The sequence below is a fragment of the Eurytemora carolleeae genome, unplaced genomic scaffold (genome assembly GCF_000591075.1).
Source record: "Eurytemora carolleeae unplaced genomic scaffold, Eaff_2.0 scaffold906, whole genome shotgun sequence".
NCBI classification, from domain to species: domain Eukaryota; kingdom Metazoa; phylum Arthropoda; class Copepoda; order Calanoida; family Temoridae; genus Eurytemora; species Eurytemora carolleeae.
In genome coordinates, this window is record NW_019396798.1 from 1 (window position 1) to 52526 (window position 52526).

Here is a 52526-nt window from a genome sequence, read left to right on the forward strand (position 1 = left end):
TGGTTGGGTGGGTGGTTGGTTTGTTGGTTGGTTGGTTGGTTACATATTTTATTCATTTTTGAATCCATCTCCTTCTGTCATACTTCTTTTTTAATTCCAATGAAGCACGAGACACATAAACCAAGGATGATCATTTTAGGAAATTTAATTGAGATTGAGATGTTTTTATAAAAAGTTTCGGAGGAGAAAGGAAGTTTTTACACTGGATTTTTGATGAGCCTGTTGTGGGCCATGATAAGCCAGGAGCTGCCGACCACAGCAATGTTGATTGAATGTTTTGTTTAATCCAATCCTGTCCATTTTAGGATTCTGTCCTAGTTGCTATACATTTTAAGTATTAGTTTTATAAACTTAGAATTGTTGATTGATTCCCATGTTATTTTTAAGAATGTTAGTGGATTTATTGGTTGGTTGCGTTAATTTTATTATTTGATGATCGGCGTGGCTGGTTATTGGTTTATTCATTGATTGATTTGTGATTGATTAGTTGGTTGATTGATTGATTGATTGGTTAATGGCCGGTTGTATGGTTGGTTGATTACTTCTTTGATTGGCTGAATTGTTTATTGGTTGGTTCATTAATTTGTTTGATCATTGGTTGGTTCTCTTCTTGTTCTTCAATTTTAAATTGGTTTTTCAATTTTTGGTTTATTCTTTGTGGATTTTTGTGTTAATTTGTCGGTTTGCTGATTTTTTTTTTATTAAACAAGCTCTCTTGAAATTTAAATCATCCTGTTAAATCTGTAAGAAGGAAAGAAAAATGGACCAAAAACTGTTAATTTAAGTTTTAAGATCCAACTGAACTTATTCCATTTTTTGTTCTGGGGGAGGGGGTAGAATTACTGCTACAGAGAATAAAACCCCCTGTTTATTAAAGGTATGAGGATGAGGTTGGAAGGTTGGAGGAGAGAGTAAAGAAGAGTGAGGAGGATAGAAATGAAGCGGAAAACAAACTTGATAAGGTTAAAAGAAATTGTTCTTATTTAGTAAAAGTTTTTTGGTCTCGTTTTTTTTGGCCCCCCTCACCTCTGATAGATACAACCTCTCGTTGTTGCCCTTTTTATGTGAAACATTTGATAAGAAATCACGTAGTTATTGAATATTTTTTTTTAGATTGAAACTGAATATGGCCTGGCTCTGAAGAAATGGAAGCGTGTGTTGGAAGATAAAAATCGAATTATAGACTCACTAAAGTAAAGCTTTTTATCTTTTCTGATATTGTTTATTTTCTATAAGTAGGTTTCCAAGGTCAATAGATTTGTACTAATCAGAATCAGTCGAGCCTATTCAAGCCTTTTTATCCTCACCGAGCAAGGGAAATGCCGTAATTGGGGAAAAAGTTTCGAAATTGTTAGTTTCGCGCGTTTTTTATTATTGTTAACAGTTCAAATAATGTCGATTTAAATTTTAAAATTTCTTGTAGACTCTTTTGAATAATCAAGTGGAAAATAGCAAAAATTACAAATCGTAAGACCTCACTTCATTATTGATTTAGTATAGTCACTTCAATTTTGGGGTGTGGGTGTAGAATGATTTGATTTTGCTTCAAGAGAAGTAGAATGTTGTATCTTGCCTTTGGGAAAGATCCTGACATGGACTCTGACATGAATCCTGTCATGAACCCTGACATGAATCCTGTCATTAACACTATCATGAATCCAGACATGAATTCTGATATGAATCCGGACATGAAATTTTATTTTCTTAGGAGTAAAGGAGATATAGAACTATTGAGGGAGGAGTTGGCGAGGAGGGTAGAGGAGTCGGAAAACACGCGGCAGGAGATGGCAGGGATGGCACAGCGGTGGGAGCAGGAGGTCAGGAGTATACAGGAGACCCACATTAAGGAGAGGAAGGAGTTCGATGAGGTACATAGAATATATCCCTGAGGAATATTGTTATATTAGTAGAATGGAAGCAAATATCAAATATAATTTATTTTTGTTTAGATCTCTGATAAGTATCGATGTTTAAAGTCTAAGGTTCGGAAATATCAACGTCATGTTGAGCTGAAGGAGAACCATTACAAGCAGGAGTATAATAGACTAGAGACAGAGTTCAAGTAAGATCCTTTTTGTAATTTTTTATTTTATATTTTGGTGACTATTACTTACATTTAAAGGGACTGACTGTAGACTTATTTTCTAGCGGCCCTCAATTTAAAACATGGCAGGTCCGATTTACAACGTTAACCTCTATTCGAGAAACAGAAGGAAAAATACTTAGTTTTTTTTTTTGCTGGAAAGTCTTAAATACGGACAATTTTCTGTATTTGCTCTGCAAGTCATATTTATAATATAAACCACAATGGATTATGGTCAAATTTCTACTAGAAAAGTAAGGATATCTCATTCGTCCTTGACGATGGTTTAAAGGGTACTGTTATGAATCGGATATGTTGATCCATCTATAAATGTTTACCCATTCAAAATTAAGTCGACAGAACTGTGAGCCTATAGTCCCTTTAAAACTTAGTTCTTACGATCAAACACTAGGTCAACCTTGGAACGATTGAGGGAGCGAATGGAACAGGCATATAGTGCGAAGGAACGAGAGGTTGAACAGGAACTCGGGAATATGCGGGATCAATTCACACAGGAACGGAACAAAAAACTTAAGTATCATACGGCATAATGGTAAAATCTTAGCAAATAACAAAAAATTTATTTCAAAATCCACGTTTTTATTTGAAAAATAAATAAGAACATTTGTTTCGCGTTTACCAGGAGTTGAAGAATATTGCTGGCAGAAACCAAGAACCGAAAAATATGGAAACGTTTGAGGATGAATCCTTGAAGCGTTATTATATAAAGACGACAGAAGAGATAAGTCAGCTACTCAAATAGATAAATCTAAATCTTATATATAGATTTTTATGAAAGTATATTCATTTTTTTGGAGTTTATGTGAAAATTTATTATTTGACGCATTTTCTATTGACTTTTTGTTAGGATATCGCGCATAGTTTTTTAAAGCATTTATTCTCGAAACCATTCCTTCCAATATCGTACCTTAAATATTTTGTTGAGCGATCACAGATTATCTGTGCTCTTTAAATACCTCAGACTTGTATTTTTGTGGTCTCAGAATTCCTACTAGAATACAATCAATCTATTTTTCTCAGCAGTTTAAAACACGGAAGAAACTATTTGAAGGGGCATACAGTTTTCTTAAACACCATTCCACAATAATTATTTTAGCATAATGTTGACAAACTATTTAAAGCATTTTACGCATATTAAGAATCGGAATTGGTCTTGCACTTCTCATTCGCTCTGAAGAATCTCTGTAGAAAATGTTTACCCCTGGAAGTGACTGTGATTTAATTTTTTGTTTATTAATGTGATATTTTTTGGAACCAACACGCTTCATATTGTCATTATTCTACCTAATTATTCTTTATTATCTTTTCTTTTTGTTCATTTCTCCCTTTGCGCAGTTGGGTTGAACCTGTTTTGTTATAACCCATAAACTTATGATTAAGCTTTTAGCAAATTATACTGTTAAATCATCATTTTATTATTTTTTACTAACATCTGTTAAGATTATCATTTTTTTCGCTTTATTTAAAAACAAAAATTATTCTCTTCTTTTAAACCAAAAAAAAGTGTTTTAAAAATGCCTTTCTTCAGACAGTTTTGTAGAAACTTACATTTTTGTATGTGTGTTTAAAATTATTTAGTTATGACCGTATAAACCTTTAATATATAATTAAATTACAGAAGAATGGGTTCCTCTATTATACTGGCTGGGCTAGGTATGGCTGCTGTAGGGTTCGCGGGTAGATATGCTGCTAGATCAGCTCCACAGGTATTTTTTTTAGAAAATTTATAAGGGTTTTTTTTTCGGAAAAATTTCAAGAGGCCTTTTCAAAAATGGCAATGTATGATGCACAACGGTACCCTTAAACCGTTTATCTGGTTAAAAATGTGAATGATATTTTTTTCATGGTTAAAGTGAAACCACAATTAAAAAAATTTTAAAATTCAATATCCAATTGATACTTGATGAGACAAAGGGTACCGTTGTGAGTTGAGCCCTGCCATCTTTGCATGGAAGGTCACTTGAAATTACGCTTAGACTTTCACTTAACAGCCCCTCAATCTATTAAATATATATGATCTGGTTCTGGGTCCATTTCTTTGCAGGATGAACTCAAGATCCGGATCTGCATCAAAATTCAAAATGGAATGGATTTTTATCTCAGGTTATTATTATTTTTTTTTAAATTAAGATGGCGCAGAAGGTTGAGGAGGCAATGAGAACAATGCCATCGATGCCCAAGCTGGATTCAGAATCATGGGCTAACTCTAAATATCATAAGGTAGGTTATATGCGGGAGCCCAAAGCAATTCCTAAACATGATGATTTGATGATTTGATATATTTAAAAGTTTTAAAAGATAATTTTTTTATTGAACTTTTTTTGTGTCACGCTCATATTTTTCTTTGCATAATAATAATAATAATGCGATCAATCCTTAGATATCAGGCCATTTAAGTTCCAGGCATTTAACTCTGCTTTGATAATAATATCTCATTGTTTTATGAAAAATCAAAACCAGTATAAAGTGACATAAAGTGACATGAAGTCTTATGATTTGAAACGTTGCAAAGTATTTTAAACTTCAAACTTGTATATCTATGAAAATGTTTAATATTCACACTTGTAGTAAATTTCATAATAAACAGCTTTTATTTTGATAAAAATATTCAATAAATTAATGATTGCGCAATTCATTGTTTATCAATTTATGCTTTTTACTTTGAAGTAAATTATTCGGAGAAAAAACCTATGTTTTCTCCTTTAGGGTGGATTTGATCCGAAAATGAACAAAAGAGAAGCAGCTCTAATCCTAGGTAAATTATACAACACTTTTCTACATAACGATGGAAAATATCTTAGAGGCTTATGAGCCTAATAATAAGATATGTCTAGATGTATAGTGAACATAAGTTCTAGGCTGATATAAACACGAACAATTTACTACCAGTGCTCTAAAAATTGTTATCTGAGAAACAAGATGGTTCCTTAGATACATAGTTTTTTATGTATCTTTTATTTTCTATCTGTTTCAGGTGTAAACCCTGGTGCTAATATCAAGAAAATTCGCGAAGCTCACAAGAAGATCATGATTTTGAACCATCCTGACCGAGGGGGCTCTCCCTACCTTGCCGCAAAAATAAACGAAGCAAAGGATTTTTTAGACAAATAATCTTTATTCAATTAAGTTTTTGTAATTTGTGGCAGCGCTGATTATTTTTATACGGCGTTCTGCTTCTTCTTTGGCGGATTTATTTACACTGATATTCATACTGTGAAAACAAATTTGAGGATTTATCGTATTTTCAGAAAAGAAAATGGCGATCCTCTCCCGCCTGCAAAACCTGAAGGGTGTGTTAAAAACCCCGGTCAGATTCGGTGGAGGACATGCCATTGCCCAGAACCGACCCTCAAGGTAACAATTTTATCATTTATTTTTATCCTTTTCTTTAAATAACGTGATAAAATTTTGTTTAGATGGAACTACGAGATCTTCAAGGACAATATGCACTTTTATTTCATGCTCGGCGCTGTACCCATTGCTGTTGTTGTAACTGTTGCCAACGTTCTTCAGGGCCCAGCTGTACTTAAACCTATTCCTGAAGGAACGCATTCAACATTTTTAAATCCCTCAGCAGATATTACAAATAAGTTTTCATTAAAGGGGCTGTAAGTTTAATTTCAAGTGACCCTCCATGCAGAGAGGGCAATACCCGATTTCCAACGGTACCTTTGAAACCATGATTTGATAAAAAAAAAAAATTGTAAGATACTCGTAAAGTGTTTCATTCTGAATGTTCTCCATTACAATAATTCTTATTAGCAAGAAATACGCCAGTCACTTTCGCAAAAAAATAATGAAAATGAACAGTTTAAAGAAACAAAAACAAAAAATATCTAATACACACTTGATCAGACAAAGTATTCAGGGTACATTTGCAAATCGGACATTGCTATTTTTGCATGGAGGTTCACTCGAAATTACGCTTACAGTCCCATTTATTCAAAATATCAAATTTGTGTTTTCTTGTTGTAAAGCGTTAATATTAAAGGTTATGTTCCCAAGGAATACGAATACCATAAACATCCCTTAACCAGGTAATTTCAGCAGTGTGTCCAAGGGACTTCTATATCTATGTAATGTATATTATATGTATATTGTATTGATAAAGTTATTTTGTTTCTATCCAAAAGATGTCAAGACGGCAAAAATCGTGGCAAAGATGTAATCTTATGATCATAAATATTAACATTTATTATGTATTTTTAGATGGTTATGCAAATATATTTTCACGAGCTATCAGGAGAAATATGAAGCCCATCTTTCATAGTAAGTTATAAGAATAAATAATACCAAAATATATTTTGACCTCGCTTCCCAACCTTTAAAATAGATTGTTACTAGATTAGGCTATGTTCAGAACTGCATATTAGTTTTTTTTCCTGGGGGGGGGGGGCTATTGGAAAGATGTTCGGTATGTATCAATTACTAGTGGCTTAAGATTAATTTTGTAAAAAATATTAAAATAAAAAATCTCCAATTTGTTACAAAACAAAAAACTACACCGATTCACACAACGGTACCCTTAAAAGCTTTGTTTGATCAAGTATGAATTGTGGGGTGGGGTGGGGTGGAGATTTGTGGGGTGGGGTGGAGAGTGTGTGACACCAGTTCTCGTTAGATCACTGAAGTTAAGCACACTTGTCCACAGCCAGTAACTGGATTGGTGTCCAGGCTGGTGTTCACGGGTTCGATTCCCGTACTCCACACAAACCTGTGGTTTCAAAAACATCTGAAGCCGACATCTGGTTTAGCAGTTATGACCACCTGACGGATGTAGGAGGACAGAGGGGCGGCTGTCAAAAACTCTCGCAGCGAAAGGGTGCGTGCTTTCTGCTCAACAAGAAAGAAGCTTCAAGTGGGATTGATCCAAGTGAATGACAATGAAGAGAGGAATGGTGGACAAGCAGGGAGAGTCTATGGTTGCCAGCTATAGGTACCTGGGGGTATCCAATCCGGGCTTACAGATGTTAGGGAGCAATGAGTGTGATGTTTCCTATCAGTACGGCACCCGGGCCTCATTCCAGTATATCAGAAGGATTCCTGCACTCTATATTCTCAGGCCTAAGAAGAATCTTAGGCAGCTGGAATCTTGTCAACCCTCTTCTCAGAATGAATGAAGCGTGGATGGATGAATGTGCTGCCAGATTACAACCCCTGGTAGATCAATATAAAAACCCAGAAAACACCAAACTTTCGCAATAGAAAAAATTCCGAGATTTGATCGTAACAACCCGATCATGTCCTGGGGACAAAAAAATCTCTTTTAAAAAAAAAGTATGAATTAGTCATCAAGTTTATAATAAAAAAAAATTTCAATTGAGGTTTGTCTACTTATGTGACCCTCAATTTCACATGAAAAACTCGCGATATATTCCAAATTATTGATCATATAAAGGTTTCAAGGGTACCGTTGTGAATCAGGCACTGCCATCTTCGCACGGAGAATCACTTGATATTATGCCTACAGTCCCTTTCATATATTCTATATAGTGTGTGGGAGGATACAGTCCCTTTCATATCTACTATATAGTGTATGGGAGGATACAGTCCCTTTCATGTTTACCATATAGTGTATGGGAGGATACAGTCCCTTTCTTATCTACTATATAGTGTGTGGTAGGATACAGTCCCTTTCATATCTACCATATAGTGTATGGGAGGATACACTCCCTTTCTTATCTACTATATAGTGTGTGGGAGGATACAGTCTCTTTCATATCTACCATATAGTGTATGGGAGGATACACTCCCTTATATCTACTATATAATGTGTGGGAGGATACAGTACCTTTCATATCTACCATATAGTGTATGGGAGGATACAGTCCCTTTCATATCTACTGTATAGTGTATGGAAGGATACAGTCCCTTTCATATCTACTATATAGTGTGCGGGAGGATACAGTCCCTTTCATATCTACTATGTAGTGTATGGGAGGATACAGTCCCTTTCATATCTACTATATAGTGTGTGGGAGGATACAGTCCCTTTCATATCTACTATATACTGTGTGGAAGGATACAGTCCCTTTCATATCTACTATATAGTGTGTCGGAGGATACAGTCCCTTTCATATCTACTATATAGTGCGTGGTAGGAATACAGTCCCTTTCATATCTACTGTATAGTGTGTGGGAGGAATACAGTCCCATTCATATCTACCATTTGTAGTGTGTGGTTGGAATACAGTCCCTTTCATATCAACTGTTTAGTGTGTGGGAGGATACAGTCCCTTTCATATCTACTATAAAAAAGCAAAGAATGTATTTGCTGAAGAAGGAAGTTCACAGGCAGATGAAGGTTAAGGGAGATTACAAGGTGAGTTTAAGAAAAATCAAACAAATTTCTGAAACAAGGATGTTCCACAAAAGTCATTTTGTCTTTTTATAGGAATTCAGTCATTGATACAAACTCAAATTTTCTAATCTCTGTCTTTGCAACTTTAGACATTTAAACCTTAAATTATTTGATAAAACAAAATTCATACCTAAGGTCTATGACATTAGATTGCAAATATCTGGGAATAAGAAAATAAGAGTTTGTGGCAAAGACTCAGTTCCTTTCTTAAAGATTTGCCAAAAAGTTATTTAAAAATCTTTTTGTGAGTTTTTATTATACTTATAATAGCAGAAGACAGGTATAAAGATACATTTTTTATTTTGAAGAAAAATTTATTGTTTAGGGTTGGTACACTCACGAGCACTCAGCTGAGTATCTCCGTATGTCGATGGCAAACAACAAGCAGAATATTGAATCAAACAACTTCCGAGATTAGAACTGTAGAAGAGAATCTTAACGGGATTGTTCAGATATTTAACATGACTATGATGTAATTTACAATAGAATAAGTACCCCTTCACGGTGTGATACATTATCATTATTTTAAATTTTTTAATCAATCTCTAAATGTAGATTTATATGTATAAACAAAATAACATCCAACCTTTTCCCTTTAGTCTATTTAGGTTGTTTCAGACAAAATGGTGAAAGAAAAGAAGAAAAAGATTCATGTAAAATTAAATTTAAAAGAGGTAAGAAAACAAATTTAAAAAGTTTTAATTGATTTGCAAAACTTTCAGCTTAAAGAATATTTGATACAAAATAATGCAAAGTTGAGCAAATTGTTTAAACTTATTTAGTTATTGTTCTTTATAGTATTTCTTTATAAATCGGAAGGATTTACTATTTTAATATTTTATTATCATTGGGTTACGAACATCACATTCTTGTAAAAGATTTGATCTGATTTGATTTTGATTTGATTCGATTCGATTCGATTCGATTCGATTCGATTCGAATCGATTCAATTAAATTCAATTTAATTCGATTCGATTTGATTTGATTTGATTTGATTTGATTTGATTTGATTTGATTTGGTTTGATTTGGTTTGATTTGAAGAGGTCTGAAAAGAATCCAATTACTCAAGTCATTTTCAAATTAGAATAGGTTTCTATTTAATCAAATCTGCAGTTAAAGCTGGCGTAGGAACTGGATTTATCAATTTTTGGGATTATCAACATCACAATCATCAAAAATTCTGCACCTACGAATTATACTTCACCTTTTATTATTATTGTTTAATAATTTAACTAATTAATTAAGCAATGGGTTGTGGTCGTTCTACTGTGTCGCATAAGGGCAGCTTTCATTGTTTACAGTAAAAAAAGATTGAAAACACAGTGTTTACATGGCTTCTAAAACTGAAGTTTGTTTACAATAAAACTAGTTCTAGGACTGTCCTAATACGTCACAGTATAATAATAACAATCTTTTTTCCTCTCTCCTTAGTCCCATTTCTCCTGGGACCAGATTTAATGAATAGCGAGAAGTAGTTGAACTACGTAGATCTATTTGAACCATGTAAACGTATTTTACCCGCTTCTATTGTGGGTCGTCAGTTTAACTTAGAGATAAGGGGTTCAAATTAGTCTACGTAGTTCAACTATACTTCTCACTATCCATAAAGATCCCAGGAATTTAAATAAAGATGATCAATGTAGCGTTATGGGTCAAGAGGAGAATTTTTATTTAGATTAACAGATGAGACGTATCTGATTGTAAGGACTGTAAGCTTAATTTCAAATGATCCTTGATGCAACAGATCGAGTGCAATGCCCGATTCATAGCGGTGTCCTTGAAACCTTTATCCAATCAGTAATTTGGAAGATATTTTAGTTTTTCTATATCTTTTCCTGCAGTAGAAATGCGCTAGTCACTTTTGTAGAGAAACCACACAAACAAATTACAAATATTAAGATTTTATGCATACTTGATCAGACAAAGCTTTTAAGGATACCGTTGTAAATCGGGCATTGCCCTCTTTGCATGGAGGGCCACTTGAAATTACGCGTACAGTCCCTTTAAACAGTTTTATTATATCGTATATTGTACAGGAGGAGCCCCACTGGAGTACCGGAAATAAATGTCTGGTTGTTCTGTTAGCAATTGTACTTGGAGGGGTAAACCACTACCACGTGTCCTCGTTGTTCGAGAATGATCGACATTTTAGCCATTTGTCAAATATGGAGAGAGAAATGACTTTCAGGAATTAAATCTATTTAAGGAAATCTTGTAAAGATTATAGAGTATTTATAAAATGCGGCCTAGAAAATTTTCGATCTGTCAATCAGGAATCAGGGGGTCAATTGATTTTCTAGAAAGCTAAGGAGTTACTCTCAAATGATGAGACTTGATGGTAACCTTTAGCTTAATTTAATTCAATTTTCCAGCTTAAAGTCTTTTTATGGCATCTTAAAGAATTTGAGCTGGGAACTTAAGAATGGGATATCCTTAATCCCGATCGGTTAATTAATTTGGAGATTAATAACAAGAGGAGAACAAACATTATTTAATCTCAAGATTAAGAAAAAGAGGAGATCAAGTAATAAACCCGATATCCACCATTCAAAAGTTCCCAGCTCTGGTTAAAAAACACCCCAGTTTACCGCTGCATGCATCTATGTGTGTAATAATTAAATAGACTCCGTCATTTCCTTTTTTGAAGCCCTGTATTTAGTGATATGAATTAAGTTGGTTCGTGTTTTGCCAAAAAAAAAATTCATTTCGCATGACGTAAGAAAGACAATGTTTTTTCTAAAGATTTGCATTTTTTACACTATTCCAAATTCTGACAGAAAATATACGATTAATAAACAAAGAAAGATCCAAAAAGGATCGATTTAAATAAGTGTAGTTTTAACGATCGTTTTTGCATAATTTTTCTTAAAATATTATTAAAACAAACTTCAACCTATTACAGTTTTAAAATCTTTTACATTTTATTATTTTAAGTTTTTAAAAAGAAGGAAAACGATGAACAAGAATACCTGTATTATCCCCCTCAACTTGTTAGATTTATTGTATTGGTAGGACTGAGATGGGTCTGTACTATTCTTACTTTAAAACTATTGTTTCCTCTGAATCATTGACTCAGGGGGTTTATAAACTTTACAGGTAAAAATATATTGTCATATATTATACTAATTGAAGGGCTCGGCGTTGCCCATGAATAAAAAATTTAGAAAAAATATTTCGTTTTTTTAGCCTGTAACACCCCTGAGTGTCTACAATTTCTTTAGTCCAATCGGTCCAGCCGTTTGGCCGGCTATAGGCCAAATATATATATATATATACGAATGTCTTGTTTTATTATATAGATATTAGATTTCAATAAATAAAAACGCGGAATTTTATCATTGGTGAATCAGAGTACTTTTTATTTAATTCTTTTATTATCCTAAAGTTTAATTCAATAAAATAAAAAATAAAAATTTCAAACTTTTTACTAATTTTTTTAATGAGTTTAGATATGTTCTATTTAATAGTAAGCTGTGTATGAGAGATCAGACATTTTAAATTTTCAATGTAAAAGAAAACCTAGTAAGTAGTTGGGCCTGTACAAGCTGTACAGCCTAGCCTAAAAATTTATAAAATATTAATATTTTCCTGTCAGGAATAATGTGACTGAGTATCCGGATACAATAAACACACTCAAGAGGTTTAACTTGTATCCAGAGTTAGTGGTCGGAGCCCTCTACAGAGGTTTTAACAATCTAGGACTGTTAAGGTAAATTCATTTCAGTGTAATTAGAAACTTTGGTTTTGGGGGTTATACTGTACGCTTAATTTCAACCAACCTTCCATTTCAAGAGGGGCATCCTCGATCCACAACGGTACCCTTTAAACCTTTAGCTGATCAACGACGGCAGACTTTTCTTGAATTCAAGGAATTTTAATACTTACTTTCTAGAAGTAGATGTAAATATTCACTTTCAAATTTTAGACAACCGCGTGTTAAGATTATTTAGATTTTCCAGTCCTAAATGTGACGTCATCTGTTGTGAGTTCACACGGTACGCTAGCGTACACTTTAATATGTGTGCACTTTATTGAGCATTCAAGAGATATATACACCGAGTTCTCCGTCCTCGATTATTATTCAAAGGTTCTATGCGTAACGTTGTGAACTTGGAATATCCCTCTTTAAATTGTTTAAAATTTAATTTTATGGTTGTGGGAGGACGGATTACGGAATTAACTAGATGAAGTTTATTTATATTTTATGTTCTCACAGTTCTGTAAATCATTCTTAGTTTGAAATATACTTCAAAATAAAAAATAAATTCCTAATGACTAATAAAATTTTATTTTCCAGGTGCCTTATTAGGTTTTACATTCTAATTGGGTTTAACGGGTTTACAATTCTTGTGACTTCAAACAATTTTATATTGATAATATTTGAATTATCTAATCTTAAGACCTTTTGAATGTTTTACATCTGTATAAATATTACATATGGATTGAGATAGAAGCAGATTTGTACACACTGCTGATAGACTCTTTAAAAGCCGATTATATCCGTATTGTTTAAAAGAACCAGTGCTTAGGATCCATTTAACTTTGATGCGGGTCTAGATGCGGATCCGTTCCCGGATCCTGAATCCGCATTGGAAAAAAATGGATCGCTAAGTTTACTGAATTTTTCTAACAAAAGCAGAATTTTCAAGTTTTGTGTCTTATTTGTTTCGCTTATTTTTATGCTAAAACTTGATGAACCATTCAGAAATCATGAAATTTTATAATCTCTCTTTTTTCAAAAGTTCAGATTTTGGTTTTGAGAGCTGACAATTTTTTTTAGTTTTTGCTCGATATTTGATCTGAATCCGTGGATCCGGATATTTTTGAAAATCTGGATCCAGGAAGCCAAAATCTTGCGGATCCAGCGGATCCGGATCCTAAGCACTGAAAGAAACTTTATGCACTCCATTCCAAAAGCGTGGTTTGTCCGTTTGACAACGGTACTCATAAAATCTTTTTCCTAACAAAAATAGGAAAATTCAGTCGTTTTTACAACTTAAAAATTGTTTATTTCTGTAAATTAGGTTTTTTGTCTCGGCTGCATCTGCACCTGTAAATCACGTTTATAGAATAATTACTATTGGAAGTTAACCGAGGATATTTTCATTGTTTTTCCTCAGACACTGGTTTAAAGGGTGTAGCTGAGAATCCAGAAATATCACTTGAATTAACGTCATCAGTCACCTTAATGTTCTGATATTTAGTGAAGTTTGCTGGACAGTGAATAGAGGAAAGGATTTAGATCCTGTTCAGAGCTGTGAAGGATTAAAGGTAAGCTTAATAATCAAACTTTTTATTTAGTTTTTACCAGATAAACAATTAACGTGTTTAATTAATTATAATCGGAACTAGGAACTACGAGGTTACAAAGTCCCGGGGGTGGGGACGGGGAGGGCGTTGAGTTTGCCTTGTGTTTAAAAAAGGGCCTTCAATGACGCTACTGCAAACCAGACAGAAGAATAAGGCATTCATGCCACTTTGCTGTTATGACTTTGTAACCTTGTAGCTCCTCTAATTTTAATTTTATGCATGAAAAAAGACATTTAAAACACTTTTTTATTTCAATTTCTCTTGAATGAGAAGAACCCCTTTTTTGTCGAAAGGAATTAAGTCTTTGCAACGAATCCCAATTTTCTAATAACTAAATATCTACAACCAAATTATGTAAACCTTTGATATTTCAAACTTTGATTGTTTGATATAACAGAAGTCATAGTTTGAAATATCTAAAGTCTACAACATTGGGTTGTTAAGATATAAGGATTTAAAAATCAGAGTTTGTGGCAAAGACTCAATTCCTTTACAAAGTTCGTAATCGTCGTTCTGTTCCCATATTTCCAAATATCCTAAGTGAATCCCATTAATGTTTTCAGGATCCTCCCCACTTTTATCTTGCCTTTGTATGGTTGTGTGCTGGTGCTACAGTTTCAATTCTCTTTATTCTTGGAGTATATTTATCAGGTTTATTCAATATTTGCTTTTTAAAAGGTATTGTTCGCGAAAAATGAAGTAATTGTATGGCTGAATCCTAAAAAGTCGGATTCGATCTAATTTTACTTTTATCTAGTGCGTCTTTTAGAAGATAGTGATTCAGCCTGACTCATCCTTTCATTTTTCGCGAACACTCCCTTTATATAGGACTTATCAGAGGTACAATGGTAAGTTTTCAACAGAGTAATTCCTTGTTTTTCAATTTAAATACTTTCTAAACGTCGATGAACACTGAACACTCAGGAACAGTGTCTGATTGTATGACTATTTTGTATCTGTCAAAAGTTTATAAATAATCATAACTTTTTAGGTTTATTGTATGAATATCATAAATTAAAAAAAATGGTCGTACATTTAAGAAAAATCAGTCTAGTTCTTTTTAATTGATTTTGTTGTTAGATTCTATTATGGGAGGTCTTCTTGCTTCCTTGTGTTTCTTTTTCAACCACGGCGAATGCACCCGAGTAATGTGGACTCCGCCTCTTAGAGAGAGTTTTGCTTTTCCTATCTGCCTTCTACAGGTAATTATTTTCCTATCTACCTTTTACAGAAAATCACTTTCCTATCTGCCTTCTTCAGGTAATTGTTTAAATTTCAACCAACAGTGTCGTTTGCGTAAACCGAACAGCCAATCAGAAGCCGGGAAATTTTACGTACTGAATTCTCATTGGTCGGAACCCAGCAGGATATCCAAACGAGAGGATTAACAAGAGAATCAAAAGTTTCCACAGTGTATATTCAGATTAAGCGATCAGGATTAAGTGTATCCAATTTTGAAGTTTCAGCTCAAGTTAATTATTAGCAAGAGAAGTGGTTCAACTACGTCTACAAGGTTCAACTGCCTCTCACTATTAATCTAAAGGACTGTAAAGTGTAAAGTAAGCGTAATTTCAAATGACCGGACATACAAAGATGTCAATGTCTGATTTACAACGGTGCCCTTGAAAGCTTTGCCGTAATCAGGTATTAATTAGATATCTATGTTTTTTTTTTTAAATGTAATTTTTATTTGCGGTTTTCTGAGAAAGTGACTTGCGTCTTTCTTGTTTATTAGAAGCAATAGAGAAACTCGCAGAAATAAACACTTTTCCAAGTTAGAAATACGATGGTATCTGCCACATTTTTTATCAGATTCAGGTTTCAAGGGTACCGTTGTAAATGGGGGATTGCCAACTTTGAATGGAGGGTCACTTCAAATTACATTTACAGTCCCTTTATATCCGGTCTCAGGCCCTAGATTCTGTCTGTAAGTATTACAACAAGATCAGCTGGTCCATATTCCAGATTTTGTCTGTCAGTATAACCACAAGATCAGTTTGTCCGAACTGGAAGAATCTGTTCTCTACAGCGTTCTCTACTTCCGCCTTTATACTCTGCTGGCAGTTTGCACAGGTTTAAATTTAAATATTTTCTTTTTTTAACCAATTTTACCACTGATTAATGTATTTTTATTATTATAAGCACAAGGTTACAAATCCATAGCAATTTTGATTTTTTGTGGGCAAATCCACAAACTTTTGACTTGATTCACTTAAAGATAATGAAAGTAATATAACATTTTCTTGATAAAAACTACCACGAGTTTAAGTATTCAAGTATTGGACTAAAGACATATTTTCAGCGGTGTATATTTTTCTGTTTGCCTCCCCCCCCCCGGGGGGGGGGTCAAAAATATGACCTTTCATTGAGTTTGGGGGAAAAAATGAAGAAAAAAGGGAAAAGGGGGAAGGGAAAAGGGGGAAGGGGGACGGGAAAGGGGAAGAAGGAATGGATAGGAGAAAGGTGACGGGAATATGGTGCAAGATGGAACAGAAAATGGGGAGGGGGAAAGTGGGAAGGGAGAAAGTGGGAGGGAAGGGAAATGGGGGAAGAGGGAAGGGAAAAAACCACGCACAAAAAAACAAATCAAAAAACAGTTATAAACGCTTTAAAAAAAAACTCAGAGGGGACCTTAAAGTTAACCTTTTTTGGGCACCAAGACGCTCCATTATACTATTAAAATTAAAAAAATATGATTATGAAAGGGGTGGGGGGAGGCAAAAATTTGAGTCTCGCAATTAATATACACCCCTGCATATGTTTAGTTCACTCTTTGGAATTAATACAATCTTTTTCTTACTAACATTATTTTGCAAATTGTATTTGGTTTTTTTTTTTGGATTTTCAATAGATATATTTTTAGTTTATGCTGTTTACACAATGTGCGGCAGTCTTCTCTTTATACATCTTGGGTTTACTGCATAAAGATGTATTCTCTAGTATTATAGTTTCACTGGTAACTATCTTATAAAATAATAATAATAAAAGTAATAGTATGTTGTCTGTCGTTTTTCTAAACAACTTTAATAGAGCACAGAAGTTGAAGTTTCGTGTAGATTTAACAGTGCATTTGTAATAGGCAGAATCCAAACTTTCCTTGTGCAGTTAAACCTGGGCGAAGTACATTCAATTAATTTATTTCGATTTTATATTGGCAATCATAAATGAGAATTAAGAATTTATTCAAAATTTCATCTTTTACATCATCATTGAAAGCTGAAAATAATTGTTTTCTTCAAGTTGATAGGATTGTTACACTCTGTAGCCCTGATGTTTGGTAACGAGATGTTGTTCTGCTCCTGGTTCTTCTCCTCTCTGCTCTCCTCCCTTCTCCTAGTCCTACTCCTGGATGGAGTGCTCAACCATCTTCCTTCTCTTCTACGGGTTCCTACTCAGGTCTGCTCAGGGTTACTTTTCCTGTTCTTGCCTTTATCCAGTCTTGGTTTTGTTCTTGGTTTTGCTTTGTTCTATATGTCTATTTGTCCTATTCTTGTTCTTGCTTTTTGCTTGTACGTTTATATTGTTTGTGCCATTTGTTAATTGTTGTTGTTACTGTTACTGTTACTGTTACGGTCACTGTTACTGTTACTGTTACTGTTACTGTTACTGTTACTGTTACTGTTACTGTTACTGTTACTGTTACTGTTACTGTTACTGTTACTGTTACTGTTACTGTTACTGTTACTGTTACTGTTACTGTTACTGTTACTGTTACTGTTACTGTTATTGTTACTGTTACTGTTACTTTTATTTGTATTGTTATTAATAGTGTTATTCTTATCTTTATTGATGTTTGTTTTGTTCTTTGCTCTAATATTTGGTCCCTTTTATGTTGTTTGTTTTTTAATCGATTGTTTTTGTCAATTTTGCTATGTTTTAAGTTGGACTTGCTTTTGCTATCGAATGGTTATTTTTTTATATTCTTATTGCTGTTTGTTAAAGAACTGACAACTATCACTATCTGATGGTTGATAATGTTTTCTTCAGGGTGTTCTATTTCTTGTTCTGACAGTTGGAGCAAAACTCGCTTTATCTAGGTTGCTTCTAGTCCAGGTATTATATTTACAAGAGTAATTTTTATTCATGAATTTTCCTCATACCCGCTCTCCTCATAATTTTGTTGTTCACATGAGTTTTAATCATATTTTTGTTGTTTCAGGATGATGCGCATGTTTTTGAAATTTTCAAATCCAAGTTTTCTGATTTCAAAAACTTTAACACTCAGCTGTATACATGTGCTGCAGGGAAACATATGTTTTACCAAATAAATCTTGTCATCAAATATTTGAGACTAAATAATGAACATATTTCAGCCTTTTTCTTGCTTGTCTTTGCTAAAGAATTCAGCATGTCTTGTTTTATCAAATCTGCAGCTGATAATTTTTATTATGTGATATTCTCATCAAAAATGAAATAACATGTTTTGATCAGAGTTTGATTTCTTGGGTTGGGAGATGCCCTACAAGATCAGTTTGACCCTGCTACTACCAGCAGCTGTTGTAGCGGTCATTCTTGTCGTTCTTCTATTAGCAAGGCAGGCTGTACAGTACAACTTAACACTTTTTATTCAATTCCTAAATTTCATCGAATTTTTTAGTTTTACAACCAGGCTTAATTTCAAGAGATCATCCATTTAAAGAGTGGAATGTCTGATTCACTCCACTTCCCATGAAAGCTTTGTGTAAACCGAGATTCAGTATGTTGTTTGTCTCTTTGAAAATTGATCATTTTAAATTGTGGTTTCTCTTTAAAAGACTTTTGTGAATACATTCTTTAGAAACAATGGAGGAAATTGTTCGAACTATACACGACGCGGCGATATATTTCACATGGTTGACCAGACTAAGGTTTCAAGGGTACCGTTGTGAGTCGGGCAAGAACCTTTTTAAATGAAAGTCGCTTAAAAAATGTTGGCAACAAAAAAAATTTCAATTTTAACTTGACTTCTGGTAAAACTAGTCAACCAATGTTTGATAAAATTTGGATTTTAGACTTCATTTAGATTAACTTATTTTTTTATTGATTACTTCTTACAAGGCTTATTGTCTCCTGGTATAAAGGGCAATGAAATCAGTATTTGACGGGTCAAAAGAGGTAATTATTGTTTTTATAATCATAACCTTTATATATCTGTACCATAACCTTTTTGTGCGAAAATAAATAAATAAAAAATAAAAAAAATTCCCGTAATTCATATCAATGATTATATTGATATTTTATTCTTCATATCATTTAGGTTATAACCGTGGACCCTGCTGTTGTTTACAATGTGCTGCAAGCTGTTGCCTACGCTGCTCTAGCAATTATGATCATGAGGAACAACATTTAACATGTATTTAACATTATTTTAACAACTTGTCTATATATATATACCTAAAAAGTCCAACTTCTTAGCCAGTGCCATAATACTGGAAACTGCACTACAAAAATGTTGCCTGCAGCACTAAATATCCGTTTTAAGATACATCTTTTTGGAAGTTATTACGCACTGTAATTTGAATTTGAAAAATTATGTTAAGTTCTACATCAAGTTGCAAAGATATATGGAAATTTAAAAAAGTGGCAAATGAGCACTGATCACTGATCAGTTCCCATTTAATAAGGGAAGTTTTTGTACATCTAATAAAAGCTAAATTTATTTCGGACTGGCATTGTCAATCGCAGCTCTTGTTTTAATATCGTAAAATGTTGAGTTGTGTGTATCCAGACTGAAACTGTTTCTAACTCCTCAACTATGTATTCTAAGCTCCCTGCTTGCATCTCCCACCCTCATCAGCTCAGCTCTACCAACCTGTAGCAAACTTAACTCCAGGCAATTCTTAAGTCTGATTTGTTTACCAGGCATTTTAATAGTTCATTAAATAATTTTACCACATAGACGTTGTTAACCCACTTTTTTGTGCACCGGGTCAAACTGAATAGAAGTGGCTTAACTTAGTCTACGTGGCTCAACTGTGACTTCGCTATTCATCTGGTGTTACGAGCAGAGAACAAAGATTGTAAAGTTTGACGATTGGCTTTTTTAATGCAATTTACAATTTACATCGTACTTACAAATTGTAAACTTTCAATTTTCAATAGTCAACGTCTCCCAAATTTTTGTTGTTCCGAAAGTTCATCGAGATTCTTATCTTTTTTCCCGTTCAAATGTTTTTCTATCCCTTTTAAATCTTAGGTTTTCACTTAAAAGTCCTGAGATGGAATTTAAAGAATTTGAGCAGCGGTTTAAATCCGCCAAAACCCGGTTTAAATTAAGCACCGGCTTAAATCTTGAAACATTTGATAAAATTTTAAGTGGAACCAACCATATTTAAACCGCGGCTTAAATTTAAACCGCCGCTCAAATTCTTTAAATTCGGCCACAGATTCAGCAAAAAATTTTACTACATGTAACATATTTTATGATAAAAATTTAAATGAAACCATTAAACACCTGACTAAAAGATTTGATTTAAGAATATTGAGTTTAGGGAGTTACAAACCGGTTTTATTGTTGTACTGCTGGCCAGTATGGGTGTTAAGGTAATTGTTTCCTGTTTTCTGAAAAGCTTACTAGTAAGAAATACTATTAAATCAATCCAAGATGTTTGGAACCGTTTGATTCAGATCCAGCTCATATATATCTTTTAAGGTTAATGATTTTTTTGCAAGGTAAAATATCTCGAATATTTTTTTAACATTATAAATTTTGATGTTGAAACTTACGAGCGTTTGTGTTACGCATTATTAATCTTGAACGTTGATCTTGATATCCAATGTGGACACTTGTAAATTTGGGGAGAAATGCTAAATCTGTCAATTAAAGTTATCCCTGCGTAAAGGAATAAAATTAATCCTTTGATCTGCATAAGAGGAGATCAATGCTTGATCCTGAGATTCATAGCAAAAAAGTTCTGAAATCTTGAAGTTGTGTAATGTGTATTGTGCACAGTGGCCCTGAAACAAGAATAGATAAAGCAAAAAACTAAAAATGGTTAATAGATCTAAAAAAGCAAATTTTAGCTCCTCTGGGACAATTTTGTTAAACCTATTCTTGGTTAAGGATCAGTCTGTTTATTTGAGAACATAAAAGAAACCCTGTAGTTTGGTTGATATTTTACCACTGGATCCAGGGGTAACCAAACTATTGTGGATTTAATCGTGAAGCTTTTTTATTTTAAAGTATACTTAAGATATTTAAGCATATAATGTTATTTGTTCAGGGTGCACAAAATATTAAAGAACAGTGGAACATTATTGGAGAGTATTCAGATCCGCAGTTAGGTTAGTTTTAGTTCTGCAATTACTTTAAATATATTACGCCGGAAGGGTGGAGGGTGGGGGCACACTTAACTGGAAATAATTTAAGTTTTATGAATTATCCCAATGGGGAAGTTAGCCCCGATGGGGGGTTTTCAGATCCTATCTTATCTTACGATATTTTGACAAGCAAGGATTATTAATTTATTTAAATATAATTTTCTGAGTTTTTCGACCTTTTTCTTCTCAAAAAATGTTTGAATTGTATTATTTTTCAAACAGATACTTTAATTCAATATAATCTATTTAATAATATGATTTTTCAATTTTAGATAGTTTTAGCTTGGATTGGAAGATACAATTTAATTAAAAACAAAGTAAAATAACTAATAAATATTGATTACAGAGGAGATGTTTGAATGGATAATGAAGAATACACCGACAAATGCTGTTTTCGCGGGACCTATGCCGACAATGGCAAACCTACTGCTATCCACTGGTAAGTTGATTTACCTTGAGGTCTAAATCAAAGTAATTTGAATCTGTTCTAAACAGAGCTTAGTCGGTTTCTCGTCCCCTAGTGGTGTAATCTAAGGCGCCTGCATTTTTTTTGCATCAATTCTTGATTACCTCTATGTGGATTTCCTGTGTATCTAAACTTAAAAACTCATCATTCAAAAGTTAACACTTTGGATTGAGTAAGTCGACGTGGCTAAGCGCTGTCCTAACCAAAAGTTATAACTTCATAGCAATAAAACATTTAAAATTAGATTTTGTATCATAATCCTGAAAATCATTTTAGAGCGACCAATTGTGAATCATCCTCACTACGAGGATGTCGGTTCGAGGGAGAGAACCAAGACAGTTTACTCGGTCTTCTCCAGGAAGGAGGTCGAGGAGGTTTATAAACTCCTGGAGGATATCAAGGTAGGAGGTCAAGGAGGTTTATAAACTCCTGGAGGATATCAAGGTAGGAGGTCAAGGAGGTTTATAAACTCCTGGAGGATATCAAGGTAGGAGGTCAAGGAGGTTTATAAACTCCTGGAGGATATCAAGGTAGGAGGTCAAGGAGGTTTATAAACTCCTGGAGGATATCAAGGTAGGAGGTCAAGGAGGTTTTTAAACTCCTGGAGGATATCAAGTTAGGTGGTCAAGGAGGTTAAAAACTCCCGAAGGATATCAAGGTAGGAGGTAAAGGAGGTTTATAAACTCCTGGAGAACTTCAAGGAAGGAGGTCAAGGAGATTTTTAAACTCTTGGAAGGTATCAAGGTAGGAGGTCAAGGAGGTTTATAAACTCCTGGAGGATATCAAGGTAGGAGGTCAAGGAAGTTTATAAACTCCTGGAGTATATCAAGGTTGGAGGTCAAGGAGGTTTATAAACTCCTGGAAGGTATCAAGGTAGGAGGTCAAGGAGGTTTATAAACTCCTGGAGGATATCAAGGTAGGTGGTCAAGGGGGTTATAAACTCCCGGAGGATATTACGTAAGGAGGTCAAGAAAGTTTATAAACTCCTGGAGAACTTCAAGGTAGGAGGTCAAGGAGATTTTTAAACTCCTGGAGGATATTAAGGTAGGAGTTCAAGGAGGTTTATAAACTCCTGGAGGATATCAAGGTTGGTGGTCTATGAGGTGTATGTGGTATACTGGAGCTCTGTATATGATGGTTGATTGTTAAGGTTGATTATCTGGTCCTAGCTAGGAGCTGGTGTTTAAGTATAGAACGTGGTGGATGTGCTATACCGGAGCTCTGGGATCTAGAGGATATTCAGAATATTCAGAGGTATTCTATTCAATTTTTTCTTTCTTTTTAAGAAGGATTGGAGGTGTTTAAATGCAAAATGTACAGAAAAATATTTTCAAAGTCTTTATATTTTATTTAAAGAACTTGTGTGGATTGTTAATTATATACTAAAGTATCTTTTTTCTATTTTTGAATATTAGCTTGGAGAGAAAATTAGAAAGATTTTTGGCTGGGGGGGGGGGTTGTATCTTAAGGTTGAAGTAATCCTTTTCATTGCTTTCCAAAACTTCAAACATCATTTTAAAATGTTTAAGAAAAGATATCATCCAGTCGTATTTTTGATTGTCTATTGCCAGATCTATTATGATTTTTTAAAGAACTGATTTCAAGAAAGAAACACTTTTTATTCCAGGCCTGCTGTGTGCCCTGTTCTCTGGAAAGATGGAAAACCATTCAAGAAAGTTTTCCAAAATCAAGATTATAAAATCCTTCAAATACGTAGAGCACTTCATATCAGTCCGAAACCTCATTCAGTAGATAGATAGATAGATGAATAAGTCACAACATTCCTATTGTGGGCTTTCTGTTTGATTCGGTTTTATCTTTGAAATATGCAAGTTTTTAAATTATTTAAAATTATAAGCTCTACTTTGCATTTATTACAATATAATAAATGTTGATAGTTGACTCTGACAGAGCATGCAATTTTAAAGTACTTTAATATTCGTAAAATTGGATAGAATTGGATCAAGTAGAATGTCCTTTTTGTCTAACACTTTACCCACAAATAAGAGAAAAAAGATCTTGCCAATATTTCTACTTGTGAAAAGTCAGTGATCCTTATACTAATGTAATCTGTATCATTCCACAATTTAGTTTAATTTGAAACTATTTTGATATAATTTTATTAATTTATGAGTACTTCAAAAATTTACACTTTTTTATCTCAATTGTTAACACAAATATCTGGTGAGTTTTGTTTACAAATATATATATATCGTTCAGTTTTAGTGATAAAAGCATTTTTTACAAAATGACCCAGTTTAGCTTAGAACTAAGAATCTCTCTCTAGTGCCAAAATTCTACATTTTGTTTTGTTATTGTTATTCAATCGTCATGTTTTATTGCTACCTTAGTTTTGTTTTTGTGATGATATTTGCATTTAAATTTCAGATTTTTTGAAATGAATTCTTTAATTTCCTCTGTATCAAGATTATCTCTCTGCAGTAGAACCTATCAGCGGTAATATTCTAAATGTTAATTATGATCTTCAGTAATCAAGAAATGATCTAATCTAATTAAAATGATGATATTAAATTTATTCAATATGGACAATTACAAATCTTTTACAAAAAGGATTGAACTTTTGTACTCTTTTTGATTATTGTATTTAGGTGGATTTATAAAATCTTTAAATATTTAATTATTCTTTATTTAAGTTTTATTTTAATAGGACTTTGAAATCCTTTTTTTGATTTCAAATTTTCTGTATTTGTTGAGTACCCTTTAAACTTTTGACTGAAAGGATGCGGGATTTTTTTCGAATTTGAGAAAACTACATGTGACGTAAAATATTCTGTATTTGCGAGGGACACAATCGGACAGTCAGCTATGTTGAGTTCACACTGTACACCAGTGTACACTCTGTATTTACGGAAATTAGCATGATATTTTGGAGATATAAACAGGGTGTTCTCTGTCCTTGATGAATATTCAAAGGTTTCATGAAACCGTTGTAAATTGGGCATTGGTATCTTGGATTTAGGGTCACTTAAAATTACGCGTACAGTCCCTTTAAGGCTGTGTGTGCATTTTTGGTTTTGTTGCGATGTTAATATTGTTATCATGAAATTCTGACATTTTTTTTAGATCTTTGCAGCTTCCTGTGTCCGCTTTCCATACTTCTACCATTAATAATTTCAAGCTAACAGGTGACAATTTTTTGTCATTTTAATTCTTCAAAAAAAAGCAAAAATTGTCAGAAAACAAAAGGAAAGTAAAAACTGAAAAGACGAAAAAGCGTCTCAAAGCATGACAAACAATATCGATAGCTTGTTAAAAATGTAACGATGAAGGTTTGGTTGCGATATTGAAACAAAACAGATATCAAAAGCTTAGGTTGTAGAGGAAGAAATCCCCGAAAGAGGATTATAAAATCTGAAAATGAGTAGTGTCGGATCCTGGAACCGTAGAAGACCTACTCATTGTCCTCTCCTTTTATATACTCGTTACTTATCATGTATTTACAACTATAAGCAATAACTGTACCTCTAAAGTGGTGACCCCAGAAAACAAATGATCCATGACCGAGAAGGTCCTCATTTAATTCTATATTTCACTCCTTGTATCACATGTCTAGGGTTACCCACAAAATCATAGATTTTTATGACAACCTAGAACTTGACCTTCTATCTTTTTTCTTTTTATTATTATTATCATTATCATTATCATATTAAAAAAGTGTGAGTTGGATATATAAGATCTGTTATGATTTGACATAGGATAGGGATTAGGGGAATAGGCAACTTTTTCGCGATTTTTTGCGTTTTTGTTTCAGAAGTAAAGAAAAAATTTCAACCTTTGATCTTTTTGTAATCTGATCAGGAAAATAATACTTAAAAATAGGAAAATACATTGTCTGTGTTATTGTGAACATTTTAAGTAAGTTTGGACTTTTTTTTCAAACATCAAAATTTCATTTGTTTACAACAACATTGCAGGATATTTGATATTTTCTAGTGGTTTTTAACCTTAAAATAAAAAAATTGTGGGAAATAGTTATTTTTGTTTCTAAATCATATTGACTTTTCGCGCCTCTTATAGTATCAATTTTAGTTTTTAAATGTTGCTCTTCAAGCCTCTATTTTCTTGAAAGATCATTTAACCAACTTTTTCTGTTTTCATTGAATTTCTAATCAACTTATAAAACCACATTTTTTCAATGCAAGATTTTTTTTACCTACAAAGCCCGTTTTGGGTCACTGGGCCGGATTGGTTCAACCGTTTTGTTGTTATTCAAACAACCCAACAAGCAAACTGACAAGTATATATGTAGATGTGTGGAGTGGTGGAGTTACAAAGAAGAAACGAAGAACGGATCCAGGGAGTACCAAGGTTAAAGATGACCGGAGAAGAAAAAGGCTGGCTAAAGCTTTAAGGTAATTAACTTATACATAATATTTGTACTTTTTATCGTTATAAATTATATATACACAAATTTTTAATAGTTTGAATTTTTTTTACGAAAGGAGATGGAGGAGATGTCCTGTTTGATGAGGAGGGGGGAGGTCCCTGCCTTCCAGTGTTTCGGATCCGGATCCGACCGGATCAGGAAACGTTGATATGGATCCGGGTAGCGCCAAAAATTAACCAAAACCATGGAATAAATAAATCAAAATGTCTATATTTTTTTTTTATTTTTTTTTGCTACATTTCGCCCGGTTTCGGAATATATAATAAATATAGTTTATAAATTATAACCTTGCATAACATTTAATAGGGAAAATCCGATTCACAGAATCAAAAGTTACCTCGGATCCGGATCCGGATCCGGATCCGAATCAAAATGATATGGATCCGAAACACTGCTGCCTTCAATTCAAATCTTCCAAAAGATTGGAAGATTTGAACCGAAAATGAAGGAAGGGACCCCCACCCCCCTCATCAACCAGGACATCTCCTCCATCCCCTTTGCATGATTTTTATCAGAATTTTACATTTAAAACTTTATTTGTCTTAATGTTCAATGCATTTTTTATGGTAGAGAAACTCGTTTTATACCGAGTTTCTAACACTCCTTACCCAAAAAGTCATAGTTTGCTTTTGTGATTTACTGATAAAAACCAATTTTAAAAAAAGAGTTTGTAGGAAAATTATTTTTAAAATGTTTGTTTTAGAAAAATGGAGAAGAAGGAGAGGCAGCCTAAACCTGTTATAGAGCTAGAGGTTCCTCAAGTTCTATTTTCTGAATCAAAACTTAGAACCAGGAACTTACAGGTTCCAGAGGATATCAGGTGGGTTTAGTGAAATATAAATCTAGAACCAGGAACTTACAGGTTCTATAGGATATCAGGTGGGTCTAGTGAAATATAAACTTAGAACCAAAACGGTACTCCTTAAACAAAATGATGGAGACACCCACTTTATAAAAACAACAATATCATTTGTAACTCAGATAAAGCTTCATTGGTCACCGTTATTAATAGGGCATTTAGTATTTTAAATATAGGATAACTGAAAATATTTAATTTTGCATCATCATTTTAAGTTTTTACAAATATTTTTTGCACTCTTTTAAAACGTAAAGACAATCAAGCGTAAGATGAAAAATGCTCTTGCAAATATAAAAGTTTTCTCACTTCGGCGGACAACAAAATATACATCATTAATAATTTAACAGTTTAGCATCTAGTGGTTAAAATTGCAATTGTTGAAAGTGGATTTATAAAATCATTGAATAATTCTTTCTCTCATGTTTCAGGGAGGAGAGACACTATTTCTTTAAGGACTGGGCGCTGTATGCGCAGAACCGACACAGGAATTTATTGTTTTTTCAAGTCCAAATAAATAGTTTCATTTTGAAATTTAGAGTTGTCGTTTACACGAATTCCAGAATTCAAAATGATCTGTGATTTTTTATGAATCACTTGAGAATTCTTATTTACTGGAAAAGAAAAGAAACAATATGACAGGAATGAGATTTATGAATTAGATACTAAGATTTTAGCACAGCAAGAAGCATTAGATCAGCTCAGGTAATTTAAACATTTACAAACCAATCGTGGGAGGCAGTTTGGATTGGTGAGGCTAGTTCAACTAGGTGCACCTAGTTCAACCACTAGTTAGTAGTTGAGATATGGCAGCTCAGAAGAATTTGTTCAACTTACTGTACCGACATCTACATCTTATCCATTAATTTCACCGTTCTCAAAGCCGCCTAAGTGAACTTATGAACAGAAAAAAGCAATTGAACTCAGTAAAGCTTGTTCAACTATCCCTTTCTCATCTACAGTTCCCAACTCTGATTTTCAGTTGATTTATGACGATTTTGATAAATTTTGTTTATTTTAGAATGGAAAGTTTGGACTTGTATCTTGCAGCTTGTCAGTTTGATCCAGATCTAATTCCATTTACAGCTAGGGGTCCTACACTTTCTCCGCCCATCAAGGACTATATTCAAGTAAGATTATTTATGTTCTTTCTTCAGTTATTTGTCCATAACAGGGATTAATACTTCCAAAAATACCCCCTCATCCCTGTGAGAAAAAAACGCAATCTTAGTCTTACCTCTTGAATTTATGTATTTATTATTTTTTATATTTCATTTTCCCTGAAGGCTCATATTGCGCGTTAAAAATATCCCAATTCCAAACATTATAATAATTAAGTTAATATAAACAAAATATTTCTGAATTAACTGGTTGCGAAACTTAAAATAACTATTTGTATGAAGCCCTGCCACAATGATGAGACTGTGAGCAAAGAAAAAAGGCAATTTAATTTCTTTTTCTATACTTTAATTGACTCCATTATTATGTTATTTTTTTTACAACACTGAAAGTTGCCTTTTTGTGTTTTTAGTTCCTTGTAATTTTTGTAAGTCACAGAGAAATTTATTTTTAAATTTTAGGATGGAGATTTTAAGGATATTACAAGAGAATATAAGGTAACTATGAGATATTAAATCCATTTTTTTTTAAATTTAATGTAAAACAGCAACAGATTTTAAACCTATTGTTAAAAATTAGTTTTGCAGGGAAAACACAATAAAAAATATAAAATTATTGACTTGGCTTTAAGCAGTTTTTTCTTCTAGAGTTAATTTTAAGTTTTATTCCCATCATAAATATTTGATCATATTAGGAGGTCTGCAATTTCCCCCTCTTTAATTTGTCATTAAAATACAACTTTTTTGTTTCCGTCCTAATAAGGACGTTGAAACTTAAACGTGGAAGTAGGGCGTCCATAAAAGTCTGATTAAATTTGCTTGGATTTTAAACGTCATATTACAGTTGATATGTAGATTTTAGAGGAACTAAGATAAAACTTATTTATTTGATAATATGTTAAAATGTGGACCGAAAACATCGCATTTTTGACAAATAACCGTTACAGAGGAAGATCACTTTTTTAAAAAGATAATTTAAATTTATTAAAAACTATTATTAAATCAAAATATAATAAGATATTAAAGGGAGTGAATGGCAATGTAAGGTAGTTGAACTGAGTATGCAGTGTTGTGGAAAACTTTTTCGGATTCATTTGAGACATATTAAACTTTTTAAAGATCTGTAAATCCTGAGCTTGAGAGCAAATTAGACGTTCAAAACTCGTACTTTGGGGGTGGATACGTCTTCAGAGTGAGTTTTTTAATTATTAATTAACGACGACATAAAATGTAAAAAAGTTCTACAATACACTACAGACGTCATGTATAGGAACATGTTGAGAAAATAAAAATTAATCTTTTTAGCGAAAATAAGTAATCTTGTTCAATTATTAGTTTCTATTATCTCATTATTCTGGTTTCTCATTATTCACAAAGATTTTCTGCGGATTTTCTAGAATATTATTGAAAAGACGACATTTGAAGAACTTGAAGAAATCTGCAAATAAATTCAAAGAAAATAAGAAATTCAATATAATTTTAGCATTGAATTTTTGACAAATTTCTTTTGAGATGTTCCTAACCATCTAATTAGATAACTGTAAAATTTTTACTTTATTTTTCGTTGTCGTTATTTAATAATTAAAAAAAAACTAATTCAGAAGACGTATCCATCCCGAAAGTAGGAGTTTTGAACGTCGAATTTGCGCTCAAGCTCAGGATTTAAATATCTTTAAAAAGTTTAATATGTCTCAAATGAATCCGAAAGAAGTTTTTCTTAACACTTCATACTCAGTTCAACTACCTTACATAGCCGGTCACTCCCTTTAACTAGTGTTAAATTTGAATGAAAATATTTTTTTTGAATTTCTTGAATTCTTTAACTGTTGAAAACTTAATAATTGAACTGTTCAGGTTGTTTATGAGGACACTGAAGCGTTCTTGAAGAAACTCGTCACCAAGGTTCGAAGGAGGAAGAAGAGGAGTTCAGAGGAAGATGATGATTAAATATTTTTTTATTCTCTTCTGCTTGTGAAGTTTAATTGAGAAATAAAAGTGAAATCTGTCATGTAATTATATCTTTTGTTAATTTGAATTGTTGAATTGAGAGATGATTTCGAGATCGTTTTTGTGAATCATTTTTAATCTAGTTTCAAGAATGATGATAATAAGGAAAGTTCTAGTTTTAAACTTTATTGTCAGCTAGAGCCCGTTCTCTCCCTAATAATGTATGAACAGTGGTCGTACTTTGGAGGAGGATAGGCCCTAGGGCCTAGATGTCTCACGCAAAATTCAAACGACCACAATTGAGAGGACGTTATTTTGTCGACCACTGTAATATTAAAAGGAATGGCCTCTACTAGATTTTATCTCTGGTTTGTTTATGTTTTGATTGCAGTACAGTTGTTTGAAATATTCTTTAGGAGACCTGAGCTGGAAACTTTAGAATGGGATATCCTTAATCCCGATCGGTTAATCTGGAGATTAATAACAAGAGGAGAGCAACCATAATTTAATCTGGAGATTAAGAAAAAGAGGAGATCAAGCATTAATCTTTTTATCCACCATTCTTTAGTTTTCAGCTCTGAGCTTTTGAATAAATATTAGGAAACTATATTTATATAGTAAATGTAATCTTAGAAATTGTAACAGAGCCATTCTGATCTTACCGCAATTTTACTAACTATAAGGGTAAGCAACTTCATTGAAAGATATGCCTCATTCTCTTTTAACTCAGTTTTGTTGAATTGAAGAGTTATCTAGTAGAACAATATACAGTCTTGTTCTTTTTAAATTAATAGTTAGTTTATCCCATTAGAGTCAACACTAGACAGACGTCAATATATTTAACAGACAAACAGTGCCTGAAAACTAGTGTTAACCCTGCAGATCAGGAGGTACGTGGGCCTCACATTTTTAGTACAGAGAGAGTAACATAACATGGAAACCATTAAATAATCTAAACTTTGGTTAATTTTTCAATTTGATATTTCAACTGTTTGCTTGGGAAAGATTTACAAGACGTCAACAATCAACAAATCTAATTCTTCTTTTTTTTAAACAGTAATTTTAAATGCTATTCTAGAATATTATAGGATGCCCTAAAATCACGAATATACATCCTTTGACATAATGTAAGAACTGGTGTATGTTAGATAGTTAGTGTCGAGTTACTTGTAACACCTGCCCTAAATAGGGCCTAGGGGCTCCACCTAGGGGTTCACCTGTAATCTGTAAATTTAAAGGGACTAGGGGCTCACCTGTAAGGGGCAGAGTATTAGATAGGGTGTCGGCCATTGTCTCAAGAAATAAAGGAATTAAGAAACGATAAAATTATTATAATAGATAAGTCAATGATGATTGTGTATTCAAATATTCGACTCACAAGATTCCTAAACGCGGTCATGAATAAAAAAAAAATATTTGTGAAATTTCGGAAAATTTATTATTTTTGTATTAAATATAATAAAAAGGCATGCTATCTATTCAGATTTAAAACGTTTGCTTAAATACCCGAAGTAATCAGAGACCCGTGCAGTAGAAGGCGTGATTTTGCTCTTCAGCTTTACAGAGCATTTTGACTGAGTTATCCTTGTTTTCAATCTGAGAATTGATTATCTTTAATTTCTGTTCATTATAAAGTGACCAGCGGTAGAGAACAAATTAATATATGTTCAGTGTTTCAGACAGAAAAACGACGATATCCTCCACAATATTAATCCGATAAAGGGATTAAGATAACAATGTGAACGGGATATGTAACAGATCGTTATGAACCTGCCTTTTCGTTTTATTTCGTCGTTAAGAAAACAATCATTTCTTTTGTCAGAAAAGTTGTAATTTTCCATCCCTTGAGTTCCCTCCTGTGCCGGATTACATAGAAGAAGAGGTCTTATAATCAGCAATTAAATTAAGTAGGATGAGATGTATGATGTGGTATGGGGGGGGGGTATGAGTGACAGCAAAGGAGTGTTGTGAGTAATTAGTTAAACTCCAGAGGATAAACTATAGAGAAGGATACAAACACAAACATTTCACATCTGTCAAGATATACTTACAGGGATAGATATGATTTCTAAAATAATCCCCCCCCACCTTCTTAAAAATGGGTTATTATATTAATTGTGATAAAAATATGACGCTTTTAACATTTGAAAAATGAACGTTCATGAAAATTTTTTAAATTATGGAGTGAATACCGAAATCTTTTGCAGTACTTTAATGAAATCATTTTTGAGGATAATTCCTAAATAAGAAAATCTTCACCACAATTATAAATGAGAAAAGGTCCATGCTGAAACCTAAATTTTCATTTAAGACTTGAAACTCCATTCTGAAACTTGGATATGTTGGTAAACCCCCATATGTTTTGTTTGTGTCTAAATATTTTAGAGGGTAAAATCAATTTACAAACACGGATAAATTAAAATAATTTATCGACATTTTCGATCTTCACCAAGAAACCCATTATACTTTTTAATAATCAATGATTCTACATATTTCACTTGTTGACCGAGTTTTTAAAAAGTTAATTTTATGATCGGGTTATCCGAAAAGTAAAAATTTTAATGAGACAAAACGAATGGCCTAATTTACAAAAAAAAAAATGAAAGAGCTTGTAGTAGTAATTTCGATTAACTCTCCATTAATAGAGGCGTGTCCGAAACCCAACGGTACCCTATAGCTTTATCTGGTCAAGGATGAATAAGATGTCCTATTCTTGTCTCTGAAAATTCATTGTTCATACAATTGTGATTTCTATTCAAAAGTGGCTCCCGCATTTATCCTGAAAAACGAAAGAGTGGAAACTATACGGAGTAAACAATTTTCTAGCTTAAAAAAACTATATCTTCCACACACACATGGGTTTTAAGTTTTAGAAAGAGACATGTAAATTTTAGGGGGTAGTTGCACCGACCCTGTTTTTAATCTTCAACTGGCAACAACAAATGTTTTGTGAAAATCTAACACCGTGTGTTAGAGACCAACAATATACCTTCATTAGATGATAATTAAACCCTGCCCGCCCTACCACCCCACCCCCCTCGCCACTCTTCCGGAGATATTGCAAGAGGTGGCATTGATAATGTGTGAAGTATGGTCCATGACCATCGGTCCGTAGCGGTCCTTTAAGTCATTGTGTCTATTGTTAAGGACTGCAGTAATAACTATAATCTTAATACATTGAATACTGCTTAGTGAAAAGGCATAAATTACCACTCATATATATATATCCCGTTTATTTTTATAATATGGTCAGAATGATAAATATATTCTAAAAATCAATGGCTGCTTAATATCTGAAGACCTTAACAGTTTTTTTTCTTTTAGAGGCCTTTTTTTTAAAAAGTATTGACTAAATTTCTTTTAAAATGATGTTACTTGGGTATAATGTTCAAAACTCTGACTAATTCCTTTAAATGGACTGTACACGTACTTTAACAAATTAAAAGCGTTTATATAGATAAATAAGTAAAAGTCTGTCATCCTAGATCAGTCCAAGGATTAAAGGTTACCGTTGTCCCTTTTTACATAGAAGATCACTTCAAATAACGCATACAGTCCCTTTAATGAATCTTGAAAAAATACAAACCCAATATATTTGCACAAAAACTGCTTAGTTTATTTTTATCACTTAGATAACCCGTCATCCTAGATTTATAATATCAAAGGTCGAGTTTTAATGTGAGATTCAGCGAAAAAAGTCTAATTAAACGCATGTTTTAGCATTTTATCAATCAATATAAATTCCTTTGACACTGTTTTATGTGCTTAATGTATTGCTTGAAAAAATGATGTTTTTACATAACATTTAAAGAATTTACTCACGAAGGATCTGTACGGAATTTATTCAGTCATTTTTCTGAAATTTATGATTTCCTCCAAACTATGAACTGGCTTCTTCCTGTGCTATTGCCTAATCGTTTAGTAAACAATTAATGTTCAATATTGTAGGCACTAGGCAGACCCTCATATTTAAATAATTTTAGGTCGTCAATAAAGGCCCATTCTTTGAGGGTTATCCTGGATGTATACAATTAGTTTTAACCACTGTAGTCTGTTACAGCTGTTACAGTGGTCATCAGTGTATTGAAATAAATGCTGAACACTGTTTATTTTTGTTCTACTTGTTTGTATGCTTGCCTATATTTGATTGAAAAAGAATTTTATTCTTGTTTCATTTTAACACTTTTTGGTTTAAACGAATACTGTACTATCAAAACCAAAATAATCTAAAATCAAAAGTTGATCGTTCCTAGATCCTAGATCCTAAATCCTAGATCCTAGATCCTAGATCCTTTTCTTTATTCAGAAACCATTCAAATAAAACAAATTATAAAGGATTTATCTTATATAGAACAGACTACAGTAGAGTAAGAGTGAAACGGATAAATGCCCGAAACTAATGAAATGTGAAAACTTATTTAATTTTAAGTTTTGATACGATGGGTGCAAGCTGAAGGGGGTGAAGCACCAAATATGGAAGTTTAATTAAGAATAAGATCTATATGTTCACTATCCTACTCAATACAATTCAACCGGAAATTAGCTTTCAACTCAAAATTTGACTGAGCGGGGAAATTAAAAGAGCAGCGATAAACGAAACTTTGATTTAGATTTTTATCTAAGAACCAAAAACTGATGTTTCAAAACTTAGTTTATTCGATCAATACTTCCCAACTGCACTATCACTGAGATATAGATGTAATGAAATGTGCTACCATGATCAATACAATCTTTATTATCTATGTTTCGTTATCTATTTTATCTATGATCATGTTGACCCTGACCGGCCATTCCGGTCAGTTCTATTTACCTGTATTAATAAATTAGTAATGTATGAATCGTTGATTTAGACGGACGTGTATAGAGCCTTGAGTTTTGGCTAGAGATATAGAGCCTTGAGTTTTGGCTAGAGATAGAGTCAGTGAGACTAAAATTAGACTAAGAGTCGAGTAATCTCGGGACCTAGATTTATTACATAGATAGACATTATACAACTTTGAAATTTAGTCATCAAATTTTCAATCAGCCTCGACTTTATACAGTGTCGCAAAGCCTTGGTCTTTGGTTTTACATAACAATCTTACTTTTACTTTTTTGAAGCCCTAGGCACATACATTCTAAAAATGCAACGAGCTTGTTTCTAGCCTAAATTTAAAAGGAGTAATTGGCTAAATACTGCTCGAATTTTGCTTGAGAGCGTACTATAACGAGTTTACGAAACACAGTTTTATTGATTCGTAAAATCTAAATGTTTCGTCTCAGCAAGAAAGAGAGATACAACTTTATTTAAGTTTTCATTTACAGTTCGTTGATTAAAACCAGGTTTTAAGAAATTATAAAAATTTCTTATATATGAAAATGAGAAGCTTACAGTCTCACTCCGTTTTAATAAAAGCCCAGTAAATTCAACTTACGATCTGTTTTCATGGGCTTTATTTGAGCATAAATAAAATGTAAAGCCGGTTATAACTTTTAAAAGTTTAGAATCCCCGTATAACGGTTTCATAATAAAAAAATATGAAAATTATAAGTTTGTTATATATCAATTGTTGAAAATGTGAACAGTCTTTTTGGACTTTTTTATCTAAAAAGTAAATGCTCTGAGACATAGAACATATCTAAGTTTTCCCTATAGGATAATTTGTGCAAAAAATTGACAACAGAAATGTTATTTTTTTCTTTCTCTATAACCTGATTACTTATGATTTTTTTTGGCAATAAAAATACATCTTTTTTCAAATTAGTTTTGGCTTCATGAAAAAAGAATATTTCACGAAAGGTCAACATAGAATAAAACATTTTTAATAAACCATTCTTCATAATACTAAAAAATTCTAAAAATAAAGTTGAAGTTTTGATTAAAAAGAAGAAATGAATATTTTGGAATATTTGATTAATGCTAACTTTATTTTCTTTGAACTGAATAATATGTGACCTCAAATATGTTAAATGCTCTTAACGATAATAAACTTAATTTATTTCTTTCATCTCTGCAAATATAATTTGTTTAAAGAAACTAGAAAAACATATGATCAATGAGTCCTTATCTTGTAAAGAGACTGTATAGTGTATAACGCTTTAAACTGAAAAGTCAGGCATGGACCATGGCGCACGCGGATTTAACAGTTCGGTCATTATAGTCCATAACCAAGCTGTAAACTTTCAGACTTTTCTCTTTTTAACTTTTTTTGTCGGCGTATGCATGTTTTAAAAAAAAGTATAAAAAGGCAACATTGCAGGTTTAAAGGGAGTGTTCTCGAAAAATTAAAGGAGGTATAAGCTTACGTCGAAAAATATATTCGATGGTGATCGCCACTAATCTTACTTCTATATCTGATGCGTCTATCAGGAGGAAAATTGTTAAAACTACTCATAAACAAATCATTTTTTTTCCAAATTTCATTTTATTTTTTATTTGTTTTATATATAATGCAATTTAAACGACGATTAGTTGGCTGCAAGGTGTCTCTGCTCTCGATGTTTTTGCATGGTTCCATTCCACGTGGGAGAGACGCCTAGCGAACAAAATATTATGAAGTACCAACTACACACGATTTCGAATGCGTCGAAAAAAAATCGATGATTATAGGTTGTAACATCTGAATGATTTATTTGGAATTAAATTGATATTTTTACGATCCGAGTCGAATATTGCAACTTTCTGAATTTAGACGCAACAGATAGAAGTAAGATTATATATTAGCAATCACTATCGAAGATTTCGACGTAAGCCTTTCATTTTTCGCGAACACTCCCTTTAAAGATTGTAGAATTTAAGACCAAAACGCGATTTAATTTGAATAGAAGAAATGAACGCAGTTAGCCCTGGTTAGTTCAGGGTAGAGCGGCCTGCCTAAGTGTGCGCAGCTATTATTTAACAATTTTATCAAATTTTAACAATACTATACTTTAGTAATCAAGCTTGGTTACCGGAAAGCAAGATTTTAACCAATATTGATTCAGGGATCTCTTTCACCTTACTTTTCCAAATTAAAAGAACTGTCAGCGAGTAGCGACCTTACACTGGAATTGCTCTAAAACCTGAATGGGGTTCAGTTATTAAATTACGTTTACAGTCCCTTTAAAGATACAGATTTTAGAATGAATTTTACTTGTTATCGTACTTACCCTCCCTCTTCTAACATTGATATTTAAACCGACCAACGGTGTTAAGCTTGGAGTTCTGAATAAAATTTTTTTTGTGTACTTAAAACTTATCCTTCTATCTATCTATTTACCTATATATTTGTCTGTATGTCTATTTGTCCGTCTCCCTTGAATGTTACGCTGATGTTTAATCCCAGATTACAACTCTATCCCGGGTCTAGTACTCTTCATCCAAGCATCCATTAAGCTTTTTACAAATAATATTAACCAATAAAAATAAGGGGACTTATACTTATCTTTTATACTACAGGGTTACCCACAAAGGATGAGACTTCAGAGACGACTGTACGGAATTTACACTGTATGTTTCATAATATTCATGATTCCCTGCAACTGTAAAACTAGTTTCTTTCTTAGCCAAATCATAAAGTAAGCTATAAAAAGTGAAATTAAAAAACAACAAGTATTGAGAGCAAACACATTTTTAAAGACGTAGAAAACACACTTTTTATGACGTAGGAAATTGTGACTTACATTGCAGCTCTATATAATAGTATTAAAGTACATTAAATTTCAGCCCTATATAATAGTATAAAAGTACGGTAAATTGTAGCCCTATATAATAGTATAAAAGTACAGTGAACTGCAGCCCTATATAATAGTATACAAGTACAGTGAACTGCAGCCCAATATAATAGTATAAAAGTACAGAAAATTGCAGCCCTATTTAATAGTATAAAAGTACAGTAAATTGCAGCCCTATATAGTAGTACAAAAGTACAGTAAATTTCAGCCCTATATAATAGTATAAAAGTACAGTAAATTGCAGTCTAATAGTATAAAAGTACAGTAAATTGCAGCCCTATATAATAGTATAAAAGTACAGTAAATTGCAGCCCTATATAATAGTATAAAAAGTACAGTAAATTTCAGCCCTATATAATAGTATAAAAGTACAGTAAATTGCATCCTAATAGTATAAAAGTACAGTAAATTGCAGTCTAATAGTATAAAAGTACAGTAAATTGCAGCCCTATATAATAGTATAAAAGTACATTAAATTTCAGCCCTATATAATAGTATAAAAGTACGGTAAATTGCAGCCCTATATAATAGTATAGAAGTCACGAAGGTTTTAAGAAATCGCTATTCATAAAAAATATTTTTGAATGCTGAAAATTCCTTTTCGCACCGTGTTTTAATAAAAAGAAATATACAAAAAGGCTGAGGTCAATATTCTTTAACATACACACACAATTGTACAAACAAACATTAAAGCTCCGTTTGACTAAGAAATATCTCTATTATATATTTGTCAACCCCTGCCATTTGGTAATTTTAAATCCAAGCTCTCAACATCTCACACTAGGCAATCAAGCTTTAGTCCTGGTATTAGAATAGAAATTCAGAATAGAACGGACACTGCAAACCAAGATTTGCACACTCTCTCGCAAAATCTATCTGTACTTTCTATTTAAAGTTGTATAATATATTTCTTCCGCATAAACTCAAACAATTCCTTTCTCTTGACGCAAATTTTTTTTATCGTTTTGATGTCCTTTCTAGTTCTATTCTATAATCTTAGGCTTTAACTAACTACATGTCTTGGAATGGGGGGGGGGGGGGGGGGGGGAAGGGGTTGAGTGGGAGGGGTAAACCAAGCTGGTATTATTTGTATTTTTAACAAGTTGGAAATAGAAGTGAGAGTTAAGTAGGGTCATGGAGCGAGGATTGGAAACAAATTAACTTGACGACGTATCTGAAATCCTTTTGTTACGAAATACAAAAACAGACAACAAAAAGTGTAAATCTTATGAAATTCTAACTTATTAAAATTGTCTATTTTTACATTCTTCTACCTTAATTTATCTGCCCATTTGTCACTTTTCATGTATCATATATCATATATGATCTTATCTAACTAGCTAGATAAAGCTACATTTTTGCATTGCATGGATTTTTAAACGACTTTTTTTTGCGTGTTTTGGGGATGTTTTTCGAAAATTTTGATGAAAGTCTACTTATAACTTTGCATTTATGACTACACGTAGAGTCTACTGTTAACTTTGATTAGGACTACACGTAGAGTCTACTGTTAACTATGATTAGGACTACACGTAGAGTCTATTGTTAACTATGAGTAGGTCTAGACTACACGTAGAGTCTACTGTTAACTTTGATTAGGACTACACGTAGAGTCTACTGTTAACTATGATTAGGACTACACGTAGAGTCTATTGTTAACTATGAGTAGGTCTAACTAAACGTATAGTCCACTGTTAACTATGAGTAGTACTACAGTTTGAGTCTACTGTTAACTTTGAGTAGGAACACACGTAGAGTCTACTTTTAACTTTGAGTAAGACTGCTGCACGTAGAGTCTACTGTTAACTTTGAGTAGGACTACTGCACGTAGAGTCTACTGTTAACTATGAGAACGACTACAGTTAGAGTCTACTGTTAACTTTGAGTAGGATTACTGCACGTAGAGTCTACCGTTATCAATGAGGAGAGCTAAACGTAAAGTCTATTTTTATTTGTGAGTAGAATTACACGTAGAGTCTGTTAACTATGACCATTTATCAAGGTTTAACGTAGAGTCTATTGTTTTAGTATTATTCAAATAAACCTGTCAATTTTCTGATAATACAGTAAACTACATTTTCTTAAGCAATTTATAATTTTGTCGGCATGCATGCATATTATTGTATATAGTATTAGTATACTGTATAAGACGGGTAATTATTGATTAAAGATAAACATTTTCTTATATAAACTTATATATTTAGCAAACATTAAGATCTAGTATTATTGTTGTCTATTTGCTATGGTTAATCCTGCTTAACTTCTCAAAGATGTGTAATCAAACACCAAGACTTAGATTTAAAGGGACTGTGAGCGTAATTTCAAGTGAACCTCCATTCAAAGAAATAAATAAACTCAGAGAAATAAACACTTTTCTAGGTAGAAAACCGACAGTGTCTTCTATATATTTGATCAGGTTGAGGTTTCAAGGGTACCGTTGGAAATCGGGCACTGCCATTTTTGCATGGAGGGTCACTTGAATTTACGCTTACAGTCCCTTTAATTTCTCAAAGATTCGCAATCAAACATCTAAACCTAGATTTAAAGCCGAAGGTTTAACTAATAACTTTAATAGAGTTAAGTCTATAAAAATCAGATTTAAATCTAAAGACCTTTAATGTAGATATATACTTAGAGCAATCGTATCTAATCCTTCCTGCTTCTTTAAAAGACTTGTTATAAGCTCGTGATATATACAGGGTGTTTGAAAAAACTTATACTTTTTTCAAATTTACACAATAATAAAATTTCCAAAAAATCTTATATTACACGATTATCTATTTATGTCATTGTAATGGGTATTATTAAGTGCGGAAAAGTTTTTGCCGGGTTTTTTATTTTGATAGAAAACAAACTAGAAAAATTAAAAATCACAGCAAAACTTTTTTCGCACACATGATACCCATTTCAATAACATATATAGTTTTATTCAGTTTTACTCAAATTATTTAAAAGCAGGTCGATAAAGTTACTTAATCACCCTGTTGTAGGGTGATTAAGTAACTTTATCACCCTACAATGAGACAAATTAGGCATGAAATTTGAAATTTGAATAGCAGGGTGAAAAGATAAAGTCACATAATCACCCTACAACGGTAAATATAAGGTGTGATAAATTCCATCAAAATTGAAAAAAAAATTTCCCCCCATCAGCGAAAAATATATTCATTTATTGATTGCATGAAACACAAAGAAAAAATATTAAAAAATACCAATTTCCGAAGTTCGATTTATTCCATCTGATCTTCATTTCAGACAAACTTACTTATTACTCATATTCTGTCTCCAAAACTCCATGGTTGCAAATATTTTTGATAATTAATTTTAACCCACTCCAAGCCCCTTTCCTGCCCCCCTTTCCATCCCTCCCCTTTAATCCCCTGCTGCTCATTTCCCATTTTTAACTACGTTTATATTCTCCATATCTCCTTGGTTTCTTTTTTCTCACCTGTTTCTTTTTCTGACTTCCTTCCCCCCTCCTTCTTTTTTTACAGGGTGATCAAATCAACAATATACAGGGTGTCCCCAAAAAAACGTTTTGGTAGCTTGAGCCTCAACCATGGACTAATATTGATGATTATGGGCATTTTTTGTATCTACTATACAAAGGAACTGAGTTTTTGCCACCAATTAAAATTCACAGTTTGAAAAAAATCAAAGGTCTACGACACAAGGTTGCAAAGATATAGGGATTAGAAAATCAGAGATTGCTACAAAAACTCAAATCCTTTCCCATAGTTTTTGAATCCCTCTGATGTAACATTTTTTTCTGAAGAAATTCTTTTTTTTAAATTTTCTATTGTAAACATTCATAATAAAGAGCTATAATACGTATAGTTAATACTGTCAGAATTAAAATAAAAGTTGTAATATTTTTACAGAAAAAAAATATTTTCATCAGATGAATTTCAAAACTTCAAACTTGAACAAAATTTTTTACGACCCCTTCACCCATAATATCATAATTAGCCCACATGTCTCTTTCCTTCTCTTGCATCTTGTATATTCTTCCTTAGAGGTATAATCTGAACAGATGGATTAGGAGTAATATATATCATCCATCAATTATAGCCTACTAATAAATATATCATTATTCAATACATGCATTATCTTATACTTATGAGGAAATGTATTATAGAAAAATATGATGAAAACAAAGTTATTTCTTTTTTATAAACATTTTATATTATTATTTATAATAGTTATCCCAGAGTTTTTGAGAATGGGGAGGGGGTTGTTGACAGATAACAGCAACACGCTAGACAAATCCGGATAATAGGCCGGTTAGGATTTTGAAAGGGGTGTTTATTATCCCCAGACGATTCTTTCCCGATGGCCGAACAATACACACACAACAGAGTAACCCCGTCACAGAAATTCGATAACAAAATCTTTATTTCCTAAAAAATAACATAAATTATAGGTCATGTTTAATTGTACAATGTTATAATGAATGTTAATAGTAGAAAAAATCTTACGAATTATTTAAGTATAGAAGGGGTGACTTATTTGTTGATCAGTATTGAAATACGTTTTTTTAACTTCTGAAAAATTACAGTTGAATATTTAACGAAATTCACTTATGCTTCTTATGAAAATATTTTGCTTAACTTTAATGATTTCACAACAACAAAATATTTTAAGCTCCGTCGGAGGAGGACAATGGAATTTGCGGGCTGAAAATTTGGTTTGGCTGTCTCCGACAGGAGATTCCAGTATAAGACGACATTTTATAGAGGTTTTGAAATTAATGGTTAACAGGGGTGTTTTTATCATGTCTAAGATTTAAGTAGAAAAAAAAGGATGTTCGAGGGGAGGAGGGGAAAAACTGATATTTTTTCTGCTTTTTGCGAGTTTGAATTATGTTTAGGTTAAAATGAACTAAATTTGAACGATTTAATTTTAAAATGTTTCAATTTGTTAATATAGTAGTTTTTAACCTATAAGTAGCAATACTTAATATTTCTTGGGCCCATGTGGACAGAAAAATTGTAAGAATTAAAGAAATTTATTATTAAATTCATATTAAAATTGAATCCCATTTTTATTAACAAATTACCCGTTCATTACAACTCTGTGAATTTCAAACTGTATTTGGGAATTTGGTTAAGAAGTCTTTTTTTATCCTGTTAAGAACAAATATGTACAATAACACTGAATAAAACTGTGGAATCCGAATAGTAAGTCAACATTTTATGTGTTTTTATTTTTAATTAAAAAAATTAAATACTTTTTAATATCAACATAGTAAGAGAGATGAATTTGTGTTCAAAACACAATTGCCGTGTTTTATGTTCTTTGTTCATTGGAATATTCAAAATTAAAACTTGATTCAAATAGTCGTCTTCCTATTCCTTAGTTTTATGAGTCTGACAGTGTATATGTAATGTATAGTGGTGGATCTATAAACAAAGATAAGAATCGTCTAGAGATTTTAACGAGTGTTTAATGACAGGGTGGGCAGAACTGCCCTCAAACTACTAGATCCTTTAAGAGTTTAGTACTCAACAGTGTTTGTAGAACTAAGGTTGGGGATCAAGAGTGTGTAGAACTAAGGTGGGGGTGGGGGAGAAATGATCTTAAACTACCAGATCCTAAGAGCTTGTACTCACCAGTGTGTATAGAACTAAGGTGTGGGGGGGGGTACTAAACACCAATGTGTGTAGAATTATGGTGGTTGGGGATAGGATTTCTACTGGATCCTAGACCTACTGCTTATCGATGTGCGTAGATTGTGGAAAAATGATAAAATTCACCCCCGCACCTTAGTTCTACACACATTGCTTTAACACCATCACATTATCTAGAAGTTGATTTTCACCAAACTCTCACTTACATTACTCAACTGTACAGAGATTTTTAACGTAATTTAAAATGACTCTTTCATCATAATCATATAGATTTTAGATATGCATGAAGATAATGGCAGAGTAAAGATGCAAATTCAATAAAGTTAAACATGATACATTTAATTCTTTTTATAAATAGTCGTTTAATTTAAAGATGAAAAAATGTTTTTTTCAGGTAAGCTTACCCACCAAGGTGCAAAAATATAATATGAACGTATTTTTCAAAATTGGAAAAATAGTATTGATACCAAATGTTTATGTAAAAACAAACACAGAAAATATTTTCAAAATTGGAAAAATATTATTGATATCAAACGTTTATGTAAAAACAAACACAAGAAAAATTTTCTAAATTGACTTGTTATATATCTTTTTAATTTGTCTTATTAATCAAGTGATTTAAAAATTGCGAAATGTTGAATTACGACCCCTCCTTCTTCTCCTAAAACTAGACCCCCTCCGTCCTTCGCAAGTTTTACAAATGGAAGCTATCAACTAAGAATCCTTAACGAGATGTTGGTCTAGGATTGATTTATTGGTTAATTATCACCCCCTCCCCTCCCCCATCTCTCACGAAAGTGAAGATTTAAAAAATATAATTTACATAAATATTAACTTTTAAGACTACCATGTATAATACAGGGTGTCTCACTAAACATGAATAATTAAAGACGACTAAGCGCCTAATACTGAATATCCATTTCTTTACAAAAAGATATTTTTGATTTGTAACAGTTTTTATTGAATTCTACTAATCTAAAAACTTATTTTTGCAAGTCCATTTTAAAATCAGCTCTTTACATATTCAGTATTAGGCTTGGTCGTCTTTGAATTGTCACATTTACTGGGACACGCTGTATATTTCAATGAAGGTAAATGTTAGGGCGGATATTTTCAATTTCTTATTGCTCGTCCACCCTTAGGTATTCGTCTACCATATTGTTTAAGTTCTCAACTAAATTAACTTACATCAGATAAAAACTTCTTTTTGGATATTCGAAACTTTGAACACTTTACAAAATTCATCCGTCAATAAGGATTTAAAAATGTACCTATCCTACAAATATAAAGGTTTCTAACCATGCAATGCCAGGAAAACCAAAATCTATGACAAATATCACTAAAATCAGATTATGCCCTACATTTTTGACTAAATTTAAATTTAAAAATACTCACGAATAAATTTACCATTTTCTTGTCTAACTTGCTACAGAAGAAATTAAGAAAGCCACGACACCATTGTATTTCTTTACATGTCACATTGTCAAACAGGGAGAGAGGGTGGGGGGCTTCTGCAGTGTTGTTAAAATTGACAAAAGATTGAGGATTGCTGATAACGATTCTTTTCTTCAAGAAGAATAACAATTTGTTTCAGAATTTATCTTCAATCTTTGAAAGAAATAAGAGAACCAGCCAACCAGATAAAATCAAAGATACCAAGAAAACCAAGAAAACATACAAAATTTCAAAAAGGGAAACCTAGAAAAACCAGTGAATAAAAGAAACTGGGGAAACCTAGAAACAAAAATTTCAAGAAGGGAAACCTAAAAACCAGTGAATAAAAGAAGCTGGGGAAACCAAGAAACCAGATAAAATTTAAAAAAGGGAAACCAAGAAACCAGTGAATAAAAGAAACTGGGAAGACCAAGAAACAAGAGAAAATTTAAAAAAGTGAAAACAAGAAACAATGGAAACCAAGAAAACCAGAAATTCAAGGAAACCAAAAAACCGGGAAAACAAATAAACCAGGGTAACCAGGAAAACCAAAAAACCGGGAAAACAAAGAAACCAGGGTTACCGAGAAAAACAAAAAACCGGGAAAACATAGAAACCAGGGTTACTAAGAAAACCAAAAAACCGAGAAAACAAAGAAACCAGGTTTACCAGGAAAACCAAAAAAACCGGGAAAACAAAGAAACCAGGGTTACCAGGAAACCCAAAAAACCGGGAAAACAAAGAAACCAGGGTTACCAGGAAAACCAAAAACCGGGAAAACAAAGAAACCAGGGTTTCCAAGGAAACCAAAAAACCAGGGAAACCCAGAAACCAATAAAACCAGGAAAACCAGGAGAATCAGGGAAAACAAGAAAACAACATCTCTTTCCTGTTTCCAATTTTATTCAATATCCCATGCCCCCCCCCCCCTCCACAGCCCTGCTTCTGAACCCTACTGCGGTTTACCCATGGGCTTACTTCTCTTCCATTAAACAAAGACAATAAAGAGACCTTTTAAAATTAAAATTTTGCAATAATTTCTATATTTACCATGCACTGTTTCTAAGCATCACTAAACTAAAACAAAGTTAGAGTCTTTTTCTCTTGTTTATAAGATTTTAAACCATCCTTGGTATCAAAAAAGACACCTGCAAGTTAGATGACAGCCAACATATTACATTTCTGATAGAGCTGGAGCTATACAAGCCTATAGAGCTTAATTGAGTATAAGAAGTCAATATTGTCTGTGGTCCTGACCCCTGAATTTGTATTCTGGGTAGAATTGAATTGTTTATATTTAATACTTGTGTAAATGTTTAGAAAACAAGGATAAGAATTGTAACATTAAGGAAACTGTAAACTTCTTTATACTGAGAATTTAACTGTTTTCTTCAAGGACTTCAAGCCAAGTTCTTGGAAAGAGTAACTTTTTGTTTTCTATAAAATTTGGAGTTCGAACCCCCAAACGGTTCCAACGGATTAAAAAGTGTGTAATATTTCACTTTTATATTGCATAGAATTTCACTTTTTTAAAAAGTGTGTAATATTTCACTTTAATATTGCATAGAATTTCACTTTTTTAAAAAGTGTGTAATATTTCACTTTTATAAAAAGTGTGTAAAATTTCACTTTAATATTGCATAGAATTTCCCCTTTTTGTGCATTATTAACATTTAGAACATATTGTAGTTTTTCTTAATTTGACGATTGATAAATAACTGTTGAAAAGTGAATTTGTTTAAAAAGATTAACATGGATATAAACCACGCGAAACTAAATAAAAATATAAGTTTATCTAGTTTGTGCTGAAATAAACTTAGATTTTTATGAATGAAAATTAAGATCAGTTAATCATGTCAAACTAAAGTAGATTGCACATAAGATTGGAATCTTTTATGTTTTCAATCATAACTCCACTGATTGAAGAGATATTGAAAAGAAGAAAAAATGTTTTGAATTTCTCATGTGTAACTGGATAAATTCATGGTTTTCTCATATTTGTCCGTAAAATCAAAACAAGAGGTCACAAGTTAGTGCCAGAGATGTCGCATCAATTTTACCTTCTGTTGACTAGTCCAATATAGTTTTAAAAAATACTGCTAAGAAGAATAAATTAGAAGTAACCCCAAGTACTGTAATATGCAGACCTTTGAAAGTGGAGTACACGGCCTGAACAATTTGTAAATTAAGGATTAGCGTTCATCTATATAATGAAACAAGACATTCGTATATATGTTCCCTATAGCCGGCCAAACGGCTGGACCGAATGGGCTGAATTTTCTTTGTAGACACTTATGGGTAGCCGGGGGTGACATTGGCTAAATAAAAATTTAATTTTGTTTTCTTCAAAATTTTTATATTTTTATTTATTTGATTGTTTTTTTTTCCCACGGGCGACGCCGGGCCAATCAGTTAGTAATTACTATAAACTAAAACTTTGTTGGACGAGTATGATACGTATTTGCTGGAGTTATCAATATTTTACCATGGGAAAATGTTCATTAGTCCTTGTTAAAAAATTATAAATTGTTCTTAAATATTTTAACTCTGAGAGAAGGAAGAGAGGTCATTGAAAGGAAGTAATGAACGAGGGGGGGGGGGGCAAATGCAATTTTTAACATATTAAGAGAGCATGTGTACTATCAACCCATCCCTCCCTCTAATCCATATGTATACTATCAACCCATCCCTCCCTCTAATCCACATGTATACTATCAACCCATCCCTCCCTCTAATCCATATGTATACTATCAACCCATCCCTCCCTCTAATCCACATGTTTACTATCAACCCATCCATCCCTCTTATCCACATGTATACTATCAACCCATCCATCCCTCTAATCCACATGTATACTATCAACCCATCCCTCCCTCTAATCCACATGTATAATATCAACCCATCCCTCCTTCCAATCCATATGTATACTATCAACCCATCCTTCCCTCTAATCCATATTTATACTATCAACCCATCCATCCCTCTGATCCATATGTATACTATCAACCCATCCCTCCCTCTAATCCATATGTATACTATCAACCCATCCCTCCCTCTAATCCATATGTATACTATCAACCCATCCCTCCCTCTAATCCATATGTATACCATCAACCCATCTATCCCTCTAATCCATATGTATACTATCAACCCATCCATCCCTCTGATCCATATGTATACTATCAACCCATCCATCCCTCTAATCCATATTTATACTATCAACCCATCCATCCCTCTGATCCATATGTATACTATCAACCCATCCCTCCCTCTAATCCATATGTATACTATCAACCCATCCCTCCCTCTAATCCATATGTATACTATCAATCCATCCCTCCCTCTAATCCATATGTATACTATCAATCCAACCCTCCCTCTAATTCATATTTCTACAAGCAACCCATCCCTCCCTCTCCCTCCCTCTATCAACCCTTCCCTCCCTCTATCAACCCATCCCTCCCTATATCAACCCATCCTTCTCTCTATCTATTTATCTAGCTGGAGTTAGAAGTGTAATCTCATTGCATAGTTAGTGGACAGTTTTATGTGGGTCTAATATCATAAAGAAAACGTATTGGTCATAGGTTATACCATCATCTATCTTTTTATCTAGAAATAGATAGAAAGAGAAAGAGATAGATAGATAGAGAGAAAGAGAGATAGATAGAGATATAGATATTGGATAGATAAATAGATAGATAGATAGATAGATAGATAGATAGATAGATAGATAGATAGATAGATAGATAGATAGATAGATAGATAGATAGATAGATATTTAACATAGAAAGATTGACTACGGAAGGAGACCAGTGTAATTAAAATTCCAGCCTGGGTTTCCCCATCAAATCTAGTATCCGAGGATCCGACACCCAATAATTATATTATAATTAATTTTATTTAATAATCTGGTTCCTAAAGTATTTATCCACAGAGTCCAGAGTCCAGACCAATATATAATATATCAAATTCAACTACTGCATATTCATAACAATTTATCTTCAAGATTGGACAATTATAAAAAATAATATTGAAAGGACGAGAAGGATTTTGAGGTGGCTCGAATAAGAAAATGAGACGAGAAATTGTTATGGCTGGCCTTCCCCCTTGATATAAGGGTCTTAAATGACGACCTAAAACTGTTTGAAAGTGAAGGAGTGCTGGCTGCTTATTTTTCTATTTGTAAAAATAATTTTTTGTACTGTATTTGTACTGTATGAAGAAATAAAGTGTACATAAATGTTATTATGTTAATGTAAGAAAAGTGAAAATATCATTTCTATAAAGACACGTCGATGTTACCCCGTACCTTTACTGTATGTAAAGTGGTCTTACAACTTTGCATTTTTTCTATAATCTAATGTTTTATGACTGCATATTTAACATACTAGGAATCATAGATTAATTAAAATAACAGATAGGAGTTTCGCGCAGTCGGCGTAGAACAGGCTCTCTCTGTCTTGTAATTCTACGTTGACTGCGCGAAACTCCGCTGAAAAGACAACATCAAGTGTAATAGCTGTTATTTTAATTAATCTATGCTAGGAATATACATGCGCCTACAGAATACGGTGAGTATCGATAAATCTTTATTACATTGACTCCACCCTGAACTCCCCTCTGGCCAATTGATTCAGTTTTCAAAGGTTTAATAAATAGGGTTTCCGTACATTTTACTGTCACGTATTAGAACAACTGAAAAACTGGAGTGAAGGAACTGAAAACGTAATTTTAACTGATCCACCATGCAAAAATACCAATGTCCAATTCACTATGGTACCCTGGAAACCTTTATCTGATGAAACCATAAGAAACCATATTAGATCAGTTTCCAAATTTGTAAATTTTTTACATCTTATTCATACTTGAACAGTCAAAGCTTGAAGAGTAACGTTTTCATGGAGACTTGAGAGTCATGAAAAAAAAATCATAAAGTAAACGAGCCCGGCCCTCCTATTCTACCAAGGAAAGTTTCGATTTTTTTCCGATCATCACAATCAAACACTCCATCCATCTTTTACATCTTTCTGTTTTACATTCTCTGTATTCGTTTCATTATCTTTCTTTTCTGTTTTACATTCTCTGTATACGTTTTATTATCTTTCTTTTCTGTTTTACATTCTCTATATACGTTTTATTATCTTTCTTTTCTTTTTACATTCTCTGTATACGTTTTATTATCTTTCTTTTCTTTTTTACATTCTCTGTATACGTTTTATTATATTTCTTTTCTTTTTACATTCTCTGTATACGTTTTATTATCTTTATTTTCTCTAATTCGCACTGTATCTTCATTTTAGGTTTGAGAAGTTGATTTATAAAGAAAGCTTTTTTATGTCTGAATATATTTAACTCATATCTCATCTTATTATTGTTTGTTTGATTATCCCATAGCTTTTTAAATTCCTGAATTACCCATCATTGAGGGCTACTAGACCCAGTTTTTACACGATGAATAATTCATTTTATTGTTAAAGTTTCCCGGGGGGATGGGGTAGGGGGGGGAGGGTTGATATTTATACCGTATAGAGTAAGTGTGAGATCCAGGGGTTTCAGGCAATAAATATTCTGGTTGTATTGGTTTATGTACAATGGTGAATATATAATATTTATACTGAGAGTTGTACAGGTTGTACAGGTTGTACAGGTGGTAAAGATACAGGGTAACCTACAAAGATTGAAAATGTAAGTTCTTTTGGCCCTCTCTTACCCCTTCCCTAACACTTAAAAGGTCATCAATTATCTGCAAAAGTTTTAAAGGGACCGTTCACTTATTTGGGTAATTTCAGGGTAAACTAAACAGCCTATTCGCTGTTGATTAGTAATAGTCTTACTTTTCAAAGACAACTGTGGCCGGAGAAAAAGTCGATTTTTCGTTCAGAATTCGAGCGCAAAGGGACGGTCCCTTTCTATAGACACTAATTGATATTTTTTTGAGCATGTTGTGAATCAAAATAAATTTCGAATATAAAATTAAACTGTAGTATCCAATCGTTAATTGTAAATGTAATTATTTTAAATTTTTTTTTGTTTTTTAACTTTCTATTTCTAAAATAACACTATTTTATCGCATTCAAAATTGTGTATTGCCTGTGTAAAAAGCTGAATTGAACGCGGCATGACAAATAAAAAAGTTGTGCACATACGGGAAAAAAATATACAAAATCTACGAACCAAAATACGATTAATGATTAATTGATTGTCGTAGAGACGTCGTCTTTGTAAACACATTTTACATGTTTTAATACGGAAAACGTAAATTTCTTGCTAACTCAAATATCAAAAGTTTTCAGATTTTAGTACATAATAACGAACACATAACGACATTAAAATATAATAAATTTAAATGTTTTTGGGCTGCTGTTACTGAAAAAAACATTAAATAGTGTCTATAGAGAGGGACCGTCCCTTTCCGCTCAAATTCTGAACGAAAAATCGGCTTTTTCTCCGGCCACAGTTGTCTTTGAAAAGTAAGACTATTACCAATCAAGAGCAAATAGGCTGTTTAGTTTACCCTAAAATTACCCAAATAAGTGTACGGTCCCTTTAAATACATGCTAAAGTACTTTTACAATTATCACGAAACCTCCGCTAAATTTTCCTAGATCATATAGAACTCAATATTATCTAGAAATAAATCAAAATGAAGTAAAGAAAACTTCTAAGAATTATGAATTAAAATAGGTAATGTAATAAACTAAATTTTTAAATTGCACTTGAATCAGTAAGGACGTTTTTAGCCCATTTTTAGGTTTAAAGCAATTTCTGAGTTGAGCGCTGCGGCCATGACACACTATTTTTTTGCACTTTTTAACTCCTTTTCAACTTGGATAATCATCATAAATTTAATTTTCCAGTAATTCTTTAAATTAATGTTTTATTTTTTACAGTTTAGTCTATACTTAATTAACTAACAACTTATATACATACTTTGCTTGCTGTCTGTCTGTTTGTCTCTTTGTCTGTCAGTTTCTATCCAATAAAGGTCAAAACAGCTGAACCGATCGGGCCCAAATGTGTGGGACCTCACATGACCCCAGGGAAGGTTTATGAATACTCGAAATTACCAAAATGTGTGTCCGAAAGTTTTTGATTTTTGTAAAATTTTCAAAATATTACTAAATCTGCGATTTAAAAAAAAATTTATATTGTACTTATAAACTATAGAGCCACAATTAAAAGTTGATATAGAAAATGGGCACGAAGCGCTCTAAAAGCTTAGATCTTTAAATCTGACAGTTTGAATTACAATCTTAAAATCGGTAGATTTGACAAACTTTATGAACTTAAGTTTTCCCTTCAATTTTTATTTTTTTTATATCCCTGGACATCTCTTTCTTTCTCACCGAGTCCGGGAAGAAATCAATATAATTTGAGTACTATCGGAGTACCCCAACAGCCATCTCATCGGAGACACCCAGATTTTCACCGGAGGCCACAAGCTTTACTTCCCCCCTAGATTTTTATTAATTATCCAAAGCTTTACCTCTACGAGAGCAAGATTTTCATTAGAGACCCTTAATTTTGGGGGGTCTCTGATGAAAATTTAAGGGTCTCCATTGAAAATCGGGGGGTCTCCAATGACAATCTGTGGGTATCCGTTGAAATAGCGGAAATGGCGACAAGAAGGAATCTCCGATAGTGTTCGGAACGAAACCATTTTTATATCCATTGTAAGAAGTAATAACATATTAACCCTATTCCCGCTGGGGGGGGGTCAATTTGACCCCCCCCTGTAGTTTTTTTTACATAACTCAAAAAGTATTGGTCTGAGGCTGTTGAAATTTTCTGACTTTTCTTACATACCCAAAGCCCTCCCTTTAGGCCTAAAACCGGGCTTTAATACTAACTGCCTGAGTCCTCAGGCACACTGCCTGAATGACTGCTTTTGCCTGTA

General features: G+C 32.8%; 5 protein-coding genes across 6 annotated transcripts; all 5 read left to right on the forward strand.

The window, feature by feature from the left end:
- Positions 1-877: 877 nt before the first annotated feature.
- LOC111708788 (golgin subfamily A member 6-like protein 22) lies at positions 878-3724 on the forward strand (the record flags this gene model as incomplete). The annotated part of the gene is given in 6 exon segments (XM_023482280.1): positions 878-962; positions 1114-1193; positions 1709-1868; positions 1950-2062; positions 2496-2598; positions 2727-3724. Coding segments are annotated over 6 exon segments (661 nt in total), but the record flags the coding sequence as incomplete, so codon positions are not given.
- Positions 3702-5356, forward strand: LOC111708790 (mitochondrial import inner membrane translocase subunit TIM14-like). Its single transcript, XM_023482282.1, has 4 exons — positions 3702-3810; positions 4235-4324; positions 4811-4859; positions 5079-5356. The coding sequence occupies exons 1-4, from the start codon at positions 3727-3729 to the stop codon at positions 5213-5215; spliced, it is 360 nt and encodes a 119-aa protein (XP_023338050.1). The 5' UTR covers positions 3702-3726; the 3' UTR covers positions 5216-5356.
- On the forward strand, positions 5337-7652 carry LOC111708789 (NADH dehydrogenase [ubiquinone] 1 beta subcomplex subunit 5, mitochondrial-like). Its single transcript, XM_023482281.1, has 5 exons — positions 5337-5458; positions 5521-5648; positions 6096-6141; positions 6314-6373; positions 7598-7652. Exons 1-5 carry the CDS (start codon positions 5361-5363, stop codon positions 7635-7637), a joined length of 372 nt encoding a protein of 123 aa, XP_023338049.1. The 5' UTR covers positions 5337-5360; the 3' UTR covers positions 7638-7652.
- Positions 7653-8347: 695 nt separating this feature from the next.
- Positions 8348-23760, forward strand: LOC111708791 (probable C-mannosyltransferase DPY19L1). 2 transcript variants are annotated; one of them, XM_023482284.1, is made up of 24 exons: positions 8348-8426; positions 8791-9139; positions 10503-10654; positions 11479-11562; positions 12062-12175; positions 13671-13737; positions 14340-14427; positions 14857-14978; positions 15742-15849; positions 16640-16732; positions 17017-17172; positions 17764-17829; positions 17936-18020; positions 18208-18310; positions 18837-18870; positions 19013-19092; positions 19484-19588; positions 20247-20298; positions 20979-21039; positions 21422-21514; positions 21818-21942; positions 22692-22795; positions 23169-23330; positions 23525-23760. In XM_023482284.1, the coding sequence occupies exons 2-23, from the start codon at positions 9089-9091 to the stop codon at positions 23299-23301; spliced, it is 2076 nt and encodes a 691-aa protein (XP_023338052.1). In that variant the 5' UTR covers positions 8348-8426; positions 8791-9088; the 3' UTR covers positions 23302-23330; positions 23525-23760. The 2 variants fall into 2 exon arrangements, with proteins under 2 accessions (XP_023338052.1, XP_023338051.1); XM_023482283.1 differs by having other exon boundaries at positions 23169-23760.
- A 132-nt stretch (positions 23761-23892) lies between these two features.
- Positions 23893-29936, forward strand: LOC111708793 (39S ribosomal protein L40, mitochondrial). Its single transcript, XM_023482285.1, has 9 exons — positions 23893-23998; positions 24626-24687; positions 25812-25914; positions 26653-26769; positions 27237-27293; positions 27448-27510; positions 27827-27935; positions 28386-28421; positions 29778-29936. Exons 1-9 carry the CDS (start codon positions 23940-23942, stop codon positions 29868-29870), a joined length of 699 nt encoding a protein of 232 aa, XP_023338053.1. The 5' UTR covers positions 23893-23939; the 3' UTR covers positions 29871-29936.
- The last annotated feature ends 22590 nt before the right edge of the window (positions 29937-52526 follow it).

Excerpts from the sequence above, each read along its gene's own strand:
- LOC111708790 (XM_023482282.1), top strand. The coding sequence starts at position 3,727 with ATGGGTTCCTCTATTATACTGGCTGGGCTAGGTATGGCTGCTGTAGGG. Across the intron at positions 3,811-4,234 it reads CTGCTAGATCAGCTCCACAG|ATGGCGCAGAAGGTTGAGGA; the intron begins GTATTTTTTTTA and ends TTTTAAATTAAG. Across the intron at positions 4,860-5,078 it reads AGAAGCAGCTCTAATCCTAG|GTGTAAACCCTGGTGCTAAT; the intron begins GTAAATTATACA and ends TATCTGTTTCAG.
- LOC111708789 (XM_023482281.1), top strand. The coding sequence starts at position 5,361 with ATGGCGATCCTCTCCCGCCTGCAAAACCTGAAGGGTGTGTTAAAAACC. Across the intron at positions 6,142-6,313 it reads CATAAACATCCCTTAACCAG|ATGGTTATGCAAATATATTT; the intron begins GTAATTTCAGCA and ends ATGTATTTTTAG. Across the intron at positions 6,374-7,597 it reads TATGAAGCCCATCTTTCATA|TGTGTGGGAGGATACAGTCC; the intron begins GTAAGTTATAAG and ends TATTCTATATAG.
- LOC111708791 (XM_023482283.1), top strand. The coding sequence starts at position 9,089 with ATGGTGAAAGAAAAGAAGAAAAAGATTCATGTAAAATTAAATTTAAAA. Across the intron at positions 14,428-14,856 it reads TCTTGGAGTATATTTATCAG|ATTCTATTATGGGAGGTCTT; the intron begins GTTTATTCAATA and ends TTTTGTTGTTAG. Across the intron at positions 16,733-17,016 it reads CTAGTATTATAGTTTCACTG|TTGATAGGATTGTTACACTC; the intron begins GTAACTATCTTA and ends GTTTTCTTCAAG.
- LOC111708793 (XM_023482285.1), top strand. The coding sequence starts at position 23,940 with ATGAATTCTTTAATTTCCTCTGTATCAAGATTATCTCTCTGCAGTAGA. Across the intron at positions 23,999-24,625 it reads TGCAGTAGAACCTATCAGCG|ATCTTTGCAGCTTCCTGTGT; the intron begins GTAATATTCTAA and ends CATTTTTTTTAG. Across the intron at positions 28,422-29,777 it reads ATATTACAAGAGAATATAAG|GTTGTTTATGAGGACACTGA; the intron begins GTAACTATGAGA and ends TGAACTGTTCAG.